This window comes from Cornus florida, unplaced genomic scaffold, assembly GCF_030987335.1.
Source record: "Cornus florida cultivar Cherokee Brave unplaced genomic scaffold, ASM3098733v1 CherokeeBrave_3.0.0_Hap2_Chr10, whole genome shotgun sequence".
NCBI lineage: Eukaryota > Viridiplantae > Streptophyta > Magnoliopsida > Cornales > Cornaceae > Cornus > Cornus florida.
This window is the reverse complement of record NW_026775580.1, coordinates 43725097-43797185: the sequence shown is the minus strand read 5'-3', so window position 1 is coordinate 43797185 and position 72089 is coordinate 43725097. Positions and strand designations below refer to the sequence as shown.

Below are 72089 nucleotides of genomic sequence, written 5' to 3'. Positions count from 1 at the left end.
CTCAACTTATTTTCCTAAGTTATTGCTAAAAAATCTCTCCTTCTTTGATTCTTTTTCTTCATAATTTGAACTCAGTCAAATCCTATTGTTATTCCGCTTCCTTTCTTGTTTTGTTTCAGTAGGAAATCTCTATAAAAACAACCTTCCTCGATTTAATCACATGTAAGTTGCCGAGATATTGCTAAAACGTTGCTAGAAAGTTGCTGAAAAGTTGCTAATTTTTAGCAACTCCCCTCCTTAAGTTTAGCAGCCCGTTTCATTCCCTTAAATGGCCTAATGGCCATTTGTAACTTTTGAACTTATACGGTTATTCCTTTCTTGTTGAAATTCCTACTTCATTGGGATTTAGTTATTTATTGTAACTAAATCTCTTAAGTCTTCTCTTTTGAATTGATGACATATTTGAATTGATTCAAATCTCTACAAATATATTTAGCAACAACCTTATCAACAAAGTGGCTGAAATATATTTGCCTAGATTTTCTCCTTTTGTCTCTCTATTGGCCGACTTCCCTTAAGACATAATAAACACTTGTCAATTTCTCATTGGTCCACGTCATCGCTGAGATGGCTGCCAGTTTTTGGTGCCAACAAATGCCCCTTGAATTTCAAATGTCTTATCGGCCACTCAGGCCGATAAGATTTTTGGAATTTTAAAATGTATTGAAAAGAAACTGGCAGCTTACGAGTTTCTAAACTTTATTTCTTCCGGGCCACCTCAAGTTGGTCTTTATTTTGCGTCAGCCAGAACTGGCCGATCCTGGTTCTTCCATTATTCCCTTAAAGCTGGCTGATACCCCTCAAAATATTGGCTATTTATAAACCCATGATAGACCTCACCATTGAAGTTTCCCAACTCTACTAGTAAGGCATGATCATGATCGGCCGGGATCAAGCAGTTATGTAATGTCATTTGGGCCGATCTAACTGGCTTCTGTTTTGAAAGAACAAAATTCTGCCAGTATGGAGCTTTTCTGATGGCTGATCCTCTTGAATTTTTATACTCCCATGGAGCTTCTGAAAGTACGCCATCCCATGTTTTTGAATAGTCATTTTCTTTGATGACTTCAGCTATATCAGCCAAAAATACCAAGAATAGTATTTCTTTGTGGCCGATTTTTTATCTGCCGGGGTAAGCTTTTAGAATGCCAGCGGCTATGGCCTGTCTCGTCCTTGATTTTTTATTTGGCACCTCAACAGCTGACCGATGAAACATTATCTTCAGCCAAAATACCTTTCTGACTAACCTTTTAGAGTTAATATCAGCTAGACTTCTTTTCATTATGGCCGATATTGGTCGCCCCATTTTATTTTCTTCATGTAGCACTGCATCGGCCATGCAAAATTTTGCATTAATTGGCCGATTCATTTTCTTCCGCGAATTTCTTCTCCACTTAACCATTTTTAGTTTCCATCCCCGCTTTCTTTTCTTGAAATTCGGTTGAGAACGACAGGCTAAAAGAATTCTCTTAGCCAATGATGATTCTGGCTGAGGATTAGATACCACTCTCGACCAAGTATTCTGGTAATCTAGCCGATTTAATTCTGAAATTCTTTTACCTTTCTCGTGTTGTATGAGAGCCTTAACATTCGGAATGGCTGATGGTGTACTCTCGGTAACCTTAGGCTGATTCCCTTCATCAACCTTCCTTTTGGGAGCCTGGCCGATCACATTACTACCTGGTATGAAAATATCATTGTCGACCTCCATGACTTCATCATCTGCTCCCTTTTTGGCAGATATGGTAGATGTTTGAGTGTCGGATGTGGCTGATTTTGGCTTTTTGTACATTGGTCGACCTATTCGCTTAAGGCCATTACCATATTCTTGCTTAATAGGATCAGCCAACTGAACCTTATCGACCGTCATTGGCTGATTAAGATAATCAATGACCGGTCGATCTTGATTTACCACCAGCGGCTGATTATAATTCGGCCAACCTTCTGGCTGATTATAATTTAGCCAGCCTTCTGGCTTATCTTTGATCATTTTTTCAATGATCTCTATTAAAATTTTGTTTGAAGATTCGGCCTGGCCATTTGCTTGAGCATAGTATGGCGTAGAGGCTGACATATGAATATTCATGTTGTGGCCGAATTGTAGTACATCAGTTGCCCTAAATACTGTTGCATTGTCTGAAACAAGTGTTTCTGGAATCCCAAATCTGTGGATGATATTTTGTTCCATGAAATTAATCACTGTTTGCTGATCAACCGCTTTGCAAGCCTTGGTCTCAACCCATTTAGTAAAATAATCTGTGGCAACAATCACCCAGTGATGGCCTTCGCTTGATGGTGGATTAATTTTACCAATAAGGTCAAGGCCCCAACCTCTGAATAGCCAAAGTTTGATTATTGGCTGTAATTCTTTTGCTGGTACATTTTGAATCGGCCTGTGTCTTTGACAAGCTTGACAACCTTTTGAGTAATTTATGCAATCTTTCCTCATCCTCGGCCAATAATATCCATACCTGCGAATCAACCATCTCATTTTAATCCCAGCTTGGTGAGCCCCACAGCTGCCCTCATGTACCTCGGCCATAACCTGAAGTGATTCCTCCTTGCTTATACATTGTAGTAAGAGCCCATCTTCTAACCCTTTTCTGTATAGATCCCCGTCTAGAAGCACAAAGTTGATCGCTTTTCTTTTAATACTTCTATCAGCCTTGATGTTTGGATTTCGAAGAAACATTATAAATGGTATCCTCCAGTCATCGTCGGCCAAATCTTCTACATCAATTGTCCAAGTATCAAACAACATAGTATTTCTCAATTCGGCCGATGGCAAAGATCTTCGTGTTATCTTTATTAACTGGTCTTCTATTCCGGCTGGTACTCTTATTCCAGAGGCTGCTTGGGCCATGCTGTTGGCCTCCTTATTCTGCCCTCTCGGCCAGAACTTAAGTTGAACATTATCAAATTGATTAATTAATGAAGTGGCCAGAGAATGAAACGGCCTTAATTGCCAACTTAGTCACTTAAAATCTTCAGAAATTTGGCTAAGGACTAAGTTTGAATCTCCCAAAATCTTTACATCTCTAACAGCTATTTCAATTAAAATCTCCAGGCCGATTATAAGCGCTTCATATTCGGCCTGATTATTTGAACATTTAAAATCTAAAAAGAAAGAGAATGAAGCCTTTCTGCCAGCTGGCGAAATAATAACAATACCTGCTCCTGCTCCATCAGCCGTGCTTGATCCATCAAACATCAAGATCCAAGGAGTTAAGAATATAGCTGATGACTCCAATTCATCATAAACCCATGGATCAATACCAGTTGAAGGATGATCGGCCAAAAAATCAGCCAGAACCCTTCCTTTTACTGATTTTTGTGGGACGTAGATAAAATTGAATTCCATCAAAGCCAAAGCCCACTTACCTATTCGGCCAGTGATCAATGGCCTTGATAGCATATACTTGATCACGTTAGTCTGACAAAGAATGTAAACATCAACAGGCCGCATGTATACTCTCAACTTCATGGCCGAATAGTACAAAGATAAACAAAGCTTCTCAATTGAGGAATATCTGCATTCTACATCAGTTAGTACTCTACTCAGGTAGTAGACAGCCTGCTCCTTTCCATGTTCATTGTCTTGTGCGAGCATACTACCAATTGATTCTTCTGCGGCTGATAAATAAAGCTTTAACGGCCACTTCTTTCTTGGAGGCATTACAACCAGGGAGTTTGCCAAATACTCTTTTATTTTGTCAAAGGCCTTCTGATGGGATTCGTCCCAATGAAATTTCTCATGTGACTTTAATTTCACTAAAGTCGAAAAGACATGCACTCGGCCAGCATGGTTAGAAATAAATCTTCTAAGAAAACCTACCTGGCCGAGGAACCTTTGCACTTGTTTTTTGTTGGCTGGGGCCCTAGCATTTATAATAGCTTTGACCTTGTTCTGATCAACTTCAATACCTCGTTTGTGTACCAAGAACCCCAAGAAATTCCCGGCTGAAACTCCAAATGCACACTTCAATGGGTTCATTTTCAATTTGTGGACCCTCATCCTTTCAAAGGCCCTTTTCAAGTGTTCCATATGCTGTCTCTTGGCCGATGATTTCACAACTACATCATCTATATAAATTTCCATGAATCGGCCAATCATATCATGAAAGATAGAATTCATTACCCTTTGATAAGTAGCCCCAGCATTTTTTAGGCCAAATGGCATCACAATCCACTCAAAAGTACCAATTGACCCAGGACATCTAAAAGCCGTTTTATGAACATCTTCCTCGGCTAAATAGATTTGATTATAACCTGAATGGCCGTCCATAAAAGACAATATTTCATGCTTAGCGGCCGAATCAATAAGTTGATCAGCCACAGGCATTGGATATTCATCTTTTGGAGTGGCATTATTTAAATTGCGAAAATCCACACAAACTCTAAGTTTGCCATTCTTCTTCATCACCGGAACAACATTAGACAGCCATTCAACATACCTAACTGTTCGAATAAATCCTGCCTTAAGAAGTCTCTCAATTTCTTCTTTAATTTTAAGCATTACTTCCGAAGACATCCTTCTTGGTGGTTGTTTATATGGCTGAAAATCTTTCTTGATCGGTAATCTATGTTCTACCAATTTTCTAGACAGGCCAGGCATCTCTTCATAACTCCAAGCAAAGCAATCCTTATATTCATTTAATAATTTAATCAAATCGGCCTGGAATTTAGGCTCAAGCAAAGCACTAACAAATAATGGCCGATTATCTTTTTTAGTACCAACATTTATTTCCAATAAAGGATCTTGCACCTCTGTTTTATTATCTTCCATCCTGGAAGGGGCTGACTCTAAATCTTCAAGTTGGATTGCATCCAACTTTTCGAAACCTTCTTCAATTATATCGGCCGTGCTGGCCGATACCTCTTCATATAGCTGTTCTTCTCTGGCCAATCTCTTCTCAGCCAGATATGCTTTCAGTCTTATGCAAGCGGCCCTGAAAGCTTGCCGCTTCTTTTCTTCATTGGTTTTGTGATCCATCAGAAACATCTTCAATGTCCTTGATGGTCGACCTGAAAATATCAATTTTCGGCCGAGCTGCTTCTGACAATAATTCTTTAATATCAGCATTAATTAAATTCTTCTTCATTGTTGCCGCTGCTGGTCGTCCCATCCTGTTAATGCCAACAAATTTGATAGGTACAACAGTTTCATCATAAAGTGCAGCCTCAGCCGAATACACCCTAGCTATAAAGGGTTTGTTATCGGCCTCAACAATTTTTACCTCATTTCCATCCCAAAAAATCAACATTTGATGCAAGGTTGATGGGATGCACATGTTCGGATGAATCCAATCTCGGCCTAAAAGGAGATTATAGGCCGCGGTTGAATCAATGATAAAGAAAGCCGTAAAGGATGTCTTACCGCCAATAGTAATTTCCAAAGGTAGAATACCTTTGGTGTTACTAGATCCTCCATTAAAACCACTGATGACCACGTCGGTTGGAACTACATCGTCCATGGTTTTACCCAATTTCTTTAAAGTAGTTGCTGGAATGACATTCACCACCGAACCATTGTCAACCAAAACCCTATTGATTGGCTGACCCTCAACCCATACTTTAACATACAACGGCCTCAACTGCTGTGTCATGGACAAAGGTGGTTTTTCGAAAATGATTTTATCAGCCTTAGATAGCTGATCCGGAGAGATCAATCCTATCCCGGCCGATGAACTTGTCGAATCGTCCTTAATTTTTGAAGATTCAGCCTTTTCTTCCTGCTTGGCTGACTCAACATCCCTGTTCATCGTTGGTTTTATCCTTGCTTCAAACACAGAAGGCAAAACAAATACCATGTTACAATTTACCTTATCCGGGAGAGAACCAAAACGAATTCTGTACTTGGCCGCATGCTTTGGATCCTGGTCGGGCTGATCATCTTTTTCTTCATAAAAGCATGCCTTATTCTCAAATGATGTAGCGACCTCCATGTCTTCAGCCACCACTGGTTCAATTTTCCTTTCTAGTTGATCATGGTCGATCTTGTCTTCTTTCCTTTTGAGTTCTGCATTTTTCCTTTGCATCCTCCTTTTTTGGGTACGTGTAGGAGGCTGATTAGGAAACTTTGGGTGACTTACTCGAGTCCATCTGCCATGGTCAACCAAAGGAGGTCTAACCGTTCTTACACGGCTAGATTCTTCTCCTTTTTGAACCCATATTTCTGACTGAATTGTTGGTTTCCTTTTGAAACTAGGATAAAAATGTTGTTCTGGCAGGACTCTATCGGCCACCGATGACCGAATGATTCTCATTGCCCTCGGCCCATTTTCTCTAAATATTGATCGATTGATTTCTTCGTGATTCTGTCTAGGCTGATGGCCTAACCTTTCATGGACACTGCGCTTTCTGGTTGATTGGAAATAGCCCCTCTTGTCTGAGTCATTCCTTCGGCCTTTGCAATTTGGACAACAACCATGGTTGATGAGGGCAATTTGAGCTTCTCTTAACTGAATTTCCAAGTCCTTAACTTTCTGCTCATCATTACTGGCCGATGAACTACCAAGAACTTTTGGTAATCTTTCCTGTCTACCATTATCAGCGGCTTTTTCAGTTGCCAGGCTGATTACATTGGTACTGACAATATTAGGAAATGGATCGCCATCGACCCCCATTACATCTAGCTTCTTTTCAGGGAATTTCAATACACCTTCATCGATAGATTTCTGCAATACATTTCTAAATACATAACAATTGTTAGTAGTATGATTCCATGAATTATGAAATTTGCAGAACTCTCTTCCTTTTAAATCATTGGTCGATGGTATCTTGTGTCCTTTTGGCAAAACGATTTGTTTGTCGGCCAACAAATGATCAAAAATTTGTTCTGTTTTGGCCAAATCAAACGTATAAACCTTACCAGTATCAGCCTGGCCGATGAAGTCGATGGCTGAGTACCACTGGTGGATACATTTGGTTTTGTTAAAGCGTCACATACATAAGGTTTCTTTAGAATGACTTCAGCTAAATTAGATTCAAAATCTTCCTCTTCAACCACATCAGTTGAATAAACTTCATAGTTGGGGTCCCTATAGTACGTACCTTTAGAGGAATTTTTTCGTTCTTTCTCCTCTTTGAGAACCAACTCATACCTAGTAGCTTTCTCGGCCAGGTCATACATGTCACGAAATGGAACTCCTTCAAACCTCTTCCGAAGTTTAAAATCAAGACCGTTCAAAGCCAAATGGATGTACTCCTGTTCTGGAAGAGGTACACGACATCTTAATCTTGCTCTCCTGAATCTTGCAATGAATGTCTCGACCGATTCACTAGGCAATTGACTTAGCCTGGATAAATCGGCCAGAGTAGGTTCTGTCTCCGTATGGTAGAACTGATTGTGGAATAATTCCTCCATCTGTGGCCAATTAAAAATAGAGTTAGGAGGTAGACGAATATACCATGAAAAAGCTGCCCCTGTCAAAGAGTTAGGAAAAAGTCTCAATTTCAACCACAGGCTAACACTGGCCTCTCCACATTGAACCGTGAATCGGCCAATGTGTTCCACGGTCGATTGATTCTCCTCTCCACTAAAGGTTACAAAGTCAGGGACTTTATATCCTCTAGGGAACTCAACTTGGTTTACCACTTCTGGATAAGGAGTTCTATAAATTGGTCGGCCGGCACCTCTAAGTTCCAGGCCATATTCTTCTGTGAGTAAATCAGCTAATTGTCTTCTATCTAACATGACTTGAGGTGGCTGATTTAATATTGGTGGTACCTGATTAAAAACTGGCGGCTGATTAGCCGCTGGTTGATAACAATTCGGCCAATCATGTGGCTGATTAGCCATATTCTGCCCCCCGAGCCCTACCTGTGGCGGCACATGAGTATACAGTGGGTTCGGTGGCCTCCACCTGATCTGATTGCCCCCCGAGTTCAAAGGCATCTGAGGAGGGTTTGGTGGAATTACCTGTGGCCGCGAACCTGCTACTGGTGGCTGATTAGAACCTGCTAACGTAGGCTAAAGATAGCTTTCTGCCCAGGTGAGTAGCGTATGAACCGGCTGACTTGATGTTGCACCTGGTTGGAGTGTCACTACTGGCAGCCATGGCTGTGATGTTTTAACGGCCCTCTCTGGCCGAGCAGCTTGTGATAGATTCGGCTGAGAAGCTGATTCCTGATTATTGGAGCTGCTAGCTTGAGTCGGCTTGTTCAAAATAAAGGCTGAGAGTTGGGACATATTTTCATGCAAGTCGTTGTAGCGTGCTCCCATCCTTCCCATTGCATCTACCAAGGAGCTAACCTGTGTCTGAAGTACGGCTAACTCATCAGTAGGACCTGCTGCAGAGTTCTCAGCCTGTACTAGCTGATCGCCTTCCTCCAAATCTTCATCAGTAGCCACGGCCTTAGAATTGTTTGTGGGCCGCGGCATATTTGCCTCTTTTATAACACTCTAGTAGTGGTCCCACCGGGCGTGCCAAAACGTGTTCGCGCGGTTTTTGTTCCCTACGCCGGTCGATGGACTCTTCGCGGGCGTGCCAGAGTATTTGTACAAAATACCCAAAATATGTAATTGAACACCAGCCTATCCCTTTTTCCGATGGCTGACTCTCAGGCGATTGTGTGGGAGAGAGACAAGTAAGAACTCCCAGCAAGGTTCTTTTATGCCTTGTTTGTAGCAAGGACTTTTTAGAGTGTCTAAAGAAATGCAACGGCTGATGAATGTTTGAATGGATGGAATGGCCGAGTGAAGATAGGCGGCAAGAACTTAATCGATCGCCGGCCGAACGTAATGGCGAGAACTTAATCAATCGCCATCAGCCAAACACAATGGCAAGAATTTAATCGATCGCCACTGAAACGTGATAGCAAGAATTTAATCAATTGCCATCAGCCAAGTAATGACAAGAATTTAATCAATTGTCACTACGATTCAATGGCAAGAATTTAATCAATTGCCATTGAATTGAAAGCCTAACTAAAATTGCGTAATTAAAATTGGCATAATTGAAATTGAAAAAAAGTAAATGGCTGAATTGAAATAGTTGACAATGATCTAATCAATTGCCATTAAATTGAAATAAAGAAATTGATAGGGAAAAAATGACGTTCAATTGAAAACTTTTTTAGTTGAAATGCATGTTTTGTGGTGGTGCTGGACAAATTGGAATAGGAATACAATACTTCTATTTATAGAAGTTCTATCTCAACTTATTTTCCTAAGTTATTGCTAAAAAATCTCTCCTTCTTTGATTCTTTTTCTTCACAATTTGAACTCAGTCAAATCCTATTGTTATTCCGCTTCCTTTCTTGTTTTGTTTCAGTAGGAAATCTCTATAAAAACAACCTTCCTCGATTTAATCATATGTAAGTTGCCGAGATATTGCTAAACCGTTGCTAGAAAGTTGCTGAAAAGTTGCTAATTTTTAGCAACTCCCCTCCTTAAGTTTAGGAGCCCGTTTCATTCCCTTAAATGGCCTAATGGCCATTTGTAACTTTTGAACTTATACGGTTATTCCTTTCTTGTTGAAATTCCTACTTCATTGGGATTTAGTTATTTATTGTAACTAAATCTCTTAAGTCTTCTCTTTTCAATTGATGACATATTTGAATTGATTCAAATCTCTACAAATATATTTAGCAACAACCTTATCAACAAAGTAGCTGAAATATATTTGCCTAGATTTTCTCCTTTTGTCTCTTTATTGGCCGACTTCCCTTAAGATATAATAAACACTTGTCAATTTCTCATTGGTCCACGTCATCGCTGAGATGGCTGCCAATTTTTGGTGCCAACAGATTAGAACAAAGTGTATAGTAATATCGAGAAAATGTCACTTTTGTAAACTCAGTGATGATAAAAGTATCCTGGAATTAGTCCGTAATAAAAAAATTAAAATATTTACAAAAAAAATGAACACACAATGATTATTAGTACCTATAATGTGTCAACAAGAAAGTATAACCAATTTACATTTTATAGTGTCTTCACGAAATTATCCTATCCTATATAATGTGAAGGGAGCCATTAAACAACAACATAAATAATAAATACTAAAATAGAAGAATCTGTCAGTGTCGTGGCAGCCACTAGCAAAAATAAAAAATAAATAAATAAATATTACGCATAAAAACTCGCATGGCAGTGAATAAAAAAAAAAAAATTTTAACACAATTAATAAAATACATTTTAGAAAATGTATTTAAATTTTTTCTGAAAAGTAAACCAAAATAAAAAAACAACCGGTCCAACCAGCCACATTCTCTCATTAAGTAGAAGGCAATATATGGGTTTCATGAAGAAGCGATTTGTTCAAATAAGTCACATTCTCACATTAAGTAGAAGGCATCGTTCCCGTATATCTGTATACGGGTTTCATGAACCAATCGATCTAATCGATTTGTATTGATATTTGTTCGAATCAGTAAGATCATTACACCACAACCGCAAGCAAGATCGCAACTGCAAACCATGGTAGAAGATTCTATATACTGGATAAAGATATAGCCTATAGGTATACACTCGATGAAAGCACAAACAACATGAAAGACCAGATAGCAAAATGAAAAAATTTACCCCACTTCAACATGGTATGAGATGTGCCCGTCAGTGTGCCATGGCTTAGACACGAACCTGAACCGGCAGACCGTATACAGAGAAAGAGATTGGCCGGTTCAGGTGCGTATCGAAGCGTTGGCACACAAGAGAGAGAGTACAAACTATTGCCTGAATAAGCCAAAGCGATATTGAAGTGACGCCCAAACTCTGAATTATATAGAGTAATCTGGCAGTACGTGTTGTGGCGGCCACTAGCAAAAATAGCTGTATTCCAATTAGGGTAGTGTCACAGCCGTTGGATGAGAGCAGACGTGTCAGATTGGAACCCTAGCTCAAATTTGGAAACCCTAATTTTGCTTAATCAATCAATGGCATGACGTGTGCCATCGTAGAACATTTTTTCTGACACATTTTGTGACTTTTTCAACATTCATTATTTCATTTTTGGAAAAAATATTCCAAACCCTATTCAATGACATGCGTGCCCTAAGAGCAGATGTGTTCTGACCGATTTGCCTCCGTAAATATTTCAACATTCATTTTCTCGGGCGCGAATCACTGTGCAATTCTCGTATTGTTTCTCACAGTGAGCAGTACATCACTATTTATAAATAATATTTTATTATTATTTTTAAAAGTAACATCACATAATCTAAAAAGTAACATCACCACCATCTATAAGTATCTTTCACCCTCAAAACTTGGTAATGTTACTTAAACTCCTGTGATATTACTTATAAATGGTGGTGATGTTACTTTTTAAATTATTTTTTTCACTACCATTTATAAGTAACATCACAGAGTCTAAAAAGTAATATCACCATTTGTAAAAAGAAACATCACTACTCTTAATTTCAAATAATAACATAAATAATATGTTGAATTGAGTTATTTTTATTTGTGACATTACTTTTTAGACTATGTGATGTGACTTATAAATGGTGATGAAATGTTACTTATAAATAGTGGTGTAATTGGCCAAACGCGACCTTAGTGTCCGTTAGCTGAAGAATGATGTGACCAAATATGGACCACTTAAAAGTTACAGCAGGAAACTGCATGGGAGTCTCACTGCAAGTGATTCGCGCCCCATTTTCTCTAGGGTTGGATACGTATCTAATAGAATTATTTAATCCGATTCACTCGTGACAAATTAGACAAATATTAATTCGCCACCAATTCATTATCCTACAAATTGGATCGAATCAAATCCGTAAAATAACAAATTTGCATATTGAATTTTATCTAAATTATCCATTATTATTATTATTATTATTATTATATTTCACTAAATTTTTCAATATTTTTTAACTGAATTTTGTATACTATTTAAATACTGAAAATGCCCTTCTTTGAATTTGTTTAATAAATGCCATAATAGTCATTTTACATTAAGTGAATTTTTTGTTTTTTTTTTTAAGTGTAGGAATGACATTTTAATATTTTTATTGCTCCATTAACGATCGAATGAGGGAGGTCTTTGTTGGCGCCTAAAATAAACTATTGAAGATTTAATAGAAAAATTAGTAAGAGAAAGGCTTTCAGTAATTAATTCTGTTTCCTATTATTGAAGATTTGATGTTATAGAGAATTAGTGGAGAAAAATCGTAATAATTGTCACTCGAGGAGCTTGACTTTCTTTAAGTTCCAAGGTAGCATGTCTTACCTATAAAGCCATGGCAGCAAGTGGAAATCATCCTTATTTCCTATTTTCTATCTCTTCCCATTCTCATCATTCAATTCTCATAATTTCTTCTTCTATATAAAGAACCCTCCACCATTATATTATATATGAATTGAGATAGTATTATAAAAGTGATGTAACCTGTTGGGCTCTTTATGACGTGAATGTAAACACTAATGGCTGAACCACGTAATATCTTTGTGTCTAGTTATTTTATTTATCTATTCGCTTTCATTTTATGCTTTACAACATGGAATCAAAGCCTAATTTCTCTTCTTAGGTTCGGACCCCTATTTTGGGGCATTCCCTTAGCATCTGAAATGTTGCTAATGGTTTCACGATGCTTTGTGATTTGTTTGGGCTGCCAGTTTGTTCGGTGTGTTCGGTAGCATTGTGATCGCCTTTGTCATGTATCCGGCAATTATTTGTTCACTTGTATAATTGGCTCAACAAACCCATAAACCAGAAAGGCTGATTGTTTTTATTGCGAATGGAGCTTTAGTATCAACCCATAAACCAGTGAGAGAATATAATTGGCTCAACAAACCAAGGCTTCAAATGAGTTATTTTCTTGGAAAGCGCACATAACGATACTACAGCTGGCAGACAGATGAACAGTGAGTGAGCTCCAAACTCTCATAGCCCCTTTATAGATCACATCCACATCACACGATCTTTCATCTTCTGGGAACAAACAGTATATTGCAAACCAAAATATACAAAGGCGTAACTCTTGGCAAAAATGTGGCTACCTACTGGAATAAAACTTTGACAGCGAAAATGCTGCTGGTAACCGATGAATAAATTGTGGTATAAATTTTATCAGCGCCCTGCTTCACCAAAACAGATCAAAATTTGTCAATTAATTCAAACCCTGGAAGAGATGAATGTACCGGATCATGAAAGATTGTATCAAAGAAGAAAGTAGCATCCACAACAACTATCACACACATGCACATAAAGAGAGAGGTGGCCAATTAATACTAGTAACAAATAAGTTTCATAAAAGCTATGCATAAAGGATAAGAAACCAAATGTAGGTAGGAGTATAGAATTTGATCAATTAATGACAAGTGTGTGTGCGTGTGTGTGTGAGAGAGAGAGAGAGAGAGAGAGAGAGAGTTATACGTTGTGCAAATGGGAAGGGCAGTAGTCACACCCAAATTTTAAGTTGAAAAGTACGGAATACTTTTTACCCAATGTTTTTGTCCTCTCTTTTCGGGCAGATATTTTGCACAATCCATTTCCAATTAATATCAACAAGCTATATGTGTCCTCAAAGCAGTAAGAAAATTCCAAGCTTTCCCTTTATATACTAGAGCTAATAGACTAACTGGCAGTAAAAAAATTTATTTCTTTCTAGCTTTTTTAGACCTAATTCTTGTGTCAAATTTGGAAGCTTAAAGGAGCTGCTTGACTGTATCAAACTCTCCCAACTAAGAATGTTTAACTGACAGGTTCACACTACATTTAAGGTTAAGATCTGGAAACTATGTACAACGCATATGGCAAACCGTTTGACAGAAATGCTTGACATTATAAAACCTGGATGATTGGTGATGCGATACTTAGGTGACATTTAGACTACGGCGATCCTATAGAAAACAATAATGTCGTGGAGATAGAGTTGCGGTGCCCATTTGATCTTCATAGTGGTGGCGAAGAATATAGAAGTTAATCTTCCTTGTGAACAATTGCTTGTGTAATTATTTTTTTGCTTAATGGAGGAGTCAAATAAGGCTTCAATGCAAATTCAAGTATCTACCATTTGATCACATTTTTGAAACACCGAAGACTACAGAGCAAAAGTCCATTGTGGTCATTAACTGAATTACTACAGAGCAAAAGTCCATTGTGGTCATTAACTGAATTTAGTTTTCTTCCAGCTCACTGTTCTTTGTAGGATCATTGCTCTTTACATAATCGAAGGCCTTTGACAAGTGTCTAAAATTTAAAAGATTACCTGGTGGGTTCGTAAAGGTTTGATGGGGCTTTTCTTGCCAACATTTTCTGTTAAAATAGCATTATGGAAGTTCATATAAAAATTTAGATCTGTCAGACGTTCAAAGTCATATATACCAAGGCAGCTAATGTTTTATGTGATCATCATGGAAACTGAAAAAGGCGTGAGCGTCATTTCTGAAGTTGAGGTGCTTTTTTTTTTTTTTTTTTTTTTTTTTTTTTTTTTTTTTTTTTGTATTATTATTTTTAATTGAAACTGCTTCATTATAGGAAACAATCTGGAGCTGTTTTGCCTCTGGTAACAAATTAAAATTAGGGGTGCACAAAAAACCGTTGGAACCGGCAAACCGGTATGAGTTGAACTGTCTGCTTGGTCCGGTTCTGGTTCCAGATCCATTAGAACCGAACTGTAAACTAAATATATATATATATATATATATATATATATATATTATAATATTATAATATTAATAAAATAAAGGGTGGATTACTCTGACCACCCCTGAAGTTTATCCAAATTACCCTGGGATGAAACTATAAAAGAAATTATTCTGACACCCTTTGTCAGAGTTAACTCCACTAGTTTATTTAATTGCGAGAACAAAAGTACCGTTTTACCCCCACAAACATTCTTCTGAATTGCGAACATGTTGGTTGATGTCAGCAACATAAAGTTAAATTACTAACTTACCCTTCTAACCCTAAAGATTGAAAGTGACTTTTTAATTCATCAGTTTAATATCTTTTTCCATCCAACCTTCTCTAACCCTAAATTTTCTCTCTTCATGAAACCCAACTACTGACATTGGGATCCAAAATATGTGAATGTCTTAGAATGTTAGGTGTTTTGGTTTCGATTAAATACTCAGGTAACCCAGTTGTGGAATTTGGAAGACCAATTGATGCGTTGCGTACGTTCAGGAGAGATCTGTGGGGTGGAGTATTAGAGATTCAAGCAGTGAACATCGTCGCAAATGGCACCCGTAGAGGGAACCTGTAGGACTTCAACCAGCGCAGCAAAAAAGAAGCCTTTGGCGGTGGTTATTTGGGTATGTGAGAGAAAGTTAAATATGTGGCAGTAGTTGGGTACTTGCTAAAATGGGTTTTTGGGTGAGAGAGAGTAGTGGTTCTTGCGGCTATGGAGGCATTGAGAGCACAATGCCGATCTAACCACCACTGGTACAATCGTTAACGTAAAATTAAAGAGGTCTGAAAATTTCATCTAGATTGGATGAATTTTTGAGCCAAAATTATAACACTGGCGTGAGCATAATCTTCACCCAACTAAAGCATTCTTTTATATATATAACTGGAATTTGTAAAAAGATAAATATATATTTTGTGTTACCTAGTCATTCATTAGAAATCAAGGTTGGTTACTTATCACATCCAACTCAGTAACTACGTCTGATAGCTAGGGTTGTGGTGAATGAGGTGAGTTGTTCAAGGAAAAAAAAAAAAAATGAAGCAGCAGAATGGTGTAATGGTAGAAGAAATTAGCTTAGATATGATTATATTAAATAAATTACATTAATTTATTTTCAGGCTGTTGTTGTTGGAGTGGACCAGAGTTCTGAAGTTCCTAATGAGTTACAAAAGGAGCTTGAGGATCAGGGTGTTGAAGATGGTAGCGTGGAAGATCATGAAGATTTAGCTACTATCTCTGCTAGTAGATATCAGTTATTTCACAAAGGGCAACGAAGGGGAGAGTATAGTTGCAGAGAAGAATGGTGGTTCTATTCCAGATCAAGATGAGAAGAATAAGGGCTCTGGAGGTAAAAGCATGCCTGCTAAAAAGAAAATGCATGGAGTTGTTGCCTCAAATTGGGTGTCTAGGGCTATGTCTGCTGATGGAGCACATCCATCAACCAATCTTTCTCAATGATTGGTTGTTGGAATGTGTCAGGCTTCAATAGGCTCAAGATGCAGAGAATGGTAAATAAATGGTTGAAGGAAAATAATTTGTTTTTGGTTTGTTTGGTTGAGACTAGAGTAAAGCAGAATAAGTTCAGTAGTGTGTCTTCTAAAATCAATAGTTCCTGGAACTGGTGTGGAAATTATACTGTATCTAATGGTGGTAGAATTTGGCTTGAGTGGGATGTTAGTAAGGTTGATGTGCAGGTTGTGCAAGAGTATGCTCAGTGTATATTGTTCAAGGTTAACTTATTGCACCTTAATGTTCATTTCTTCATGACTGGTGTCTATGCTGCCAATCTATGCAGTACCGCAGATTCATTCATCTATAATTCAAGGTCCTTGGATTGCCATTGGGGACTGGAATCTAGTGAGGTTTCATGAGGAGAAGGTGGGGGAGTTGAGAATTCCAAAGAGGTTGCTTGACGAATTTAATCAAACTCTTCAAAAAATTGGTTTGGACAACCTTCCTATAACAAATGGGGGTCTCACTGGGTCTAATAGCCAATTTAATTGTAGAAGACTTTGTGCTAGGCTCGATAGAGGGCTTTGTAATGGGGAATGGCTCAAGAGTGTTTGAGATTTCAAATCTCTCCTTAACAGCAGCCTCTCTTTTAGATCATTTTGCTTTGATTGTTTCTTATAATGCAGATTGTGCATTAGGACCTAAACCTTTTAAGTTCTTAAAGGGTTTGGTGCTCTAAGGAAGAGGTGGATGTCATAGTTGCTGAACCTTGGAAGGAAGAGGTTAGTGGTAATTCAATTCACAGATTTATGAAGAGGCTCAGGAAGGTTAAGGAAAAAAATCAATGTCTAAACAGGGAAAGAGGTTCAATTTTGAGACAGGCCAGAGATGCTATGGGAGAGCTGGAGTGTATTAAGATGGCCCTCTTGATCAATCCCATGGAAGACAATTTGGTTTTGAAATAAAGAAAGGCCAAAGAGTTGGAGCTGGCCCTCACCAGGAGGAAGTTGTTTGGGCTCAGAAATCTAGATTAAAGTGGTTAACAGAGCATGATAGATGTTCCAGATCCTTCCACCAGAAAGGGAAGCAGAGAAGGGCTATCCATTCAATTTCAAAGTCTATCTACTAACCAGGATCAGATAAGAGAATGGTTGATGCATTTTTACAAAGGACTGCACCCTAGAACTACTGATGAAGCAAATATAGAGTTGAAACCTCCTAGGAGATGCTAATCAATGGAGCAAAGGTGTAATTTGAGTATTCAGTTACTGCAGAAGAGATCAAGGAGGTGGTCATGGCTTTCAATCCTGATAAGTCTCCTGGCCGAAATGGGTTTCCTGCCATGTTCTTTAAAAAGTATTGGTCTATCATTTATTATGATCTCATTAAAGCTATTTTGTTTTTCTTTCACAACTGCTCTATGCCAACTGGTATGAATGCAACATTCCTTACTCTTGTTAAAGTTACAGATTTTGGACCTATTGCCCTTTGTAACACTTTGTATAAGTGTTTTTTTTCCCCCTGAATGCGGGAGTTTTATTAAACTACAAATTGAACAATAGAAGTAAATAGGATAAAGTAATCAATTACTGATCACAAGAAATTTTTTATTTTGTATTTTTATTTTTATTTATTTATTTTTTTTATATCAAAACAGCCAGTTAAGGGTATACCCCAAACTAGCAAAACAAAGCAAAAAGAAACAAAACACGCTAGAAAGAGAGAGAAGGAAAGCCTCCAATCCAACATCAGTCCTAGCGAAAATATGATCCAGATCAGATAGGGACAAACTAGATGCATCAAGACCTTCAAAACAAGCCTTAATAGCCAACTGATATGAAGAATGAGTATCCCCATCATACATCCATCTACCTCTCACCCCATATACTCCACAACACAGCAGTGAAAAATACACCTTATCAAACTGCACATGATATTTTTGCCTTTTGTATGATCCACAAACCAAGAATCAGACAGGGATTCTGACACAGGACAAGTAACCAGAAAGAAAGAAAGGGATGACAAAATAGAAGAATAGATAGACTAGAAGAAGGGCATGAGAAAATAGACGGAAGGGTGTGAGAACAGAGTGAATAGATAGGCAGGATAGACTGCATGGGTGAGAAAAGCAAGAACATAAATGAGAGAAACAATAGAACACAGAGAGAGACTCAAAGAAATCTATAATCAATATTCTCCAAAACTGAGTTCTCAAATTACAAAGAAGCCTTTAAATAGGCAAATTATTAAGCAAACCCTAAAACATAAAAATACCGAAGTAACCCTAAAATTCAAACATTATCAAAATAACAATAAGCATAAATAAAACCCTAAATCACTAAAATCCCCAATTTTATTTCTCTTTCCCTCTTCTCCAAAAGTAATGTTGAAGCATGTGCAACTCATGTATTCGAATCATATCCCGTTCCCCATCAATTGACGTAGGACAAGTAGTAACTTATAGTAACTAGAAAGAAAGGAGATGAGAATGAGAAGATAAGATGAGGCTAGACGAAGGAGGTGAGAAGACAGAAGAATAGGGATGAGAATCAGATTGAAGGAGGTAGGAAAGATAGACAGAGGGATTAAGAACAGCAAGAACAATAGGGAGAAAGACACAAAGGGAGTTCGCAAACTCAACGATAATATTCAATTTCTCAAAACTGACCTCTCAAATTACAAAGGAGCCTTTAAATAGGCAAATTATTAAGCAAACCCTAAAACATAAAACTACCAAAGTAACCCTAAAATTCAAACATTATCAAAATAACAATAAGCATAAATAAAACCCTAAATCACTAAAATCCCCAATTTTATTTCTCTTTCCCTCTTCTCCAAAGTAATGTTGAAGCATGTACAACTCATGTATTCAAATCATATCCTGTACCCCATCAGATGCCCTCTCTTTCCTTAGCTTTTTACTCCAGCTACAGAGCATTTCTCTAATTTGATGAATGAAAAAGTGAGGGAGGGCTCAATTCAGTTGTGTCCTTCAGTTTAGAAGACGGTATGAAGCTGAGTCACTTTTTCTTTGTTGATGACCTCTTTGTTGTGGTGAGAGAACAGTTGGGGACAACAAAAGTTCTAGCTGAGGTGTTTGAGGAATTCTACAGGTTCTCTGGACTTATCGTTAGCAAGGAAAAGAGTTCCATTTTCTTTTCTAAAGCAGTTAGAAGGAAAAGAAATGTGCCAAGGATTTTGCAGTTTAAACTTTGAAAGAGACAATTTACCTGTTCAATATTTAGGCCTACCCTTGAATCTAAATGGTATTAAAAGCGGCCACTGTAATCCACTTCTTGACAAAGTTGCAGCAAAACTTTCTGTGTGGAATGGATTAAATCTGTCCATGGCTTGTAGGGTAGAACTTATCAGATCAGTCTTGATCTCCTTCACCTATTTTTGGGAATAAGAATCACATTCAGATTATCAGTTGGAATAAGGTTGTGCTCCCAAGGAGTAAAGGCGATTTTGGAGTGAGAAGAATTGAAGATATTAATTATGCTGCTCAGTGTAAACTAGTTTTGGACTTCATTAAACATAAAGATTGTTTATGGGTTGCCAATAAAAAAAGAAATTTAATTTGCTACTGAAGAGATTTCTGTGGGGTTTCCAAAATGATAAGAATTGCATTCATATGATCAGTTGGAATAAGAATGTGCTCCCAAGGAGTGAAGGTGGTTTTAGAGTGAGAAGAATTGGAGATATTAATTATACTGCTCAGTGTAACCTAGTTTGGGACTTCATTCAACATAAAGATTGTTTATGGGTTGCCTGGTTCAATAAAAAATACATAAGGAACAGTTCGTTCTGGGAATGTGTACCAAAAGGGTCAGATTCAGCCATATGGAAAAGCATGCTAAAGGTGAGAGAGTTTATGTTGCAGCAAATCCAGTTCCAAGTTGCAGATTGCCATCAGTTTAATCTCCTCTCAGATCTATGGTGCAATGGAAAGTCTATTTTGCTGATTATAGGTCAGAGACTTTGGAGAACTGTGGGATGAAATAGATATATGAAGCCCAGTCATGTAAACAGGAATGGTGCTTGGATTTTGCCTGCTGACTGATCGTTTGAAAACTGAAATTTTGAGTATTCCTATTACTTCACAAGTGGATAGAATTATCTGGAAGCATGGCCCTCCTAAAGGTTTTTGGAATTCCTGCAGACATAAAGGACCAAAAGTACTTTGGGAGAATGTTTGATGGAATGCTAGCAGACCTCAAGCAGGATTGACATCAGTATTGGTCCATCATAATGCTCTGCCTTCCTTTGTCAATTTGAAGAAGAGGGGGTTGTATTTAACCCCAGTTTGTTATAATTGTATTGCTGCAGTAGATAATTGTGATCACTTGTTTGGGGGCTGTTCTTTGGCACAATCTGTTTGGGGTTGGTTTTGGGATTTTACAATCAAGTTCATCATCAGTTCCAAACCTTCAGTGAACTTTCAGAATGGTTTGTTAACTACTCAAAGGGCAAGTCATCAAAAGCCAAATTTGTTAAAGCAATCTTTGCTATTACCATATGGAATATTTAGAGGGAGAGGAATGCTAGAATGTATGGTGAGGTACATAGGACTCCTGATCAGATTGCTCTTCATCTTAGTTTGCGGGATTTGAGTGCCACATTCTGATGCTGTGGTTCTTCAGTTCTGTTTTTGTTTTGTTTTCTTTTTTTTCCTAAATATTTGTTTTCTTAATTTGCTTGTATAGGAGATGGTATTATTCAAGCCATTCCTTACATGATCAGTATTGAGGATGTATAATTCCCTCCAGTTCTTGTACTATTTGTTCTTTTTTTATAAAATTTCCACCCATTCATGAATGAAAAAAAGAAATCATCTTCAATACAGAATCCTAGTGAAATTTCCCAAATTTGCATATTAAACCTTACCACAAGAAACTTCAAGCTTTATATTGAATTTTCTGAAGGTGAATCCCAATCCGGTAATGACGTAATGTATAACTTTGTATTTGCTAATTGCTATAACCATATTTAAATAAAATGTCTGAGAGAAAAAATAAAATGAAAGAGAGAAAGATATAACTGTTAGCATATATGATACCACGATTTATGGAATGACTTACCATAATAGCAGAGATTTGACTAGGCATATGTTAGCATATATGATACCAATAACTGCACCTTTTAAACAAAAAAGAGGAAATGAGTACCTGAAATGAATCCAATTCGATTTGCTTGAGTATGGTTGATAGCCTACTTCATCCCTTGTTGCACTAGAGTGGACAAGCCTTTGGAATTTTGTGGACAACTCTTGATAAGACTGAATTTCTGATGGGAATACTTGTTCAATTGCACTTTTTAGATGTTCCACTGTTATTTCTGAGGTATCAAGGTTCTCCTGATAACATTCAAAGAATATATATATGCATATTACTAGGGCAAATTTTCAGAGAGAATTTTTTTATCATATAAATGGAACTCAACTAACTTCAATAGCTGCAACAGCTGCTTCACGGCAGATAAGCGATATGTCAGCCCCAGTGTAGCCTTCAGTGAGAAGAGCTAGCTCCTTAATGCATACATCAGAATGGCATGGCATTCTGCGCAAATGGACATGAAATATATCTTCACGGTCTGTTTCACTAGGAGGTCCGACATATAACAGTCGGTCAAAGCGTCCTATCAAAATTCAATCAATTATCAGGAGGCTTATTGACTTAGTAGAAGAAAGAAATAGGAAAGTGTTGGAGAAACTCAAGATCTAACTTAGACAAAGAAAGATTGGTGGCACCTGGTCTTAGAAGAGCAGGGTCAATCTTATCTGGCCGATTTGTGGCAGCAATAACAGTAACATTAACTCTTTGCTGCAAACCTAAAACAACAAAGTATTTGTTTATATTGTAGATTGTAATGGAAAAGGTATCAGTTCAATTTCATAATGACATTAGATATTGAAGTTACTTCTTTTTCTGTTTTTTAATTTTATATCGGTAAGTATGTTGAAGTTCTACAGCTAATAGATTTGTGGATCTCCTAAAAAGAGATCTCATTGCATATGAAAACCTAGGATATAATTAAAATTTTGTTTCCCCAGCTGCTGATGACAAATCTAAACAATGACAATTCAGTAACCTAGTTGAAAATTCGTGTTTTACAATTAAAACTGGAAGGAAATGTAAAGTTGCTATACTTCTACCTCAGGAGATGCTAAAGGATTTGTTCGTGCTTTTAAATGGAAGCCGTCCAGAAGCAGCAAGGGGATAAAAATAAATAATAATAATTAAATGTGATATATAAAATTAATTAATTACCATCCAATTCAACAAGAAGTTGACTCATAACCCGATCAGCAACAGAAATTCCATCACTTTCTTTCCCACGTATAACGGCAAGAGCATCAATCTCATCAAAAAATATAATTGAAGGGGCATTTGCCCTTGCCTTAGTAAAGAGAGACCGCACCGCCTTTTCAGATTCTCCAACCCATTTGCTGAAAAGTTCTGGACCCTTCACTGCAAGGAAATTCAGCCCTGCTTCAGAAGCTATTGCACGTGCCAAAAGGGTTTTGCTGCACCCTGGCGGACCAAACATCAATACCCCTGTTGGGGGACGGGTTCCAATACGCTTGAAAGCATCCTGGTGCTTTTGAGGCCATTCTACAGCTTCCATTAACTGTGTCTTTACCTCCTTTTGACCACCAACATCTTCCCAATTAACCTTCGGAACCTCAAGTATTACCTAGTAAAAATTGGGAACAAGTATTGTAATAAAGAAGACCAACTACAAATTTTTTCTTTACCAAATGATGGAACATGAACCGAACTCTTGCCCAACAACACAATGACTCGGTTGAGTCATCTTGTCATTAATGGACACTCAACAAATCATTATGCGATATAAAAAATTATCCAGAATATGTGTGTAAATATACCTCTCGCATAGCACTCGGCCTTATTTTCATTCTAGCCTTTTCAAAATCTTCGAAAGTTACTTTCAGGAACTGTTCTTCCACTTTAAACGTCTTATTTACCCTAGTAGTATTAACTCCTTTATAAGCCTCCGAAAAAATAAGCAAATCTGGAATAGATGAAGATGCTGATTCTGAATTCTCTCTTGAAAATAGATCCCTTGCATATTTAGGAAAATCAGAGCCTTTTGTTATACTAGTAGGGCAATCATCATCTACAATAGATAATCCGTTGAGGTGTGAAATATCAGAACGTTTCTTTAAGTCAACATATCGCCTAAGAGAAACCAAGGCTGCTTCATTGCAGAGGGCAGCTAGATCAGCACCCACAAAACCATGTGTAGCCATAGCAAGATGTTGAACTTGCATGTCCAAAAGTGAATGTTCCATTTCACTAAGAAGGGCAAACAGTATATCACAACGTTGCTTGGGAGATGGTACACCTGCATATAAATTATCAAGCAAATTAAGTCATTCCCTATCAGGTGAGATATAACAGCCTCAGCCAATGCAGCAAGGTACTCAATTCCTGGTGAACAAAACAAACAGAGATTTTCTAATTTTAAGTTCAAATATCATTCTAACATACTTATATTTACTTAGTGTACTCATAAAAAAATTGTTCAAACTCTTATTATATCAACTATGCTGTTAACTATAGCAAAAGGGGAACTCTATATTTACCCCTGTAGTTTCATTTGTTTCCTTCCATTTGTATCATGGAGACCACTGTCATTTATATCTTTTCTCCCCCTTTCATTAAATTCAAGTGTTACCAAAAGGAAAGAAATGTTAGCAAAATGATTGAATAAATAAATGATTTTTTAATATCCACTTCTATATTTGGATTCCATAAACGACTAGGATCCAGCATTATAACCTCGTAGCTAGGTCAAAATAAAAGACTAAGGAATAAAGTAATATAAAAGGGGAAAATAACACAAATGCCAACAAGTATGGAAACTTTAAGAATGCAGATAAATTATATGGAGCCTACCCAAAATAATGTTTAATAGATTGTCATATTGTACAGTTAAAGCCTGTTACATGGCTCGTAAATTTAACAATATTCTTGGCTGAGCGCAATAGTTCTCTCTGTGTCTCTCACCCTCCCTCCTATTTTAGTTAGGAGAGGGGCCAACAGTTTTGAAACCAAGAGTTGAGGATTGATGCATGTCAGCCTTTTGAAACAACCCAATGAGAAAAAATGTGTCATTGTATGTGGTAGGGGATAACTATATGTTGGATGCTAAGAACAGTTGAGCGAAGGGAAAAACAAACACCATGAAAACTAAATCACTATTTTAGGAAGTCTAATCAAAATTAAAAGGATGAGTAATTTGGAACCTCGCAACATCTAAAGCTCAAGACATTCCTTATGGTTGTGGACAATTACTAAGAAGAAAGATTAAAAATTACCTATTTCAATTTCCCTGTCAAGTCTTCCAGGCCGTCTGAGTGCAGGCTCAATACTGTCAGGCCTGTTGGTTGCAGCAAGGACAAGTAACCCATCAGTTATACTAATGCCATCCATTAAATTTAACAATGTCGCAACCATTCTCTGAGACAACTCTTCACTTCCATCCTTCCGTGCAGGTGCAATAGCATCCAACTCATCAATGAACACCTGTAGTACTTAACGCATCATTAACATTTCGACACAATAGGGACAGTTAAGATGGAAGGTTTATAAAGCATGAACAGACTCGTGAGTCTATAATAATGAAGACTTCAATGAAGGCAGTTAAAAGTTATATATATAATAGTGGGTTGTTATGTAATTATGTTTAGTTAATAGGCTGTTTGTGTTATTATGTAAACCTTGTAACATATATAAGCCTACATAGGCTTATTAGGTTTTGTAAGTTGTTTTTACATACAAAGTGAATACGATTTTGCTCTCTCTGTTTCTCTCTTGATTAAGAACATGGTATCAGAGCACAATGATCATGAGTGTGAGAGTTAGTAGGTGGGTTGGTGGTGAATCACGATTCCAATCGTGATTCAAATCGTGATTCAGATCGTGAATGTGGTTTTGATGTCTCTGTCAGCAATTTCTTGTTCACCGTAATCAGATCTGTGTGTTCGTCATTTCTGCCTTCTTCATCGTCACCGGCAGCTCCTCTTTGGTGGTCGTCGTCGCCGGCAGAAGCTTCTTCGTCTCGATTTGCAGAGGTGAGATTGGTTTTCGGCCGGAAGTTGATTCGGCCGCTGCTCGTGGTTGGGTTGCCGTCACCTCCGCCGTATTGTTTACCGGAGTTTGTGACAGAGCGAAGAAGAAGACCCGTGTTTGCAACACGGTTGTGCTATTCTAATCCCAGTTTACTAAACCAGGGATAGTCCAGGATCCAACCCGTACCAGGATCCGACCCGATTTCAAAATCCGACCCGTTACAGACCTGCTTCCAGGTTCGGCCAGAATACAGAATTTTTGTTTTCTCTCCTTTTTCTTCTCTGTTTTGCTGGATTCAACATGGCCTCAAGTTCAAGTTCAGATTTGCTTTCACCCACGAACAGTCTTAATCCTCCCATGACTTCAGTTAAGCTCAATGGGAAGAATTACATATTGTGGGCCAAATCTGTTGCCATTTTTCTCAAAGGAAGAGGTCTTGGTTCTCATTTGACTAAAGAGAAACTCAAGGCAACTGATACTTCCTCTGATGCATGGGAAAAGGAAGATGCTCAGATCATCTCTGTGATGATAAACAGTATTGAACCCCAAATTAGTTCAACGTTACTTTATTTGGATACAGCCAAGGAGATATGGGATAGATTGCAGCAGTTATATTCTGGGACAGGTAATATCACCCGTGTTTATGAGCTATGTAAATAGTACTTCAATCTTGAACAAGGTACTCAAAGTATAGAAGAGTATTATTCCAAAGTTATAGGAGTCTGTGAAGAGCTGAATATGTATCAGCCCACACTGCTGATGTTCGCAGTATGCAACAACAGCGTGCGGACTTTAATGTTGTCCGTTTTCTTACCGGTTTATCATCAGCATATGAGCCTTTTCGTGCACAGATTATGAGCAGTCCAACACTTCTATCTCTTGCTGAGGTGTTTTCTCGACTTCAGCGTGCTACACTAGCAAGTGATTCCTCAAATTTGAATACTGGACAGAGTGGTGAGCGTTCAGCATTGGTAGTTTCAAAGGGTGAACATAATACTTACCGTGGAGGTCGTGGGGGACGCTCCGCCCGTGGTGGTCGTGATTCACGTGGAGGACGTGGCCGTGGCAGGGAATTAAGAAAGTGTACTCATTGTGGTCTTTCTAATCATACTGTGAACTTTTGTTGGGACCTTCATGGGAAACCATCTAGTTATGCAAATTAAGTTTCCTCTTCTTCGAATGATGTCACTTCTGGATCGCACAATGTAGCTGAATCAGATACAGTTCATGTTCCACGGGATGAGTATACTCAGTTTTTGTCTTATAAGCAAGCATCTAATTCATCTTCCACGGCTACCTGTGCCCAGTCAGGTACTGCACACACATGTCTATTGTCTTCCACTCGCAGTCCTTGGATCATAGACACTGGAGCATCTGATCATATGACCGGATGTTCTTCTCTTCTATCTGATTTTCATTCTGTACCTACTTCTCAAAGTGTTACTCTTGCTAATGGTTCATCCATTCAGGTTTCAGGTTTGGGGACAACTCAACTTAGTGATTCATTATCTCTCTCGTCTGTTTTACATGTTCCGCAGTTTCCTTTTAACTTAATGTCTATCAGTAAGCTTACTAAATCTCTCCAGTGCTCTGTTATATTTGATCCTACTTCTTGTGTGTTTCAGGATCTCAAGACGAAGAAGAAGATTGGTACGGGACATAAAGCCGGTGGCTTATATTATTTTGATTTCGAACCTTCTCCTGTGGCTCTTCAGTCTTCTCTGTCTCCATTCCATTGGCACTGTCGCCTTGGTTACCCGTCACTTCAAGTTTTGAAGCGTCAAGTTCCTAGTCTTAGTTATTTGAAATTCTTGTCATGTGAAGTTTGTCAACTTAGTAAGCACCATCGCGTGTCTTTCAAGTCCAGGGTTAATAATCGTGTTTCTAGTCCTTTTCATTTGGTTCATTCAGATGTATGGGGTCCAATATAACATTCTTCAATTAATAAATTTCATTATTTTGTGACATTTGTGGATGATTATTCTCGCCTGACTTGGTTGTTTCTAGTGAAAGATCGTTCTGAGTTATTTTTAGTTTTTCAAAAATTTCGTAAAGAAATCAAAACTCAATTTGGATGTCCAATTCGTATTCTACGTTCCGATAATGCTAAGGAATATTCTTCAACTCCCTTTGATACATATCTTAGTGATAAAGGAATTATTCATCAAAATTCATATGTTTGTACTCCACAACAAAATGGAGTTGTAGAACGTAAGAATCGACATCTCTTAGAAGTAACTCGTGCTCTTTTGTTTCATATGCGTATACCTAAACGGTTTTGGGGTGATGCTGTTCTTACAGCTTGTCATCTTATTAACCGTATGCCATCATCTGTATTAAATGGCAAATCTCCACATTCTATTTTATTTCCTGATTCTCCTTTGTTTTCTCTTCCTCCTAGGGTTTTTGGATGTGTATGTTATGTCCACAATCTTGGTCCTGGTTTTGATAAACTAGACCCACGTGCCACAAAGTGTGTATTTCTTGGCTACTCTCGCTCTCATAAAGGTTATCGCTGCTATAGTCCTGTTTCTCAACGGTACTTTATTAGCGCGGATGTCACATTTTCTGAGTCCATCCGTATTTTTCAGATACTGATTCACTTCTTGATATCAATCTTGAGTCGCCTCCTTCTGCAGTTCCTCTTCCCTCACCTTCTCTTCAATCTCAATCTCTGGTTCCTTCATCTGCCCCGTTACAGGTGACAAACGAAGACCAAAGCCATCTGCTGTCGTGCCTCCTCCATCATCTTCAGAGTCTTTGGATCCGACAAATTCCACTGTGTCTGATTCCTTGCTGATTGCACTTTGTAAAGCTCCTCGCTCGTGTGCTACTAAACATCCCATTGCTCATTATGTTTCTTATAATTCCTTATCACCATCATTCTCATGTTTTTCCTCTCAGTTGTCTACTACATTTGTTCCTAAGACTGTGCAGGATGCTTTGTCTGATTCGGGTTGGAGGAAAGCAATGCAGGGTGAAATGGATGATTTGCATACGAATGGCACGTGGACTCTTGTTCCATTACCTCCAGGTGTCAAACCTATTGGTTGTCGCTAGGTATATACTGTGAAGTATCTTCCGGATGGGTCCGTTGAGCGTTTAACAGCACGTTTTGTTGCCAAAGGTTATACCCAGACTTATGGTATTGATTATGATGAGACGTTTGCACCTGTTGCTAAGATTTCCTCTATTCGTGTTTTGATTTCTATTGCTGCTAATAGGCATTGGCCTCTGTTTCAGTTAGACGTTAAAAATGCCTTTTTGCATGGTGACTTAGCAGAAGAGGTTTATATGGAGCAACCACCTGGGTTTGTTGCTCAGGGGGAGTATTTTCACACTGTTTGTCGCCTTAAAAAGGCTCTATATGGCTTGAAACAATCTCCACGGGCTTGGTTTGGAAAATTCTCTGAGGCGGCATTAAAGTTTGGTCTTCAGAGGTGTCAGACTGACCATTCGGTATTTCACCAGCGCACTAAAGCTGGTTTCATAATTCTTGTGGTGTATGTTGATGATATTGTGATCACAGGTGATGATTCTGAAGGTATTGCTAAGTTGAAGTTATTTCTGCAATATCGATTCCACACTAAAGACTTGGGTAAACTTAGGTATTTCTTGGATATTGAAATAGCTAGATCCAAGACAGATATAAGTTTATCCCAACGAAAGTATGTGTTGGACTTATTAGAAGAAACAAGTATGTTAGGTGGTCGTCCGGTTGATACTCCTATGGATTCAAATACAAAACTTGTAGCTGATGTGGGTGATCTATTTAATGACCCGGGCAGATTTCGTCGCCTTGTTGGGAAATTAATTTATCTCACTATCACTCGACCTGATATTTCATATGCTGTTAGTGTTGTAAGTCAGTTCATGAGAGCCCCTAGAATGCCACACTGGATTGCTGTTCTTCGGATTCTCCGATATCTTAAGCAAGCTCCAGGTTTTGGGTTACTATATAAACCAAATGGTCATCTCAGTGTGGAAGGTTTTACAGATGCCGACTGGGCCGGTTCTCCTTCAGATAGGAGATCTACTACCGGCTAATGCACATTTGTAGGAGGAAATCTAGTTACATGGCGAAGTAAAAAGCAAACGGCGGTAGCTCGATCTAGTGCTGAAGCTGAGTATAGGGCAATGGCCCATACCACTAGTGAGTTGACATGGATACAACATTTTCTAAAAGAACTTGGGTTGACAGTTGAACCTCCTACTCCATTGTTCTGTGATAATCAAGCAGCAGTTCACATTGCATCAAATCCTGTGTTTCATGAGAGGACCAAACATATTGAAGTTGATTGTCACTTTATTCGAGAAAAAATATTACGTGGGAGCATCTCTACTCCATTCGTGAAGTCTGAAGATCAATTAGCTGATATGTTTACCAAAGCATTGGGTCATAATCGATTAAGAACTATCTGTTCCAAGCTGGGATTATTTAATATATATTCTCCAGCTTGAGGGGGAGTGTTAGAAGTTATATATATAATAGTGGGTCGTTATGTAATTATATTTAGTTAATAGGCTGTTTGTGTTATTATGTAAACCTTGTAACATATATAAGCCTACATAGGCTTATTAGGTTTTGTAAGTTGTTTTTACATACAAAGTGAATACGATTTTGCTCTCTCCGTTTCTCTCTTGATTAAGAACAAAGGCCACCAGATGAAGATAGAAGCTTAACATATTTTAAATTAGAACTCAACCCAATGCTTGGACATATACCCAAGTTCGCCCAGTGTGGTAGCCTACTGGTGCCACCTGCACATGCTCACACACACCCGCCCACAAGGTCACCACAATAATAGACCAAATATATGCAACTAGAACACATAACAGACTATGATTGACAGTAAACCTTTTCATCTATAATGTGACAGAAAGCAACTGGACAAGTATCTGTAGGTTTGCAGCGGACTGAATTCTAATATCTAAATCCAAAATCAAACCATTTATTCAAAGTCAGCTCAAGCAACCCACCAAATTGGTTTCATGGAAATCAAGCACATGCATAGACAAACACTACTTTCAATTCTGACCAAGAAGAACACTGTTTCACCCATGAACACTGTTCTTATTTCTTGTTTCACCCATGGGATTAGGTTTTACCCATATGAAATATATCTCAAAACAAGAAATAAAAAATAATAATAAAAAAGGCATCATGAGCATGCATTTCATGCAGGCTAGTAGATTTTAGCCATATTTTGCCACCTCTTGCCATAAGATATCAAAAATTCCTTACAACAGTTGAACCAAGAAACAGAAATAACAGAAAACGAGAAAGGTAAGGAGGGAGGAGGAGAGACCAAAAACACTTCCATAACTCTGATATTTTTCAATTAGTTACTCTATTACTCATTTAAGGCTCTGCACATTTAATAATATCCATAAAGAAAGCTCAACTCAACACAACAAAGACTTTTTCCCAAATAGTAGGGGTCGGCTAAATGAATCCTATTTTTTCATTTTGATCTATCTAAAGTAAAAGTAACTTGGTAAAATTGGTGTACTCAATTTGAGAGCCTGACTATCATTATATACAAGAGGAAAATTACAAATATGGAAAAGAGAATAAAATCAAATCAGAATAAAGAGAATAAAGGAAAATCAGAATAAGAATAAAATCCCTAAACATTAGCCTATAATGAAGACCCAATAAATCTACCACAATCATTGAGTCAACTTATAGATATGATTTCCAACACTCCCCCTCAAGCTGGAACAAATATGTTGACCAAGCCCAGCTGGACTATGGAAGACTGGAGAAGAGAAGGCCCAACAGATTTTGTGAACACATCTGCAGTCTGATCTGAAGAGGGAACAAAAATAGGATTAATGATACCTAATTGAACCTTCTCTCGAATAAAGTGAATGTCTACCGCAATATGTTTCGACCTTTCATGTAAAACAGAATCGGAAACAAGCATAATGGCTGATTTATTGTCACAAAACAGCCTTGAAGAACCTTTTTCTACAAGACCCAACTCTCCCAAAATTGATTGAAGCCAAAGGAGCTCACAAGTACCTTGAGCCATAGCTCGGTATTGAGCTTCAGCAGAGGATATGGAGACAACAGCTTGCTTCTTACTCTTCCATGATATGAGATGATTACCATAGAAAGTACAGAAGCCAGAGGTAGAACGTCTATCTGTCTTACATCCAGCATAGTCTGCATCAGTAAAGCATAAGAGTCCAGACTGATTTCCTGAGGCATAGAACAGACCAAGACCAAGGCATGACTTAAGATACCTCAAAATATGGTAGATTGCATCCATATGAGCTGAGCAAGGGGCATGCATGAATTGACTAACCACACTAACAGCAAATGTCAAATCGGGCCTTGTGTTAGTCAAGTAGATAAGACAATCTACTAAACGTTGATACACAGATGGACCTGGAAGTAATCCCCCTGACTCAACAGAGAGTTTGAGATTGGGGTCCATAGGAGTGGAAGTGGGTCGACACCCAAGCATGCCAGTATCTTGAAGAAGATCCAAAACATATTTCCTTTGAGATAAAGAAATTCCACGACGGGATCTAGCAACCTCAATTCCAAGAAAATATCGAAGAGGACCAAACTCCTTCACATCAAAGAACTTTTGAAGATGAAGTTTCGCCAAAGCGATTCGTGAAGCATCATCACTTGTGATAATGATATCATCCACATATACCAATAACATAATGCAGCGACCATCATTGCGACGTCAAATAAAGCAAGTATGGTCTGAGTGGCCGCGCACAAAGCCTATGGATAGAACAACGTCGCTGAAACGACTAAACCAAGCTCTAGGAGATTGCTTTAGACCATAACAAGACTTCTACAGCTAACAGACTTTCCCAGCATACTCCCCCGCAGCCCGAAATCTAGGGGGTGGATCCATATATATAGTCTCAAATAAGTCTCCATTAAGAAATGCATTCTTGACATCTAACTAATGCAGAGGCCAAGAATGGACCGTAAACAAGGAGATAAGCAGTCGTACAGACGTCAACTTTGCCACAGGAGCAAAGGTAGCACCAAAGTCTGTTCTCGAAATCTGAGTAAAGCCTTTTGCCACGAACCGAGCCTTATACCGATCAATAGAACCATCGGCTAAGTACGTCACATTAAAGACCAATTTGCAGCCAACAGTTTTCTCCTCAGCAGGTAAAACAACAAGTTCCCATGTATTATTATGTTGTAAAGCATCCATTTCTGTTGTCATGGTAGACACCCAATTGGGATCCTGGAGGGCCTCTGACACTGATCGAGGAATAGAAATAGTCCCAATTTTGCCCAGGAAGGATTTATACACCTGAAAGACCATTATAGGAGACATACTGGGAAATAGGGTGGTTAGTTCTACTAGAGAAATCATACCAATTAGGAAGGTGACGATCACGGATAGGATAACGGGAGGTATGCTCAGGAATGGTAGGAGCCATAGGAGAAGGAGAGTTACCTGGACCTGGTTCTGAAGTTGATTCTGGCAGGGGAGGTTGAGTGCGATGGCAACAAGAGTAGACCTACAAAGGTGGAGGGGAACCCTGCATGGATGGAGAAGGAGATTCTGGGACTGTGTGATTTTCAAAGAGAGGAACAGGACGAGCAATAGGAGAAATCTCCTTCTCCAGACCACAAGAGAGAATCCTGTACCACAGAAGGACAGTGTGATTTTCAAAGAGAGGAACAGGACGGGCAATAGGAGAAATCTCCTTCTCTAGACCACAAGAGAGAGAATCCTGTACCACAGAATTAGTACTATAAAAAGGAATAGTTTCATGAAATGTCACATCAAGAGAATGATACATATGTTTGGTCACAGGATCATAACAACAATAACTCTTTGACATAGCAGAATACCCTAAGAAAATACACCTAATTGATTTATCATCAAGTTTATGACGAGAAGGACTACGGTTATGAACAAAACAAGTACAACCGAAAACACGAGGCAGAAGGTGAAACAATGTATAATCAGGCTGGAGAATCTGAAGTGAGGCCTTACCACCCAAAACTCGACTGGGAATACGATTAATCAGAAAAGCAGCTGTAAGAACAGCCATGTGCCAGTAGAATTTAGGCACATGCATACCACTCAGAAGACATCGGACCACAGACATAAGATGACGGTTTTTTCGTTCAGCCACGCCATTTTGCTCATGAGTGTAGGGGCAAGTGAGTTGATGTAAAATCCCCTTTTTATTAAGTTCAGTCCGGAACTCATTTGAAACATATTCACGTCCATTATCAGAACGAATATTACGGACAACAGTGTTATACTGGGTTTTAATCATTTGAAGAAACTGGGTAAATAAAAGAAGCACATCAGATTTCTTTTTCAATAATAAACCAAATTACAACGAGAATAATCATCAATAAATGTTACATAATATCAATGTCTAGAGAAAGCAGTAACTGGGGGAGGGCCCCAGACATCAGAATGAATAAGATCAAATATACTAGGAGCACGACTCATATGAGAAATATAGCTAGTTCTAGTATGTTTAGAAAGCTCACAAACTTCACATTGAAACTTGTGGTCCTTCATGCTTTATTTAACGAAGGAAACAATAGACATAGATACTGAAAGTTTACATGCCCCACACGTGCATGCCACAGACTAAAAGTGCGAAAAGAAACATCATAAACACTAGAAATAGGTAGGACAGAAGCTTGAAGACTCGTTCTTGGTGGTTCCCCAAAGTAGTAAAACCCATCATGCTCATAACCCCTGCCAAAAATCCTCTTCGAACAAAGGTCCTGCAAAAAACAGTGATCTGGTAAGAATATAACTGCACATTGGATGTTTTTTGCAAGCCGACTAACAGATAAAAGGTTAAAGGCAAATTTAGGTACATGAAGGACAGATGAAAGAGTAATATCCGGAGACAGACAAACATCACCCTTACTGTGAATGTAAGATGTAGAGCCATCCGCAAGATACACAGATTAGGTAACAGGTATGGCATTAGAAGAAAAAACTGATAACTCACCAGTCATGTGATCATTGGCCCTAGAATCCAGAACCCAAGTGGGCTGCTTGGCCTTAACATGAAATGCAGTAGGAGTACCTATAGCAATAGTGGCAGTGGGAGCAGCTGAAGGAGCACCAACTCTAAAAGCAAGGGAGCCAAGCTGTTCCTGGATCTGCCCAATTTGAGACTGAAGCTGGCTCAGTCTAGGAAAGACAATAGATCCACCAGTAGTAACAGGAGTCTCTGCAACAGCCGCAGTACGAGAAGAACCAATCCTAGATAAACGGTTCCTAGAAAAATTTTGCTTCAATTTAGGATAAAGTTTGAAACAACGAGCCTTAACATGTCCAACCCCTCCACAAAGGTGACAAATAATTTGACCTCCAGAAGCACGTGATCCAAAGTTGGCTGCAAAAGCCATACTATCCCCAGCAGGCTTAGACACTGGTAGAGGAACAAGTGAGGGCTGAATTAAATGGTGCCTGCGTGCTTCACCATCAACAGTAGCAAAGGCTTCCAACAGGGATGGCATTGGTGATGCATTCAAGATCTGAGACTTTAGTGATTCAAATTCTGGGCGTTATCCCATCAAAAACTGATAGGTATGCTGACGATCAAGACGTTTGACAAGAAGAGAGGCTTCCTCGGAAGGAAATTCACTGAGAGGTTCATATTGAGCTAGTTCCTCCCAACGAGATCTCAAATACCCAAAGTAATCAAATACAGACAAATTCAGGCCTTCATGCGAGGCTTTAGCAATATCTTGGTATAATTCAAAAATACGAGCATCATTCCTAGAATGAGCATACATTTGATTCAAAGCAGTCCACAGGTCATTAACAAAGTCATAAAACAAGAATATATTATAAATGCGTTCCTCCATAGACATAAACATCCATCCTAAAATGGTTCAATTGTCCATATCCCACTGAGCATATTTAGGATCTTTAATATCTGACATATTTTCAGTACCCAAAATCCACCCTGATTTGCCTTTTCCACCAACATAGAGGCGGAGGGAACGAGCCCAGGATGCAAAATTACGACCATTCAACAGCACACTAGTAACTCGTTGAGCCGGTGTGTGTTGCGCCGAAAAGAGAGTTTCTTTATTATTACTTGATTCAGCCATAATATTAAATAGAACAATTCAACAGATCACCAATAATTTCAAATAAAGGAGGAATAAACCTGATTTTGATCAAACCAAGAAGTCGGAGACACGGCGGTCTGATCATAAAAATGTTGCCAAAAAATTACAAACACGTCTTCTGACCCTTAGTGCATGAAAAAGACTAAGGGAATACCCCTACAGGGGTCAAACCTAGAGGACATTGACTCCCCCTAGGACTGTGGCAACAGCGGCCTGAAGAAGAGAGAGGGTCTGTGAAGAAAAAGGAAAAAGAAATAGGGAAGGGGCTATGACGAGATAGAGAGAGATCAAAAGAGGCGGTGAGAGAGAGAGGGGGGGGGGGGGGGGGGGGGGGATGAGGACGCATAGATTTGAGGCTCTGATACCAAAAAGTAACTTGATAAAATTGGCGTACCCAATTTGAGAGCCTGACTATCATTATATACAAGAGGAAAATTACAAATATGGAAAAGAGAATAAAATCAAATTAGAATAAAGAGAATAAAATCAAATCAGAATAAAAATAAAATCCCTAAACATTAGCCTAATGAAGACCCAATAAATCTGTCACAATCATAGAGTCAACTTATAGATATGATTTCCAACAAAAGTGATAACCTTAGTCAGACCACATAATTTCATATCATTCCTTACTAACTCTACCCATGTTAACATTGGTCTCCTCCTACCCCTATCATTATCCTCAATGTAAACCACATCACTGTTCCTAACTGGCGCACTTAGGTCTTCTTTGGGCATTTCCCTAACCATCTTAATCGACCGTCTCTCATTTTATCTCCAATTTGTGCTACTTCAACAATCTTACAAATGTGTCCATTTCTAACACTAACCTTTCTTATCCTGCCACACATCCATCTCAGCATTCACATTTCCGCCACACATACTTCATACATACGTTGTTTCTTAACTATGTATCATTCACTCCCATAAAAGGCTGGTCCAATAACTATTTTATAGAACTTCCTTTTCAATCTTAGCGGGACTATATGCACTCCTCCATGTAACCCATCCTGTCTTGATTCTATGATTAACACCATCTCTGATTTTTCCTTGATTATAAAAATAAAAATAAAATAAAAAATAAAAAAAAAGAGCAACTTTTTGTACCCTCTTGATCCTCAATTTGCATCGCATCCCTAAAATCAAAGCTAACATACATAAATAAATAAACTGAACCATCACATCACCTTTGTTGAGAAATGTCAAAATGGTGCAACTACACTTAAATTTCTGTCCCGAAATGCTATCTCTCGACATATAAATATCTTAGTTAATTAGTTTTGTTTGATAATTAATTTACTCAAGCAGGAGGTTCAAAATGAACGAATCAAAATGACAAAATGAGCACTGAAGAGTGAAGAGAAATTAAAGCTTCATAGACTTCCAAAATCCCCATAGAACATCTCCTTCTAGTACAAGTTTCCTTGTGCAAAATGAAGCTCAGAACTTGTGAATCATCTTTCTTAGTGAGTATAGAAATTATTGTCAACACCTTATTAATGTCTACCTGCCACAAACAAATATCTTATAATCTATGTGGTTAAGGTTCATTGCTGTCAGACTTCTGTCAAACAAACTATGCATATAATAAAACCAAAACTTCTATTCGAATAAGATCACTACATTTAACAAATTAATGTATCATTTTGTCAGCCAAAGAATTAATTTTAAAAAAATGCATAATTAGTATTCAAAAAGAGAAACTGAATATTTTCCTAGATATTGGACCATCTGGGCCAGAAACCTCACCACAGCAGGTACAACACGACTAGCTGAATTGAAGACCTCATGCAATGCTTGCTCACTTTCTCCATAATATTGACTAACAATTTCGGGTCCATTCACAGAGAAGAGGTTAACGCCAGCATCATGGGCGCACAATTGAGCCAAAGAAGTTTTCCCAGTGCCAGGTGGACCATAAAGCAGCACTCCCTTTGTAGGCCGTAAACCGAACCTAAAACAATTATATAAAAAATAATACTATAATGCTGAATAAGCTAAACAGTAGGTAAATGTTTCTTGTTTGAATAGGAAATTGATTAACATGCAGCTAGTCATATAAAAAACAAAATTAATTTGATAATACAAGGGCCGAATGGCATAAAAGCATCCAATCCATCTGTCTGGTTCAATGTTTAAATATTCATGTCTGGTTCAATATGTTGGTGTTCATGTTCGAAGGGAAAATCAATTAGCTTTCTTTTCCAACAACATGTTTAATAATAGATAACCTACAGAAACTGTTCTGAAAATTGAAGTGCTTTACTGTACAACTAATCCACAAATAATTAATGATTCTAAAAAATTGGGTAAGTTGCAGAAACCCATCCTGAACTAAAAGCAAATTACAGATAAACCCCTGAACTACCGTTTCAGCAAGAAACCCCTTCAACATTCCTAAAAGTTTATGATACAGCCCATGCTGATGGAAATGGACAGGATAGCGATCATGGATGACAAGACAAAGAGAACAAAGAGAATTTCCGGAGAAAACATGTCTGCCTTTCCCTTCGGGAGACTTTCTTTATATAATAATATTTGCTATTCTATACAAGGAATGCTTACAACAATCAAATCCCAAGATTTTGGGTATCCACAAAAAATATTCCTAACTACAAGTAATCTGTAAATCATCTAAATTGGAATGGAATCCCAAATTATAAGCTATCTTACAACTCAGCAAATCATCTAATTTTGGTATGCAGATCACTTCCTTTGATACCTCTGATACCCCCCCTCAAATTGATGTTGGTGAATCCAAAAGCATCAATTTGTCAACTAAGAACTGGTGACGAGTCTTAGTCAAGGCTTTAGCGAAAATATCTGTAGTTTAGAAATCCGTTGACACATGAGGCAAAGTAACGAGATGATTAACATAGGCTTCCCAAATGTAGTGACAATCGACCTCTATGTGTTTAGCCCGTTCATGAAATACTGGATAATCTATAATCCGTATGGCACTTGTGTTACCAGCATGTAGAGAAGTAGGATTTAATTGAGGGAAACCTAATTCAGATAGAATACGACGAAACCAAACGATTTCAAAACAGGCAGAAGACATGGCTCAATATTCTGCCTCGGTAAAAGATTTTGAAACTCGTTCTTGTTTCTTGCACTTCCATGACACAAGGGAGCCATTGAGATACATGCACCACTCCGTTGTAAATCGACGAGAATAAGGACAACCTGCCCAGTCAGCATTACTATAAGCTGTAAGTTGGAGAGATGAACCAGCTTTATAAAATAACCCATGCTCTGGAGTGCTGAGTAAATAGCGAATGATCCATTTGACAACTGCAAGATGAAGATGTTGAGGTTGATGCATAAACTGACTCATCAAATTAACTGCATAAGAAATATCAGGTCTTGTGATTGTCATATAAACCAAGCTCCCAACTAGTCGCCTATATGTCGTAGGATCAGAGAGTAGTTTGCCTTCATCTTTTTTATACTTGACATTAATTTCAAGTGGAGTATCTACTGGAGTTGAGTGCTCAAGTCCAACCAAAGCAATAAGATCTTTGGCATATTTGTGCAGATTAATAAAAATTCCATTACCTGACTGATACACTTCAAGGCCTAGGAAATATGTGAGGTTTCCAAGATCCTTCATGTGGAAAGAAGAGTGTAAAGAAGCATGTAGTTGTTGAATGCCTACTGTATCTGTACCAATGATGACGATGCCATCCACATATACAAGGAGAATGGTGATACCAATTTCACGACGACCAAGAAACATAGAAGGATCATTGGTACTCTGATTAAAGCCAAGTTGACGAAGAGTGTTACCAAACTTTTCAAACCAGGCTCGTGGTGCCGAGCATTGTAGATGACACACATCTGATGCGGAATTGCTTGTGACACCAGGTGGAAGTCTCATATAGACTTCTTTCAGATCACCATGTGGCGTTTTTTACAACCATTTGAAAAAAGAGGCCAAGATTGAGAAGCTGCAATAGCAAGCACTGTACGAACAGTTGTCATTTTTGCCACAGGAGCAAAAGTCTCTTCCTAATTAATCCCATACTCTTGCCAATTCCCGAGAGCGACCAAACAAGCTTTATATCGATCTAAGGAACCATCAAATCTAAGTTTAACAGAGTAAAACCCATTTGCAACCAATTAGTTTGTGACTAAGAGGACAAGGAACAGTATCCCCTGTATGATTCCTCTCTAAAGCTTCCAATTCTTCCTTCATAGCTTGTTTCCAACATGAATGTTGTATGGCCTGTGAATATGAGTTGGGAATAGATTTTGATGACAGAGTGGTCATAAGAATCAGGCGACCAGGAGGTTTGGTTTGCAGAGTGGATCTTCAAAGAGGAGGCGGTTGTGGACTGGGATCAGGAGATGGAGAGGAGTCACTGTTAGGACCTTCTTCTGCACCAATTATAGTTTTACCTTGTCGCTTAAAACCAACCCATGTTTAAACCTTGTGAAAACAGAAGGATTACTACTAAAGTCATGAAGATGAGAAAAGGAGGACGGAGGAGATGGGACATGAGTATTTTGAAAGAAATATTGTTTTTCAACAAAGACAACATTACGAAGGAAAGAAATAGCAGAATGTTCGAAGGGAAGGAGTTGTCTACGGCGACGCTGAAACTTTTTATTATTTGTTCTCTCTTCAATTATGTGAAGAGGAGTTCTTGTTTTTCTTCTTAAGATTAATTTCTTTCTTGGATTCGTTGGGGCCTTAACCCGGTTCCACTATTGTCTATGGGATGCGTTCCTGTAATGTTTGTGATTTTTATATATTTATATATATGTGTGTGGTAGTAAATTTTAAAAAGAAAAGAAAAGCCAAAGGAAAAAGGTTTTTGGTGGTGGGACCCACCACTAATTTTTTTTATGTGGCCAAGAGGCCATGTTTTTGGCCTCACTTCTTCTTTTTCTCTCCCTCTCCCTTAAGCCTCCTCCTTTTCTTCTCTTTTTCTTTTTTCTTCCTTCTCAAATTTCAAGTTTTGATTAATCCCCAACCGTTAGGAGATTTTTGGTGCCATTTGCAGCAAAACGGAGAGCTCGACGAGATCTACGCATGGGTGTAAGCAATTTATCATTTGGTGCACCCTAGGAAATTCGAAATCTAGGGTTCAAATTGGGGGTTTTCATCATTTTGAGGTAGGGGTGCTCTAATATACAATTTCTTGGATTTCTTGTGAAATTTTCTTTTAATTAGACTTTAAGCATGCTTAAATTTAATTTTGTTGTAGTTGTTATTTAAGTAATAAAGGCATGCTAGGTGTTAAGTGAGCTTAGAAATATGATTAAACTTTTTTGTGGTGAATAAGCATGCTTAGTGTTGATGTATTATATGCCTATGTTTTCAAATTGTTATGAAAAGTGATGTTGTAATTATGAAAATGAATGATTATATATATATATATATATATTTTTATAAGTAAAAATGAATGATTATATTTTATACTTTATCTATTTAAGTTGTTGGATTTGCCAATTGAAAGTATGTAAAATGCCATGATTTAGAAAGTATGAGAATGTGATATTGTGTGGGAATTCATATTTTAAACATGCTTGAATGATGTGGATGAAATGTAAGAAATATCTATATTGTCATGGCATTGAAGGATTTGCATAGTTCATGCTTTATCATTGGGAAAGTAAAAAAGGGAAAAGTTTGTTTTAAAAACAAATGAAATTGTTTCTGGGAAAAGTTTTTGAAAAGTGTTGTGAAAACCCAGACGCCTAGGAGGCGCCTAGTGGTCCGTGGTGTTAGTGTGATCTAGAGGGGGGCTAGAGAGAGACTCTAATGTGGTTGAGCTACCTAGGCCCAGACGACGCCATGGAAGTGCCATGTGGTCGGGGAAAGCTAGCCAACCCCTCCCTCGTGACGCTTTGGAGGTGCCTTAGGTCGGATTGCACTAACGGTTTGGAGGATTGCAACGGTATTGTTTCGGAAATGGGAAGCGACATTGCATGGCATGGCATTGCAGTGGCATACATTATACATTTGGTGGTTAGATGACTTGAGTATGCATTACTGGTATTATCGTTGTATTGCTTGTTTTCCCCGAGGCATGACCCCACTTACTTGTACTCTATTCCTTATGTGGATTCACGGGGTCATAAAAAGTGTGTCTTAGACACTTCCTACTGAGCTTATTGTCACGGGCTTAGAGTTTCAGCACCACTCTAGCTGCTCCCGTGCGGCACCAAGACGTTACTTTCACTCTCGCAAGTACTTGGTCAGCCTAACTCCCGTGCACACCTCAGCCAACACACTCCCCTCGTGCGCTTACTAGTGTTGTAGTTGCCCTCGCCCTCTCCTCACTTGGCTTGCACACTCACACACACTAAGGCACTTAAGTTGGCAAGGAAAGAACACTTCTATTACTTCAAAGAATGCTTTGTACAAGGCTAACACTCAAGCTCTCTACAAGGCTCTCAAGACTCACTCTAGGACTTGTTGTCTACAAAATGAAGTCCTACCTCTATTTATAGGCATCCCCATCCCCAATGGACGGCTAGGATGCATTTTAACCGATGGTGTAGATCGATTCTCTAGAATCTTCTCCCACCTTCTTCACACTTCCATACTTATCCATAAATATCTACAACATTCTAGAATTCTCCATACTACTCCACACAACTCTGGAGAACTCTAGAACCTTCCACACACTTCTACATATTTCTACACATATCTAGAATCTTCCACACAATTCTAGACTACTCCGGAAAACTCTAGAAACTCCACTTGCCATGCAGCGTCCTCCTCAGCGTCTGCGTGTCGCCTGCGTGGCACAACCTCCATAGGCGGGGCGTGACATTATACTCACCCCTTTTTTATTAACATTTTTCAGGATACGGAAGGGAAGTGGCGGACGACGCTCCTCCACAGGGTTCGATGGGTTAGTGGACTGTTTTGACATATTTTGTAACTATGATCTCTTTTTATTATTATTGCTATTACTATTTTTTTTTTTTAAAAAACAAAAAACCCTAGGATGACAGGTTTAAGTTCTCAAAACCATCAACTTAGAATCTAAAGCACAAAATAACAGTAGTGGTTCATGCCACCTAATGTCTATGTTATAAATGAATCAATAGGATCAATCCTAAGCTTTATTAGAACGTCAAAACACGATTTTTTAATGTATAAAGATTGAATCTTGGAAAGAAAATGACTGTTTTGAGTTGAACTTATTCGAGTTCCCTATGACATCCCGAAGAGTATTTCAATGAGTAAAGATTGAATCTGGATGTGATATTGGTTGACTGATTAAATTAGGTCAGCTTAATTCTTGCCTATTTCGATGGAAGAGAGGCATTATCATTGTCAACCGGTGCTGCCCATGCAAAAACGATGGTGAGTCTATGGATCATCTACTCTTACATTACCGTGTGGTGCAATTTAACATATCTTAGAGAACATGCCAAGGACTAATGTAATATCACATTTCAAGCTTATTTCATGCAAGTTACACCTATGTAAATTAAACTTTCACCAAAGTTAAATATAAAATAAAGGTTGCAATTCTCATGAAATTAGTCCCAATTTAATACATGTGAACAACCACACCAAAGCTTAATTTTCTAGCATGCCATAATTCAATTCCAAGTTGTATATCACCATGAGGATTAAATCTCAAACATGGAATTTAATTAAATAAAAGGTTTCAAAACCTAACCGAATATTCTAAATCAAATATATGTGAAGCTATATGGCATGTAAATCAAGAATATCAAGTTGGAATTTAAATAGAGTGAATAGTGCACTCGGGGCAAATTAATTAATCAAATTAATTAATAATTACTAATTTTCCAAAACACCTCCAATCACTTTCAAATTCAACTATGTTGGAGAGCATGCTAAGGCCTAATTTAATATGCTAACACATATTGATTTTAAACATCTTGACTTAGATTCTAGGTGGCATGACCCACTTTTGTTGTTTTCGTATTTTAGATTTCAAGTTGATGACTTTGAAAATCTATACCTTGTTGCTTTGTATAGCATGCTTCTATATTGTTTGAATTGCATGAATGATACAAGTATATTATGTATTGACGTAGAAAAGGACGGTAGTGTCCTTAGTTGACCTCGGGTTCGGATAAGGACCCGTTAGCGATTCCGACCCACGGATTCTGGTCGTTACAAATTTGGTATTAGAACTTTAGGTTCGAAAAACTAAGGACGACGGGTAGGGTTGACCTAAGTGGGACTTGAGTTGATTTAGAAGTATTGCCTGTTAAAGTGTTTATTGTTTTGAGAAACATGCCTACTTGTTACTTGTTTATATGTTTACGGTTTTGAAAGACATGCCTTCTTACTAAGTGTTCACATGCTTACGTGATTAAATGTTAAAAAAATGTGTTACATGGCCACATATGTGGAATATTTATGTGATAATGATTGAAAGCATATTATACGTGATATGATGGCAAGTAGTGAGTGTGGGTTATGACATGTAAGTGGTGCATGGTAATGTGATGGACAGTTGAGCACGGGTTGTGCAAGTGGGTATTATAGGAAATGATGATGGGGATGGACCGGATGCTTAATTTCGCATAATAAATTAATGGACTCATTGTTTAAAACTTATGTGATAGGACACGGTCGTGTTAAGGTTTATGTCCTTGTTATTATGTATATATATGTATGTCTTGTATATATATACCTATATTCTTATGTGTATATGCGGTCGAGCATGGGATGGTTGTGTGAGTTTTGACCTGAGTAGGCGAGGAGGTGGGTTGCTCCAGGGTTGTTGGGTGTCAGTTCTTATCGAACGAGTGGCTTGGACTTCTAGCTCGTGGATTGAGCTATTCAGTGTGTAGTCATTTTGATCTTTTTGTTGCATTTTGTGTAGTGCTTAGAGCGCGACTTTAGAACAGGTTCATATTTCATGGCATGGTGTCTTTGTTGTGTGCGAGTTTCATGCATCGATGAATGGGTTCATGTGACTGTGGAGGTCAAATGTGCGAGTGAGGATTTCGAGGGAGAAAGGTATGACCTTAGGAGGTTAGTGTTTGTGACTTGGGTCACGATTTGGTGCCGAGATCCTTTTCGAACCGGCCGTGGTAGCTGTGACAGAGGTTGTTTGAGTCACGAATGTAGTCTATGGGTTGTAGACGTGTATTTCGGGTATTCTGGTATAGTCTGAGGAAGCATGTTGGTCATGGTTGTTAAGGGGATTGTTGAATTCAATAGGTCTGGTGTGACGTAGGCATTGACTGGAGTCATGCCAGTGTTGGGTGACTGACTGTTTGATGTGCTTCATTTCATGGGTTGTAAAAGTCTGTTTTAGAGACTGGTTAGTTGAGGAGTAATTCCCATTTTGGATAGCTACAGGAGCATGTTACAGGTAATTGACTCTCGGTGAGTTGATTGCATGGCACGATGGATAAGCGGGGTTATAGGTTGTTACGATTGTCGAGAAAGTCTCAAGGTGAGGTATGGTGGTCAGTTTTAGCTGTGTAGTGCAAGGTTCCACGATTAAGGCAGGTAGTTTGGGGTCATTGAAGTGCTTGATCGTTTGCGGATGAAGTGATAGATGATAGGTACTATGTTACCAAATAGATTGTGTTTAGAATTTGGAAGTTGTGGACTGGGGTTGTATTTCAATTGAGTCTGGGGTGTCAGGAGATAGTATTGGTTGTTTGAGGATCCAAAGAAATAGACTGAGGATTAAAATGATTGGGATGAAATTGATCTTGTAGATTTAGTTGGTGCCCCATTTGACTTTTGTCGGGGCCAAGGGGGTTTTGAGGAACGGGGAAGAGGGGAAGTAGTGACGTTGAACCTGGGGTATGAAGCTTTCTTGTTAAGGCATGTAGATTGTCTTGGGAAGAATGGTCGGAGTAGTCGATTAAGTGTTGGTGACTGATTGTGTTGTAGATGGTTTGAGGAGACATTTGGATGTTGAACATTCTGGTTTTTGCGCTCATTTTTCCTTTCGGATTTGTCGGAATGGTATTGCCGTATAGAGATTCTTTTCTAGTGGCAAGTAGTGGCTGTTGTGGGAGGTATCGAAAGTAATGCTTATTCTTTTGTTATGATGATGCCATAGGAAGAATTGCTTGGTAGTGACTTGGTGATCTGGTGAGATGAGAGGTTTGAGTTGTCATTTGAGGATGATGGTAGTAGAGGCGTTATGGCGTGATGTTTAGCATTGATGAGCAGAATGGTTTGGGGTATGATCAGAGGGTGGATTGGAGAGTATGAGTTGTTGTTGTATGCTATCGGGTAGGTGATGGGATTGTGCGCCAGTTGAAGTGATTGTGGTCGGTTTAGTCTTTAGAGCCAGAGAGGATGATGTTGCCAGATAGGCACCTTTTTCTTTTGATGAGTCAGTGGGTTGTTGTGACTGAGGTCAAGAGTCGGGTGGGCACGATAATCGAGGCAGTATCGTTTGGGAAGGTAGTGATGGAACGGGTGGTAAAGGGTCATTTTATGGGATAGGGGTTGTCATTTGGGAGTGACGGGATGCGGTGTCCAGGGTTGTGATCGTTTCTGGTGTTGGTATGTTATGAGCATTGATGCTCTTGTCTGATGGTTGTGTCATGAGTTGTATCTTAGTTCTCGACGAATGGGTGGTAGGGATCTGATTGGTTATGGTTAGCATGGGTGTTACGGGGTATCGTATGCGAGGTTTCTGTGTTGATAGTGTATGATGATCCGTTAGTGGCAAGGTCACCTAGAATTGAGTTCGTAATTCCGTACGGGTATCCATTTGGTTCTTCTCTTTGTGTGTAAGGAGTTTAGTTCATCTCAGGTGAGATTGGGTGTCCATGGTTAGACAGTTGGTGTGTAGCATGTGACAAGGTGTCGGGTGCATTCAGGTGCGAGTCGTCAGTCTCTTGTGAGAGCAGGGTTTGTTACCCTTTCCATTTGTTCTAGTCCTGGCAAAGACGTCGTTTGTCGTGAGTCTTGTTTTCCATTTAAGAGTTGTGCGTGTCCGTGGGTGGATGGACCTGTATGTGATTTGTTATGTTATTGAGTTCATCGGTAAAGGTTTGGTTGATTTGGTCGACTCACTCCCACGGAGGGAGATAAAGTCATCGTTTTTTTTTTAGTAGTGCTTGTTTTGAGGGTGGTTTTGATGGCACAAGCTGCCGAATAGGGATTGTGTTTCCGATGTCTGGTACTTTCGGGGATGACTAGGGGTGTGTCGTGAATTGTAAGCTTGAGGATGGTTAGGTGATGGGATGTGAGTTATGTACTCGGATGTTTTTACAGGCGTTTGATTCGAGCAGAGTCTTGAGGACAAGTGTCGATGTCGCCTTAGAACTACGTGATTAAAGAAAGTGAATGTGGGATTCCGTTGAGGAATAATGAGAATGATTGATTTTAATTTTGAGCTTTCAGGTATGAGACGGTCATATTGTGTGTTTTGAAGAAGTAAGAATTAAACCGAATGATGTTATGGAGTCGTCTACTTGGTATGGGTGCTATGAAATCATTAGAGAGTTTTTACGCTAGTCGATGATTGTGACGTTTGGTGCTGTGTTATTACTAGCTTTTTAGGGTTGTATGATTAAAGCATGATTGGGATTTTTAGAGTATGTGACTGTTTAGCCGTTGTGGTTACGTATAACGATGGATTGATAGCGAGTGAATCTCATGGTTGTCTTGTGGACTGTGTGAGAGTGTTTGAGGTTTGGACCTGAGGACAGGAACGACATCTGTGTTGAGACCGGATCGATGAAGTCCCTCTTAGCACGATGTCAGGTCAAAGGTCAATGATTGTTTCAATTTGTCAGAGATAGTGAGAGCACGATATTACACGTTGTGTCAGTGTGACAGTGTGGATTCGAATGATTTGTTTGGGTGACGAAGCGGGTTAGGTAGTACCAAGTGTCTGGTATAGGGTTTACGGTTCGATCATTAATTATTAAAGATTTTGTTTTGAGGACTTGTGACCTGGGTACAGGATAATTTGTCTTTGACAAAATTACTGAAATTGGTAATCGAATCAATTGATTAAAGAATTGGGAATACACTCTTATATATACATCAGAATAATGCTATTCTAGGAAGCTAATAAAAATTGATCCCTAGAAATCAGGGATTGCAATAACTAATAAATCTCTAGCTATTAACAGCCTGTAACCTATAAATCTCTAGCTATTAACAGCAGCCTGTACACAACCAATAAATCCCTAGCTATTAACAGCCTGTACACAACTAATAAATCTTATTTTCTCACACTCCCCCTCAAGCTGGTGAATGGATGTCATCCATTCCAAGCTTGCTGGTTATTCTTTGAAAAACGGTACCAGGCAATCCTTTGGTAAGCACGTCTGCTAGCTGTTCTCCAGTAGGAACAAAAGGAGTACAAATGAGGCCACTATCCAACTTCTCTTTAATAAAATGCCTATCCACTTCAATGTGTTTTGTGCGGTCATGTTGCACAGGATTGTGTGCAATATTGATGACTGATTTATTATCACAGTAAAGCTTCATTGGACCTTCCCATCTGACTCTCAAATCTTCTAGGATTATCCTTAGCCATAGCAGTTCACATATCCCGAGTGCCATCGCTCTAAATTCAGCTTCTGCGCTTGACCTTGCAACCACATTTTGTTTTTTGCTTCTCCAAGTAACGAGATTACCACCTAGGAAGGTGCAATACCCCGAGGTTGATCTTCTGTCAATCACGGATCCTGCATAATCTGCATCTGTGTAGGCTTCAAGAGTCAGTCCTTCCCCTTTCTTAAACAGAATTCCTCTTCCTGGCGTACTCTTCAAGTACTGCAGAATTCTATACACAGCTTTGAGATGTGATTCTTTGGGATTGTGCATGAATTGACTCACAACACTCACAGCATAAGCTATATCCGGCCTGGTATGTGACAAATAAATTAACTTCCCCACAAGTCTCTGAAAAGAGCCTTTATCCACGGCCATGTCTTCTGGAGCATCACAAAGTTTGTGGTTTGACTCCATAGGTGTCTCAATTGGCTTACATCCCAGCTTGCCTGTATCAGCCAACAAGTCTAACACATATTTTTGTTGTGATATAAAAATCCCTTGCCGAGAGTGGGCTACTTCAATACCAAGAAAGTACTTCAGTTTTCCTAGCTCTTTGATCTCGAATTCCTTCACTAACTGTTTCTTCAAACTCTCCATTCCTTCCAAGTCATCTCCTGTTACTATGATGTCATCTACATAGACCAACAATACTGTCACTCCCCCTGATGCTGAGTGTTTTATAAACAATGTATGATCACCTTGACTTTGCTTATATCCCATACTCACCATCACTTTGGTAAATCTCCCAAACCAAGATCTTGGGGATTGTTTCAGTCCATACAAAGCTTTTTTAAGCTTGCATACCATTCCTTCCTTTTCATTTGAGCCAAACCCAGGCGGAATCTCCATATAGATCTCCTCCTCAAGATTGCCATGTAAGAAGGCGTTCTTGACATCAAATTGCTGCAATCTCCAGCCAAACACTGATAATAGAATTCTCACAGTATTCATCTTAGCAACTGGAGCAAAAGTCTCAAGATAATCTATGCCATAGGTTTGTGTATACCCTTTGGCAACTAATCTTGCCTTATACCTTTCCAAAGAGCCATCTGAGTTGTATTTGGTTGTGAACACCCATTTACACCCAACCGGCTTCTTCCCTCTAGGCAGTCTTACCAAGTCCCAAGTCTTGTTTTTCTCAAGTGCTTCCATTTCAACCTTCATAGCATTTTCCCAATTCTCATTTCCTAATACATCGGATAAAGTTTTGGGAATAGGGACTGTATTTAAGCTAGTAAGAAAGGCCCTATGGTTATGAGAAAGATTCTTATATGACATGAATAGATAAAGAGGGTGTTTGGTACAAGTTCGAGTTCCTTTTCTATTTGCAATAGGGACATCATAATCATTTTGTTCAGAGGTTTCATTAGTGTTATCATTGGGTTGAGTAATTACCTCGACATTATCAGAAAAAGATTTGGGTGATTGAACTTGCACAGGTTGAGAGATTCGTGCTCTTTTCCTTGAGTAAATCTGCAATGGACGAGTAGAGTCTTGAGTTTGATTCCCATGTAACACTCCTTGTGATTTGGGTGTATGAGGCTCGGCTTTTGACCGTGTGTTTGGCTCGGACTGTATGTTTGGGAGTATGTTTGACTCGGATTGATGAGAGATAGGGGCTGGAAACTTAAGGAGAAAAAAATCCTTATCCTTATCTTCTATGAAGGATGTCTCCCCCTGAAGATAAGGACCGTTAAAGTACTGACCTTGTTCGACAAAAGTACATCAACAGACACATAAAATCTCCTTGTCGGAGGATGATAGCATTTGTAGCCCTTTTGGGTGGAGGAATAGCCAAGAAAGACACATTTGAGAGCTCGAGGATCAAGTTTTCCCCTGTTTTGAGAATGCACATGAACAAAGGCAACACAACCAAATATCTTTGGAATAAGATTATTAGATGCGTTAAAATTGGGAAAGAACTGTGTAAGGACCTGCATTGGACTTTTAAAACGAAGGACTCTTGTAGGAAGCCGATTGATGAGATGAGCAGCGGTTAAAACAGCCTCCCCCCAATATTGTTTTGGAACATTTTTTTTGGAACAAGAAAGCTCTTGTAATATCAAGAAGGTGACCGTTCTTTCGTTCGGCCACCCCATTTTGTTGAGGTGTGCTAACACAAGAGGATTCAAGTATTATGCCCTGTTTTTGGAAATACGGAGAGAGAATTTGATTAAAGTAGTCCTTAGCATTGTCAGATCGGAATCTCTTTATCACCACACCAAACTGAGTTTTGACCATATTGAAAAAAATTGGAAACACAGAACTCACATCCGATTTATTTTTTAACAGAAAAATCCAAGACACACGAGTGCAATCATCAATAAATGAGACAAACCATCTTGCCCCAGAAACATTAGTAACAGTGGAAGGTCCCCAAATGTCACTGTGAATCAAGGTAAATGGAACAGAAGTTCTTTTATTGCTGATTTGAAAAGAAGTACGTTCGTGCTTTGCAAGTTCACATACGTCGCAATGAAATTTTTCAATGGATAAACTTTTGAACAATGAAGGAAACAGTATTTTGAGAACACTAAATGATGGGTGACCAAGACGAAGGTGTTGAAGCCATATCTTATCTTTATTGGATTTGAATGACTCGGAAAGAAATGATAACGGTGACAAACGCTCAACTCTATTTTGTCCATTTGATTCTTCAAGGTAGTTAGACCATCCCTCTCCCTAGCATGTCCAATCATCCTCTTCGTGTCCTGTTCCTGAAATATACAACGGAGAGGATAAAACGTCACAGTGCAATTAGAATCTGTAGTGAGTTTCTGGATTGACACAAGATTGGTGCTTAGTTTTGGGACATGGAGGACATTCTTAAGTGTAAGGTGGTCATTCAAAAAAACATCTCCTTGACCAACCACGGTTGTCACTGAACCATCAGCTGTTATTATTTTCCTATTGCTAGGACAAGGGGTATATGAAATAAATTTTTTTGAGGAATGGGTCATGTGATTTGTAGCTTCTGAGTCAATGACCCAGGAGATTGAGGAGACTACATCCGAAGCACTAAAAACATAAGAAGAGGGGGAAGGAGAGGAAATGCCTGAGAACACCAAAGAACAAGTACCTGTTGTAGACGGTTTCTCCAACGTTCCCAATAGGCTCCTTAATTTCTCTATCTCTTCTTTGTTGAATTCAGCAGATGGGATTGAAAGATTGTCTTCACTGTTGGATTGTGTGGTTGCCACATGTGCCTGTCCGTGTCCTCTTGGCTGTCCACTCTTTTCTGACCAAGCTTTGTTCACAATTTGAGGCTTGCCATGGAGCTTCCAGCACTTCTCCTTAGTAAGGCGGGATTTTTTGCAGTATGTACACCACAGAGAATCCTTGTTGAATGGTTTTGACATATCAGTTTGCCCATTGCCTTCTCCAAAACGCTGTTCGGAGCCATAATTCTACATAGCCGTGTTTTTTGACACCAAGGCCGAACTCTCTACTGTGTGAGTTTCAATCATGACACCCCTTCTTCCTTCCTCAGTAAGAACAATTGCAATTGCCTCATTTAAGATTGGCAGATCTTCTTTTCCAAGTATTTGCACTCTTACAGCATCAAATTCAATGTTTAAACCTGCAAGAAAATCATAAATTCTGTCCTTTTCAACAAACCTCTTAAGGATGGCTGCATCTTCACTGCACTTCATCTGAATGCAGTGATAATGATCCATCTCCTGCCATAGACCCTTCAAGAGGTTGGAATATTCGGTGACTGACCGATTACCTTGTTTGGTAGCGGAGACTTTGGTCTTGATCTCATAGATCTGTGCAGCATCACGTACTTTGGAATAGGTCTGCTTGACTGCTTCCCATATCTCCTTGGCCGTGCTAAAAAACATACAAGTGTCGCTGATTTCTGGTAACATAGAGTTTCATAACCATGACATAACCATAGAGTCTTGTTCATCCCAAGCATCAAACTTAGGATCCTCCTTCTCTAGACCATTACCAAGCAAGTGGCTCAGTTTCCCTCTTCCTTTCAAGAACCTGTAGACCATTTGAGACCACTTCAGATAATTTTTCCCGTTCAACCTATACGCTGCCTGGATATTCTGCAATTCTCCTGTTGGGATAGAGCCGTTGCTTCCAGTTACAGGAATCTTTGAAGTGTTGCTGGTTTCTGTAGATGCTGACATGATTTAGAGAGAGAGATGGAATCCACAGGTTTGATAACACTGGATCTTCACAGAACAAGAACACTAGGAAAAAAGAACTAGCAAAGAAGGCCAAGAGAAGACGATTACCCAGAAAACGAGCCTAGAGCTCTGATACCATGACAAAATTACTGAAATTGGTAATCGAATCAATTGATTAAAGAATTGGGAATACACTCTTATATATACATCAGAATAATGCTATTCTAGGAAGCTAATAAAAACTGATCCCTAGAAATCAGGGATTGCAATAACTAATAAATCTCTAGCTATTAACAGCCTGTAGCCTGTAAATCTCTAGCTATTAACAGCAGCCTGTACACAACCAATAAATCCCTAGCTATTAACAGCCTGTACACAACTAATAAATCTTATTTTCCCAGTCTTATTGTTCTGGTGATTCATGATTATGTAATCGTTGGGAGATTCATTATTTAGTCATCTTGAGGATGATAAGTTTAGTGATTGCCGCTTGGTGTGGTTGGTAGTCGTTGTACGGGTATGTAATGGTGCAGTTAAATGTTAGGTAGTGAGTGTTCGGTCTGACAGAGATGTGTAAATTAGAGTTGAGCTTGATTGTGAGATGGATGGGGTTCTTTGTCTGGAGTTTTGTGTGTCCTTTTAGGGAGGAGTTGAGATTGGATATTGTCATGTTCGGTGGTCTAGAGACTGTTCTTCTTCCGAGCTTCGGAATCTTGTGTAACGGTGTATAATGGACTAATGTCCCTTGAGAGTATGATGTAGGGCCTAGTTGATCTCGTGTTCTGATGTCGTGAGTAATGAGTACCCTCATAGGGTGGTAAGCATTGTGTTTTTGTGGCAATGGTGTGTGATTGTCTGGTAACGTCCGGTGTCAAAGGCAACAATGTTGGTGAATCCATGGTTTGGGGGTTTTGTGAGGTGTTTACGGGAAGGGGTGTGGTTGTGGGCCTCCTTCTTTAAGGAGGGTAGATTTCGACGACGAAATCTTTCAAAGAGGGTAGATTGTAATGTTTGTGATTTTTATATATATATGTGTGGTAGTAAATTTTAAAAAGAAAAGAAAAGTCAAAGGAAAAAGGTTTTTGGTGGTGGGACCCACCACTAATTGTTTTTTATGCGGCCAAGAGGCCATGTTTTTGGCCTCACTTCTTTTTCTCTCCCTCTCCCGTAAGCCTTCTCCTTCTCTTCTCTTTTTCTTTTTTCTTTCTTCTCAAATTTCAAGTTTTGATTAATCCCCAACCATTAGGAGATTTTGGGTGCCATTTGCAGCAAAACGGAGAGCTCAGCGAGATCTACGCATGGGTGTAAGCAATTTATCATTTGGTGCACCCTAGGAAATTCGAAATCTATGGTTCAAATTGGGAGTTTTCATCATTTTGAGGTAGGGGTGCTCTAATATACAATTTCTTGGATTTCTTGTGAAGTTTTCTTTTAATTAGACTCTAAGCATGCTTAAATTTAATTTTTCTTGATTATGTTTGTTGTGGTTGTTATTTAAGTGATAAAGGCATGTCAGGTGTTAAGTGAGCTTAGAAATATGATTAAACCTTTTTGTGGTGAATAAGCATACTTAGTGTTGATGTATTATATGCCTATGTTTTCAAATTGCTATGAAAAGTGATGTAGTAATTATGAAAATGAATGATTATATTTTATGCTTTATCTATTTAAGTTGTTGGATTTGCTAATTGAAAGTATGTAAAATGCCATGATTTAGAAAGTATGAGAATGTGATATTATGTGGGAATTCATATTTTAAGCATGCTTGAATAATGTGGATGAAATCTAGGAAGTATCTATATTGTCATGGCATTGAAGGATTTGCATAGTTCATGCTTTATCATTGGTAAAGTAAAAAAGGGAAAAGTTTGTTTTAAAGGGAAATTGTTTTTGGGAAGAGTTTTTGAAGTGTTAAGAAAACCCGGACGCCTAGGAGGCGCCTAGTGGTCCGTAGTGTTAGTGTGATCTAGAGGGGGGCTAGAGAGAGACTCTAGTGTGGTTGAGCTACCTAGGCCCAGACGATGCCATGGAGGTGCCATGTGGTCGAGGAAAGCTAGCCAACCCCTCCCTTGTGACGCCTTGGAGGTGCCTTGGATCGAATTGCACTAACGGTTTGGAGGATTGAAACGGTATTGTTTTGGAAATGGGGAGCGACATTGCATGGCATGGCATTGCATTGGCATACATTGTACATTTGGTGGTTAGACGACTTGAGTATGCATTGTTGGTATTATCGTTGTTTTGCTTGTTTTTCCCGAGGCATGACCCCACTTACTTGTACTCTATTCCTTATGTGGATTCATGGGGTCATAAGAAGTGTGTCTTAGACACTTCCTACTGAACTTATGCTCACCCCTTTATTATTAACATTTTTCAGGATACGAAAGGAGGCAGACGATGCTCCTCCACAGGTTTCGATGGGTTAGTGGACTGTTTTGACATATTTTGTAACTATGATCTCTTTTTATTATTGTTTTTACTATTTTTTTTTTTTTTTTTTTTTAAATCCTGGGATGACACGTATATTATGTATTGATGTAGGAAAGGACGGTAGTGTCCTTAGTTGACCTCGGGTTCAAATAAGGACCCGTTAGCGATTTGGACCCTCGGGTTCGGGTCGTTACAGTTCCCCTTTTGAACGCCTTTTTATTTCATTATTACTTATTAAAAAAAAGACAAAGACAACATTACGAGAGGCACGAATGCAACAGACAGAAAGATCATAACACAAAAAAACCTTTTGATGAGATGCATACCCAAGAAATGCACAGCGAGCAGATTGCGCATATAATTTGTTTCGATCTTGTGCAAGTAGATGGACATAACAAACACAACCAAAAACACGCATTGGTTATAGTTGGGATGAGCTTGATGCAAGCGAAAATATGGAGATTGATGCTGAAGCTTTGGAGAAGGCAATCTATTGACAAAATGCAAAGCTGTGGAAAGTGCTTCCACCCAAAAATGTGAGGGTACTGATGCATCAAGAAGTAGGGTCCGAGTAATATCCAAAAGATGCCTATTTTTCCTCTCGACTACTCCATTTTGTTGAGGAGTAGATGGACAAGTTCGCTGGGAAATGATTCCTTCATTTTGAACATAATTTTGAAATTCATTTTTCATATATTCGCCTCCGGAATCGGAATGAAGAATGTTGATGGATGTGGAAAATTGATTTTTTATGTAAGCCAAAAAACGCTTAAAGGCATCAAAAACTCCAAATTTAGAATGCAAAAAATAAATCCATGTGTGTCGACTATAATCGTCAATGAAGAAAACAAATTATTTGTGACGAGAATGAGAGGGAAATGGAGCATCCTCCCAAACATCAATATGAATCAAATCGAAGTATTATGTAGTAATGTCACCATGAATTGGAAAAGGAAGTCTTACTTTCACAAAATTTACAACTACTACAATCAAATGAGACATCATTAAAAGAAACAGGGTCTTTATTAGAAAAGAAACCAAATTTCAACAAGAACAACCACCTTTTGGCATTAGGATGCCCCAATCATTTATGCCACATCTGATATGAAGTACTAGAATGACAAAATAATGAAAACAAAGATTTATTCCTGGGATAGCTAAACAAGCTTATAGGAAACAACCTTCCACATTTAGGTCCCTTCCCGATCACTTTCCCCGACTCCTGATCATGCATAATACATCCAGATGTAGAAAATGAGACTTTGCAGTTGTTATCAACCAATTGACCGACAAATATAAAATTAGAGGTCAAACATGGTGTATGATAAACATTATGTACTGGCAAAGAATGAGGGATATCACCACCTGACTTAATGGGAAGATGTTCTCCATTAGCAGTATGAATTTGCACATTTCCCACATATGGTTTCACATTAGTTAGATGTGTTGAGGAAGAGGTCATGTGATTTGAAGCACCAACATACCAAATAGATGAGGATGTAGTTTTACCTGTGAGACCAAGAGCAGAAAATGCAGAATGAATCATTTGTTGCACTACCTCTGGAGTTAAGGAACTAGAAGCAGTAAAAGCTTGAGGAAGCTGCATAGTCGTAGGCTCATAGCAGCAGAGGGAGAACCCACTGCGGTGGTAGCATTGAAAGCCTGAGATGTTCGATTTTGAGGTCGCTTACGACAATCAACAATTAAATGTCCTGACTTCTTACAGTAGTTACAGAATTTTTTCTTACACTGATTGGCTATATGCCCATATTCCTTACAACTATAACATTGCATTTTGCTCAAATCCCTTCCTTTAGCCTGAGCTGCATAAGCTACATCCAGTGGATTAGTGCCAACACCCTTTTGTTCAATTGCAGCTTGAGTCAAACAACGTTCTTCTTCTCGGAAAAGTTCACAAAAGCACAATGCACATATCCAATGATGGAGAAGGATCTCTAGCCATCAGATTTGAGCGAATGGATTCAAAATCACGTCTCAATTTCATAAGAAACTGATCTCTTTTGAGTAATTACATGCACTTTTTGAAGAGATGGTAGCCCCTCACTTGGGACAGTAGCATAAATTAGTTGCTTATATTCAGCCCAGAGATTCATGAATCCAGAATAATAGTCTTGAATTGACATATTCCCTTGGGAATATTCAGATATGTCCAATTCAAGCTGAAAACGCCTCCCAGGCTTTTCTTGATTGTAAATCTTTTTTAGATAACCCCACATATCTTTAGCACTGGAATAAGGCCGCAAATTGAGTACAATATTAGAATCTACTGAGCCTAAAATCCAACTAATTATCTTGGCATCATTAGACTCCCATTTAGCTATGCTAGCATTTTTAGTCCCAGCTTTTGGTTCTGGGATTGATCCATCTATATGTCCCCACAATTCTTTCCCTTTAACAAACATACGGAATTGAAACTCCCAAGAAAAATAATTCTTCCCATTCAATTTAATGGGCAAGATTTCTGACTTTTCTGACATTCTACAAAAAAAAAACTTCAAAAGAGACTCAAACAAAAGAGAAAAGATGAATGAGAACCTAAGATGATGCTAACTGCAATTCTTGACTACAACTCAAACCAAGATTGTCACCAAAATGCGGCAACTCCTTAGAAACAAGACACCATAGCTTTTAACAAAACTGTGATGTATCTTATCAAAAGAAACTTAGAACGTCTTTTGTACCAAGCTAGGCTCTAATACCATGACAAGACAGAGAGAACAAAGAGAATTTCTGAGAAAACACGTCTGCCTTTCCCTTCGGGAGACTTCCTTTATATAATAATATTTACTATTCTATACAAGGAATGCTTACAACAATCATATCCCAAGATTTTGGGTATCCACAAATAATATTCCTAACTACAAGCAATCTGTAAATCATCTAAATTGGAATGGAATCCCTAATTATAAGCTATCTTACAACTCATCAAATCATCTAATTTTGGTATGCAGATCACCTCCTCTGATACCTCTGATAGCACAAGACTTTTCAGTTCTGAAATCACTAACATGACTTTTGTTATTGAATTAAATGCCCATGGATAATTTTTTTTAATCCATATACCAATTTGTAAATGGCTATAGAAAATGGGTTAATCCATATACAAACCCAATTTTTTGCTCCATATACCAAATGCTTCAATCCGTTTGTAAAAAAATGGATTTCCCTACCCCCCTCCTCCCTCATCTACCCATTTCATTCTCCCTCTCCACCCCGTTCCTCCTTTGATAATTAACATATTAAATTAAATTTCTTAGTTCCCTTTCTCCCTCTCCACCCCATTCCCTTTCTTAATTCATCTATAATTTTCACAATTTTGTATATCTCCATTGTTTTTATAAATTGGTACTGTGGTGCTTACAATTGATTAATAATATTGTTAGGAAACTAAAACTACATAATTTAGAGCCTACCACCTCTTTTTCTTTTTTTTTTCTTTTTTTTTTTTTTTTCCATTTATCCATTCATTTTCAAAGAATGAATAGCGTCTCAAAAACAGCACTTTATTCTGAAGAAAAATTTACCACAGCATGGGAAACCCACTTCAGTTTCCAACTATTACAGAAGTGATTCTGAACATAGTCAAGCAGCTGTAGTAAATTCTATGATTGGACCTGCTCAATCTCCGAAGATTAGCATAAATGCTCTAAATTTTCAAATAAAGCTTTGAGAACAACATCATCAACCCACATAATGCAGCTGCTCTCCGTTCAAGAAAGCTGGAAAGTGTGGCACTGGAAACCAGCTATAGTCATTCAAGAAATGGAATGAAAAAATCTTTATCAATCAAATTTTCTAGTCAGGTGACAGGGTATGCATTGAACCTTTTTCTTATCAGACTCCCAAAGAGTGATCAAATCACTGATCAGTGGGCCACACCTTTTTCTGTAGAAAATGTATGCTTCTTTGACAGCTGACAATAACACAAAAAATTCAACAATATATATATATATTCTTGATAAGTAACAATATATATTAGCATATGTGCCTGTATTAATGTAAGTGCACATAGGCGCTCTAGTACAGCAGCTCAAACCATAACATATTTAAAATTTAGCAGTCTTGCTCTCAAGCTCCATGGTGAGGACACTTAGTTCCTATGCATATCTTATGGATTCTATTTCGTCTTAAAAAACATAACTTTGCTTATTTATTCACCACACTATGTAATTGACAAGATCAACATTGCAAATAATCAATAGCAACATGGCAATGGCATACCTTGATAGAGTGCACTTCCCTGTTGAGGAAATTATACCCTTCAAAACTGCATATTCTTTAGATAAACCACCCAATTTTAAAAAGTCCATGCTAGCTTTGATATCCTTACGTTCAAGCTCCACACATGGTGAATCTTTCTTCTGTGGAGTTCCCAATGCAGAATGAGGCGGTGAGCATATATACACTTTTGTTCCATGGTCTATAAAAAAAGCATCTTTCACATGATCTATTATATCGGGAGCCTGAATGAACAAATCACATTTACTTTCATCCGTCATATCCTGATTGGTACTATTTGCTGAAACTGCATTAGCAGCTACAACCTGCAAAATGCAGAGCTTTGAAAGTATTGGGATGGTTACAATATTTCCACAAAGTAGAGTACGTGCATATAACCATGAAGCAGTGCAGGTCTGTAGTAGTTTCTTTGAACTTTCATCCCCTAAGACTTCTCTTATATCAAATGAATCCGACGACATCCCATATGGATTAGGTAAATTTGATACCGACTCTTCACATCTTGGTGAACATAGTTGACTAGTATTAGGCGAACTAAGTCTTGACTGAGAGAACAATGGTGTCTTAGGGGATGAAACCTTTCCATTTTCTACTTGACCTCGGGTTGCTTCTGCAGGAAAATCATTGCGAGGCAACAGAGAACTCTTCACCGTAAATCCACTCTCTGAAGAAACTAGCTCTAAATATAACTCCTTGCACTTGTATAATGAGAGGCAATTAGATGTTGTGCTATGCAGCTTGTCATTCTCATTTACAAGATCCTTTGCAGATTGACATTGAGTAGGAAATACAAACATGATCCCGCCTAAAGAAGGACAACCCAATGTACATGAAAGGTTTGAAGACAATCGCACTCCATTCTTCAAAACCTGCAAAGAAAACAATAGTTATATGCAGATCCAAGCCCTATTATGTAATGCATCGTTATCTTAGTAAAGAGTAGCAATATTAAGTACTAAGTACAGAAAAAAATATTATAATTTATACATGCAAATAAAAGCAAATAAGTAAGCCCATAAATGGATGATATAAGAAACTGAAAATCAGTAGTCCAAAACTTCACTACAAAAGTAAAAATCTTCTCTCAACACCAGCCCCAAAAATATATGGTAGAGATAAATTTTATTTTATATGTAGTAAAGACATTTGAAAATGTTGAATTATGTGGCTCAAAATTATTACAACCCAACTTGCACAAAGCTTACAAGAGAATGAAGTATATTGGCTACAGAAGTGTGATGGTGAAGCTTCCAAATTAGCTTCCAAAGGAAGCTTTGAAATTCTTGGGCAACAAGAATTATTCTTGGGAAGCAAGTGTCATTTGGCTTCCAAAGGAAGCTTTGAAATATTCTTGGACACCAAGTATTTTTGGGCTATATATAGCCTTGCACACATTTGATGAAAGGCATCCGAAATCAATTGAGTGAGTGTATCAATATATTTTGGAGTAAGGGGCCTTAAGTGTAATTGGGTTTTGGGTGTGAGCCACTTTGCCTTGTATCTCTTTATTTCCATAATGAAATATTGTTCTGTCTTCTCCCTGTGGACGTAGGCATAGCTGAACCACATAAATCCTTGTCACGTTTGTGTGTGTGCTATTTATTTTTTCTTGTCATTTATTTTTCTCTTGTTCTCATAAACTCCTATTCGATCCTTATTTCATAACAAATTGGTATTAGAGCTCGGGTTCGTGTATTGTGTACAAATACTATTCATACGTACGGTGTTGTTCACAGATACTATTCGGGTACTGTTCACAAATACGGTATTTACCGAGAAATATTTTGGGGAGTTTTTTGAGATGTCGACCAGATACGAGATTGAGAAATTTGATGGCAAGATTAGCTTCAGTCTTTGGCGCATTAAAATGCAGGCCTGCTAACTCAGCAAGGTCTAAAAAAGGTGTTGTTCGGGAAGGACAAGTTGCCAACAACTATGTCCAATGAAGACAAGGATGAGGTCAATGAAAAGACGCGCAGTGTGATTCTTTTGAATCTAGCTGATGAGGTGCTGCGTGAAGTTATTGATGAAGACACGGCGGCAAAGTTATAGCTAAAATTAGAGAGTCTGTATATGACGAAGTCTCTCACCAACAGACTCTACCTGAAACAGAGACTCTACACCCTTCGTATGAAGGAAGGTATGCCTCTTAAGGAACATATTGATAATTTCAATTCTATTATTATGGATTTGAAAAATATTGATATTAAAATTGATGACGAGGATCAAGCCCTTATTTTGTTGTGATCTTTACCTCCATCCTATGAGCATTTTGTTACCACATTGCTTTATAGAAAAGACACTATTAGTATGAAGGATATTAAATCCTCATTGAACTCTCAAGAGTTGAGGAAAAAGATGTCTAGGAATATTGGTGATGAACAGGCCGAGGGTCTATTTGTAAGAGGCAAAAGTGAGATAAAGAATTCTGGCAGTAGGGGCAAATCTAGATCTCATAGAAATGTGGAATGTTACTACTGTCACGAGATAGGGCACATCATCAAGCACTGTCCCAAATTAAAGGCAAAGAATGGGAATGGTAAAGAGAAGGTTCAAGAAGCAACTTCTGTAGCAATTGCTACAACGAGTGATTCAGAAAGTGACGAATATGTTCTCATGACAACCTTGTGTTCAGGTATGTCATTTAGTGATAGTTGGATTCTTGATTCTGGTTGTTCCGTTCATATGTGAACCAATAGGGATTCTTTCTCTTCCTATAAAGAGGTAAAAGGTGGTTCGATTTTAATGGCGGACAGGAAAGCTTTCAAAATTTTGGGAATTGGAACAGTCAAGACCAAGACGCACAATGAGTTGGTGAGAACATTGTCAGATGTGCAACATATACCGGATCTGAAGATGAATCTTATTTCAGTAGGTGTGCTAGACTCCAAAGGTTACAAGGTTGTAACATAGGGTGGAGTAATGATGGTTATGATGGATTCTCTTGTGGTGCTACAAGGCATCAAGGTGAAAATTTTGTATCTTCTCTAAGGGAATACAGTAACAGGTAGAGCTTCTACAGGGTCTTCTACAGTTAGCAGAAATATGCATTCGGGTCTTGGCAAAAGAAGAGTTAGAAAGAGGAGTTACGATCCTAGTTCTCAAAAGGGTTATAAGGGGACTACATAACGTGGTGGGAGAATGAAATCCGTTTTTAAATGGCAACCGAAATTGCAGCAATCCTTACAGGGAGGCAGACCCATGAGGACAGGGGTGATATTGACTTGCAATAATCTTGGTGGCAATGAGATAGTCCATTCGAGTGCCATTAAGATGCGTGGGAGGCAAGTAATTAGTCACAATAGAGATGCGAGGAAAAGTCAAGGACGTCCTATTCTCCATAAGGGTGAGAAAATGACTTTTCATTACCAACCAGTGGTTTGTGGGCAGTTGGAGAAGGTTGCTGAAGGAAATGCCAAACTTGGAGTTTCTAAGGGTGTTTTTGGTAAGCGCTTAGAGTTTGACAAAAATACTTAAGGTATGCTTGTGGCTGCGCAAGACATGCATGAGTTGAAGAATGAAAGCCCGAGGGTTATGTTTAAGGATGACTTAAACTTAACTAAAATTCTTAATTAATTTGTTTTGTGGAGAAGACAGATTGTTTAGTAGAGATACAGTGGCTCATTTGGAATTTTTTGGCCAAGGTGGAGATTTGTTGAATTATGTGGCTCAAAAAATTATTATAACCCAACTTACACAAAGCTTACAAGAGAATGAAGTATATTGGCTACAGAAGTGTGATGGTGAAGCTTCCAAATTAGCTTCCAAAGGAAGCTTTGAAATTCTTGGGCAACAAGAATTATTCTTGGGAAGCAAGTGTCATTTGGCTTCCAAAGGAAGCTTTGAAATATACTTGGACACCAAGTATTTTAGGGCTATATATAGCCTTGCACACATTTGATGAAAGGCATCCGAAATCAATTGAGTGAGTGTATCAATATCATTTGGAGTAAGGGGCCTTGGGTGTAATTGGGTTTTGGGTGTGAGCCACTTTGCCTTATATCTCTTCATTTCCATAGTGAAATATTGTTCTGTTTTCTCCCCGTGGACGTAGGCATAGTCGAACCACGTAAATCCTTATCTCATTTGTGTGTGTGCTATTTACTTTTTCTTGTCATTTATTTTTCTCTTATTCTCATAAACTCCTATTCGGTTCTTATTTCATAACAAAAAAGGGTAGGTGTGGAAGATCCATAACATACCACACAAGGTTGACAACAATAAGGGTTCTTTTGGTTAGCGTGAAGTAGATAGAAAAGAAAAGAAACAGAAAATATTTAAATTTGTTAGGAGTTTGGTTAGCATGAAAGACAAAATTTTCAGGAAAGTAAATTTCTCACAACTGCTTAATTTTCCTCAACATGTTTCTCGCATAAAACACAGGGACTTTCCCGTAAAAGTGGTGCCATCATATCTTAGTTTCCTATTATGTCCATGTCACCCTCCTTCACTTTCTCCACAGACTTGACTAATAGGTGAGTTTCAAATTGCTTATATGATAATGTAATACTAATTTAATTGTATATAGTTTTATATGTGCATACAAAATTAAAATTTTATTGTATTTTTTTCCCTTCCATAATTAATAAAGATTGAAAGTGCTATATACATGCTAATATATATATATATATATATATATATATATATATATATATATATATATACACATATATATAAATCTGAGTATTTAGGAGCAAAGTGTTGGGTGAAAAATTAGGATTAGTGTTCGTTGATTTCTTCTTTACGTATACAAGTTTTGAAATTACAATTTAATTCATACATGTACTTTTTTTATACATAAACATCGACTTTAGGACTCTAGGTATATTAGATGTACCAAACTAATTTAGTTCTAACTCTATATATTTTAGATGTACCAAACTAATTAAGTTCTAAGTACTTTATTTCTTTTAGACTGAACTTTTTTTTTCTTTTATCTATGACTAAAAGCGCATATATATATATATATATATATGTATATGTATATATATATATATGTATATGTATATATATATATATGTATATGTATATATATATATATGTATATGTATATATATATATATGTATATATATATATATTAACTTCAACCTTTTATCCTCAAGATTTTTTAGAGCAAATTTTTTTATTAATTAAACTTGCACCTATAATCACATATATCCATTTATTAAACATAAGAAGACAAATACTATAATGTTCATTGTTTTATCCTTGAACTTGAAATTTAAATTTTGTTCATAATTCAGGAGATAAGTTGAGTATGAAGTAATCTTATAATTAAAAGGGTAGTTTTGGTGACTACAATCACTTTCTTTTCACTTTCATACTTTCCAAACTCACAAAACAATATTTTCTCACAACTTTCTTGAAAAAATTTCTTGCTAACCAATTGCATGATGAAAACTTGATTTTCTTTTCCTTCCCTTCACTTTCACTTTCCATAAAAAAAATTCGTCTAACCAAACGGACCCCAAGGGGAATTAAACAAAATATTAGCAATAATTTCCATGGTGAATGAAATCCAAAAATCAAACACTTCTAGAAATATCAGCCCAAGAGTGCCACAGCCACCAAATGGTACTTCACATTATATGCAAATATTTGGACAACATTCAAATTCACTTGTCCTTACAGTACCTCTATTTTGGCAACATGCTGAGATTATTTTCAATTAAAAATAGAAAAGCATCACCAAACTAAAACCATCATAATAATTAAGTAACAAAAGACCATTACAATTAATACAAGAACAATAAAATTATGCGGAAAATTTCTGAACCCTTTAGTTAAAGTGAAAAGAACCTTCACACCTAAGTTTATCTTGATCAAAGAGAGACTCAAATTTTTGTCAGAAACTATACTTTTTAACCTGAAGAAGATTAATAATCCATGTGGGGCTTTAAGCAGGACCCTTACACTAACCCAAATGTTCCTAAAATTATTGCATGCATTCGCCTTCTTAAGTTTATAAATCGTAAGTAGTAGTGTAGTACAAAGAACAAAACAAGGTAAGACAGTATGTGTTTATGTTATTCAAACCTTACAGGAAGGAAAAACTGTAGCTAGAGCAAAGTAGTTCCCCACTTGAGCAACCATTTTATCCCGATAACCAAGCTCTGAATGTCTTGAAAATTCATCTGCTAATGGAATGAGAGGGATGTCACTTGAAATTTTATTTCTTGTAGAAGCAAGTGAGACCTGTCAATGAATCAATACAAACATTAAGATTGTGCAATGGAATAATTTCTTATTAAAAACTCTGAAAAGATTCAGAAATCAGAATGGCACAGATAGATTAAAATTTTGAAAGAAACAAATAGAAGTATGATAGGGCAATTTAGAAGTCAAAAAAAAAAGAGAAACAAAACATAAAAGAAAGCTTAATAGTTCTAGCATATCTCCCTTACAAGAAAATTGAGTGCTTCCCATGGTTACAACTAAACAAACTTCCAGTAGACCTTCACAATATTCTATGACTTGAAATAGAAGGGCAATTAAAACTCAGAACTTGAATGGGTCAGTATCTCTTACAATAAGTTACATCTGACATTACGGTTCATCAATAAGATACAATAAGATAAATAGGTCCAAAAAAAAAAAAGGGTTATCTCTGATAATCACGTTACGGTTCATCAATAAGATACACCTGACAATTGAAAGACAGAGAAAAATTATCAAAGTTAAAGGAGGAAAGAACAATATCAATCTTCACAAATAAAAAGGACCCGACCTTTTCTCCTGAAAAAGAAATAAGGAAAAAGGAAAGATTCCTTACAAGCAAAGAGACCAATAAATAAAGGTGTACAAAATAAAAAATAAAAGAGTTTCCTACTCGGGGTGGCGCAAACCAATGAGGAATTATTCCCTTAAGCTGCTACCTTTGCCTTGCAGATTATTCATCTTGAAATCCAAGCAATAAAACAATCAAAACACTAACTTAATTAAAAAGCATTCATGAAGTAATAGTGATATATCTATAGGCATTGAAACTTCAATACACTGGAACAGCCTTCCACCTGCTCAAAGGCTTGACATAATCTTCCCCATTGTTGACTGCTTTAAAAGATTCTACTTACCTTGCTGGACTTGTGAAAGCAAAGGCAGCATAGAAATCATAGAATCTTAAAACCAGACACTAACACTAATCTTAAACTTTAAGACGGCTTATGGCATAGTTTTACCTTTTATGTGTCCAAAAAAGTAGTCAAACACGTCTATCATGTGCAAGAGATATTAGACATGGACATTCTTGATATCTAGAAAAAATATAACAGAACACAGACACCATGATACTTTATAATAATCCCACCATATGTATTGATGAATAAGTAAAATAAGTTTTTGCAAAAGCTTTTAGGGAAAAAAAAAGTATCCTATGTATTGATGAATATAATAGGCTTCAAAAAAGTAAATAGCAGACCCCAAATAGTTAAGAAAAAGCTTTGTTGAGTTGTAGCTTTGGAATAAAACTATCATTATCAGTATTGTTTAAGAAACTAAAATAAAATTCTACCAAATATTTCAATTTTTTTTTTTTTTTTTTTTTGGGCAACACTGCGTCTCAAAATGAGTATTGTTATTATTATTTAATTGCTTCTTTTTCCTGATTACTAAGAAGTTCAAAGTCACTTGTTTCCTATTTCCTCCTGAGATGCATCTCTTTAAAAATGAAAGACAAAAGGTACTAAGCTCACACATAGGAAGCATATGGAAGAGCTATGTCTCGATCACTTTCCTTAAAGAGATGGGAACATTTTGATCCCAAACCCCTTTTTAGATACAAATGAAACAATTGCTGCAGTTTAACAACTGAAGGATCATTGTTTCACTGGAACATGTAGTGATCCGATTATGTATGAATTGTAGATTTCTTTTGAGTAAGTTTCTCCCTACCACATTCTATTTTCTTTCTACATAAAATCTTGTCAAAGTCAAACCTAAGCTGAAATCATAAATGGGATGTCCAAAACCTAACAAATTAAATCCATGACGCAATTTCAAAGATATTTCAGATGAAATATTACAGTAGTAGATAAATAAACAGCAAAAATGAGAAGCTGTGAAGTACCGATACGATGGAACCGGGAGCAACGGATAAGGCAACCATACAAGATTCTGAGAGCCATATCTTACATCCTTTGGACTCAGCCTCAATATCTGTGATACGGCCAATAAAAGCAGATCTGCCGATCAGAGAAGGGAACTTGCTTGAAGCTTCCTCAAGAGAAAAAGGGAGATTCTCTTCACTAAGTTCCTGCATTGGGAGAGGCGTCACAGATGACGAACTACGGGGAGATGGAGATGCAGTCTGGTCAGAATGTGAGAGTTTGGACGCTGTCTTTGAATGCTTCATAGTCTTTGAAGGCATCTTCCTCTACCTCACTGGTTACCTTTCTGGCCTCAAAAATAAAGATATCAGAAACATGCAAAAGGCAGTGAAACTTAAGGGAAGATCGATGATAAAATGATGAAAATCAACCACGGCCAATGATATTAACCACTGAAGGAAAGTGGAAAGAAGACAGACTAGTGGAACAACAATAACTAGTAAAAGGTATTATTTGTCAGTTGTATCTATAGCAAACGCCAAACATAAAATACCAATTTCATCTTTTATATTATATCAGATGAAATGTGTGTGTATTGTGTATATATACATATATAAATATTTGATTGAAAATTCTAGAATTGTTTCTTCTCTTCCATGTTTTCTCTCAGAAACCTGAATTGCCATTGTGATGATTTAGATTGCTTTTGAAACAAAATCTTGCTACCCAAAACATGAATTCAAGACATCGCTGTGCAGATAATCAACAAATCTTTTATAACCATCAAAAATCATTCATTACCCAAACATCACATCACATGGATACTATGGTCATCCCATATTTCATGGCCCAATTAAATTAATCAAAATTAATTAACAAATGCTATGATAATTATTATTCTTTCCTACTCAAATTTGTATTCAATTTGACAAAGGTTATTGCCCAAAACGTTGTGTGTAGATGAACATACAATAATTATAAAAGAAAGCTGGAAACAACAAAGGAAAATAGAAAGAGATTATCCGTTCTTTCATTCCCGAGAAGTCAGTTCCACTGCTCTGCTCTGCTCGTTGTTCTGTAACTTCTGACCTTGGTGTACAACTATGAAGCACGGACACGGGACAAGGTTATGACAGGATTATTCCCAAAACAATAGGACACGGAAACGGACAAGGCAGGGATACAAAATAATATAATATATTAATATATGTACACAGTAGCCAAGCAGATTTCCTTGATTTTGGTTTGTCAATTTGAATTAGTGTTAGTTTTTTCCTTCAATTTGAGAATGGCTTGTCAATTTTATTTTATTTATTCTCTTTAATTGCGTGCACTTGTCTCTGGACTGTGAGTTTGGTTGCCAAGCAGATTTCCCCCCGTTTTTCCCTTTGCTCTGAAATTCCTTGAACATATATATAAACATGCTATAATATTACACTAAACTAGTATCGCATTCCAAATACGCTATTTATTTTCAACATAATAAAAACACACAGATATACCTACGTGTGTGTGTATATATATATAGACAAGCAACAAAGAAGCACAAAGTCATACACACATACATAGAGATTAGAGAGTTAAACATACACATAAGCATAGAGAAAAAAATTACAGTAAATAAAGTATGAGAGGTATGAGAGTGCAGTGAGAGGTATGATAGTTGAGGAAGAGGAGAGAGGGAGAGAAAAGAAACCTACCTAGTGAAGCCGCAGGAAAACGCTTGGTAGTAGACGCCGGAGAATGCTGGTAGTAGACGCTGGAGATAGAAATCGCCGTTGCAGTGGCAAGGATTCGCTTTGGAGCTAGGGAACAGGATGTTCGGCGCTATTTTGGTATTTTTTTTTTTTTAGTTTTGAACTTTTAAAATTACATTTGGTGCCCAAATTTTATTTTATTTTTTTTTTTTTTGGTGTGCAAGAAGCTCTCTTGCTATAAAAATAAAAAATAAAAAAAATGTGCAACAAACACTTTTATTAAAAATAAAAAAATAATAAAAAAAAAAATTCAATATACCCCTTTGTATTATCCATCTTTTGAGCAAATGGCCCATAATCATCAATTTTGACTAAACTTTTTATGAATATTCCAAAATTTCATTTTATTTTTTCTTTTATCTGTCACTCTCTTTCTCTCTCTACAATAGAATCACATTCTTCCCTTCCAACCATTCGGAAATCATGTGAAGCATTATTTTCTTACTCATATTATGAGGAGTCCATAATTGGGAAACATGGAGTAAAAGCCAGAGTTAAGGAAATCTCACCCACTTATGCGATTTCTCAACTCGTTATCCGAAATCTTGGTCCTTGCATAGTTAAAAATATGAACTTCATTTGGTGGCAAGAATTTGTGTGAGCGAACCATATTAACATCGAAAAGTTGACATAGGACTGCATGTTCCGTAGAAGGACAAAAAAACACAATCTATAATAGAAAATAAGAGAAATCATTAATTCCTGATTTCCCAAGTGAATTGTTATAGAGGGGCTTCTAGTGACTATTCCCACAGTCAATGCATCTAGCGTACGACTGCTTGTCGCAAAACCCACATCATCCAAACACAGTAGCCAAAATCCATCCCGACCCATACACCACGGTCGGCTACTATCTACACCATATATGTACATATCAAACATACCAAATATTTTTCTTCTTTCATTATTATTTTTTTATTTCAAACATTTTCCTTCTTCATTATTAATTTTTTTTTTCTTTTATGGGGATAGTTTAGACATTTCAATTGCTAAATTGACATAATGTCCTTATTTACACAAATTAAAACAACGAGGGTTAATTGCACATTTTGTATATCATATGGGTGTTTTTTGCACTTAACTCTTAAAAAAAATTACAAAATATACCCCGCTGTGTCCTATCAGTTGTTTAGGGCTGCAAATGAACCGAGTTAGGGCTCGGTTTGTTAAAAGTTCGGTTCCGGCTCGTTTATTAAGTAAACAAGTCGAGCTTGAGCACATCTTTTAGGTTCGTTTACTAAATGAGCCAAACTTGAACAAAACTAAGCTCTACTTAAGAGCAAGCTCGTTTAACTAAAGGGCCATAATATTTTAAATTCTTATACATGTAAGCCTAAACCCAATAATACAATTTTAGCCCATGTTCATAAATCTTTAAGAGCCAATGAATTCTATTACATTTAAAAGCCAGGCTATATGCAAATTATCCCCATTAGCCCAACGACAACATCAGCTTTATGCATCCCTTTCAATTAGGGTTGCAATTCGAGCAAGTTGGGGGAGTTTGAGGTATAACTTGACCCCAACCCACCATATAAAATGCTAAACCCAAGTCCAAGTCCAACCCTAACCCTATTCTCAACTTTAACTACTCAACCCAAACCCAACCCATCCTTCTACTTTTAAATTCAGGCTTAGATTTCAGGTAAAAACTTTGGATTAATTCGGGTTACTCATATGGCTAATCCTTGCACTAAAATTTTAATATGATCTTAAATTAGTTTTAGATTAAAGTACTCTTAAACAAGAAAAAATTTAAAGACTTTTTGTAAATTTTTAATAAATTGCAAACAAATTTTTAGAAAATTAATTCTCCTAAATGTTAACAAACAATAAGTTAAGATTTAATAAAAGAAGTTGAAAAGAAAAAAAGTAATCATAATTTAAATATTATATATAATGTATTTAAAAGTAAATATATATATGAAAATAATATTAGAATTCGGGTTCGGGTTGACTCGGGTTGCTAGCACTTCAACCCAAGCCCAACTCTAATTAAATTCGGGTTGAAATTTTTCAACTCAAGCCCACCTCTAATTGTAAAAATGATTGTCCAAGCCAGTAAAAAATTAGGTTAGGCTCGGGTTAGGTTTGGGTTACTCAACCCAAGTTGCACCCCTACTTTCAATGACAATCTCAACGTTATAATGACTCGGTCATTTTCCTTCCTTTCCTTTTTCTCGGATTTTCACGGATATTTTTTTCCGTTGTTCTTTTCCTTTTTGAGTTCAGTTTCCCGTCACTTAGTGTCATCTCGAATGCTCTAGAATGATTTATGAGACTATTTTCCTTTGATTGACAACTTCCTTTGAGGACCGTATCATTTTCACATTTTCATTTTTCGGACACTATTCACTTTTCGTCCTTTTCCCGATTTTGTCTTTTCCCCGTTTGTCACTTTGTTGGCATAGCCTTACTTTTTGTGTTCGGAGTTGAATTTTGACTTCACGTATCTTCATTCTAAGTGGTTTTCATGAAATACGTATCTTTACTTTTGTAGAAATGTACTCTGATTGCTCCCGGTGTCCATAGGTGCATGGATGCATAGTTTTTCAGAAACTTTTTCTTTTCTTGTGTTGTTTTTCGTAAATATCTTTTGAAAATATTTTATTTCAAGGGTTTCTAAGAAAATATTTTTTGAAGATATTTTCATTTTGGGCAGTTGTACAGTTTTCACTTTTTGGAGGAGCCATTGTGCAATTAATGAAAGTTATTACTAAATACTTTGTTTTGAGCCTGGATCCTCGTACATGATTCATTTTCACTATTCATCCAGTCTTGTACTCTTAGAATTCCCTTCTGGTTGTTTTTCTCCAGTTTCAGGGTTTTTGGCCCAGTTGCCGCCGAACTTGTTCGGGGAATATCTCTCTGTTCATGACTCGATTTTTGACGTCGTTTCTTTCATTATTCATATTTACTCATTTTGGTTCTTTTTCGTTCACGGTGTTTTGTCGTTTGAGCTCGTCTGCGCGAATTCCACTTCTTCGGACCCGGTGGGGCCCGTTCGGGAAACTTTTTGAGTTTTTCTATAAATAGGGAGTCTTTAATTGAAAAATCAAATTTCACTCTCTCTCTCCCCTCTCTTGGCCGAATTCCATGGCAGCCAGGGGTTGCCACCTTCTCTCTCCTCTTTTGAATCTCTTCCTCTTAGTGAAACGTCATAGTGCCTTAGTGTTTTATGTTTGCCTTGGCGAGGCCTTCAATTCCACTGATTGGAATCTCGTTTTGGCCATTTCTTAAGTTTGGGTTTGAAGTCAAGTTGTGATTTTGATGGGACTTCCTTGGGGTTTTTGTTCACCGTGTTGTCCCCGATGAAACATAGAAGTATCGTCGAATTCAGAATGGTTTCATTTTTGTGGCTTTTGAGATTTTCATCTCAAATTGAGGTAAGGGGTGTTTTAAGATTTTGTATGTGTTGTATTGAGTATTTTCCATAATTATACAACTTGTTTGCATGCCTTGTATCAAATTTAGAAAATTAGTAATATTTATTTCTTTGTATAAGATTTAATTTACAAGGATATATATAGTTTAGAATTGAATTGTGGCATAATGATAAATTATACTTTGATATGTTTGTTAACATATATTAAATTGGAATTATTTGAATAAGAATTGCACTTTTTATTAAATAATTATCTTTTTGTGAAAGTTTAATTCTCATTGATGTACCTTACATGAAATTAACTTGTGATATACTTTTAAATTAAG

General features: G+C 37.7%; 1 protein-coding gene across 5 annotated transcripts; it reads right to left on the bottom strand.

The window, feature by feature from the left end:
* Positions 1 to 12652: 12652 nt before the first annotated feature.
* On the bottom strand, positions 12653 to 68761 carry LOC132279469 (calmodulin-interacting protein 111-like). 5 transcript variants are annotated; one of them, XM_059781451.1, is made up of 12 exons: positions 68322 to 68761; positions 66642 to 66967; positions 64613 to 64771; positions 58558 to 59444; positions 36997 to 37201; positions 24380 to 24587; positions 22925 to 23403; positions 22305 to 22731; positions 21785 to 21865; positions 21482 to 21672; positions 21204 to 21391; positions 12653 to 13027 (listed from the first exon to the last, which is right to left on the bottom strand). In XM_059781451.1, exons 2-12 carry the CDS (start codon positions 66939 to 66941, stop codon positions 12943 to 12945), a joined length of 3210 nt encoding a protein of 1069 aa, XP_059637434.1. In that variant the 5' UTR covers positions 66942 to 66967; positions 68322 to 68761; the 3' UTR covers positions 12653 to 12942. The 5 variants fall into 5 exon arrangements, with proteins under 5 accessions (XP_059637434.1, XP_059637436.1, XP_059637437.1 ...); XM_059781453.1 differs by having other exon boundaries at positions 66642 to 66963; XM_059781454.1 differs by having other exon boundaries at positions 12653 to 13024; positions 68322 to 68760.
* Between the last annotated feature and the right edge of the window lie 3328 nt (positions 68762 to 72089).

Excerpts from the sequence above, each read along its gene's own strand:
- LOC132279469 (XM_059781451.1), bottom strand. The coding sequence starts at position 66,941 with ATGCCTTCAAAGACTATGAAGCATTCAAAGACAGCGTCCAAACTCTCA. Across the intron at positions 64,772-66,641 it reads CTCCCGGTTCCATCGTATCG|GTCTCACTTGCTTCTACAAG; the intron begins GTACTTCACAGC and ends ATTCATTGACAG. Across the intron at positions 21,392-21,481 it reads CAGCTGTTGCAGCTATTGAA|GAGAACCTTGATACCTCAGA; the intron begins GTTAGTTGAGTT and ends GAATGTTATCAG.